The sequence below is a fragment of the Leptosomus discolor genome, chromosome 3 (genome assembly GCF_034619465.1).
Source record: "Leptosomus discolor isolate bLepDis1 chromosome 3, bLepDis1.hap2, whole genome shotgun sequence".
Classification (NCBI taxonomy): domain Eukaryota; kingdom Metazoa; phylum Chordata; class Aves; order Leptosomiformes; family Leptosomidae; genus Leptosomus; species Leptosomus discolor.
The window spans coordinates 2,855,421-2,916,897 of record NC_141393.1 but is presented as its reverse complement, the minus strand read 5'-3'; the positions used below and the strand labels follow the sequence as shown (position 1 = coordinate 2,916,897).

At 50.0% G+C, this 61,477-nt stretch overlaps 5 protein-coding genes and 1 non-coding gene across 6 annotated transcripts; 3 read left to right on the top strand and 3 right to left on the bottom strand.

Annotated features, from left to right (window-relative positions):
* The first annotated feature begins 3,886 nt into the window (after positions 1-3,886).
* Positions 3,887-25,512, top strand: POLE2 (DNA polymerase epsilon 2, accessory subunit). Its single transcript, XM_086462341.1, has 19 exons — positions 3,887-3,954; positions 6,517-6,617; positions 8,939-9,014; positions 10,444-10,521; positions 11,702-11,795; positions 13,387-13,461; positions 14,634-14,717; positions 15,274-15,330; positions 15,736-15,784; positions 16,780-16,852; positions 17,403-17,575; positions 19,603-19,692; positions 19,899-19,953; positions 21,091-21,150; positions 21,248-21,325; positions 21,730-21,838; positions 23,670-23,846; positions 23,956-24,023; positions 24,856-25,512. The coding sequence occupies exons 1-19, from the start codon at positions 3,887-3,889 to the stop codon at positions 24,872-24,874; spliced, it is 1,584 nt and encodes a 527-aa protein (XP_086318467.1). The 3' UTR covers positions 24,875-25,512.
* Positions 25,513-26,189: 677 nt separating this feature from the next.
* On the top strand, positions 26,190-41,015 carry DNAAF2 (dynein axonemal assembly factor 2). The gene is made up of 3 exons (XM_086462964.1): positions 26,190-27,890; positions 37,471-37,617; positions 39,828-41,015. The coding sequence occupies exons 1-3, from the start codon at positions 26,190-26,192 to the stop codon at positions 40,386-40,388; spliced, it is 2,409 nt and encodes an 802-aa protein (XP_086319090.1). The 3' UTR covers positions 40,389-41,015.
* A 1,782-nt stretch (positions 41,016-42,797) lies between these two features.
* MGAT2 (alpha-1,6-mannosyl-glycoprotein 2-beta-N-acetylglucosaminyltransferase) lies at positions 42,798-44,259 on the bottom strand. The gene has a single exon (XM_009958762.2). The coding sequence runs from the start codon at positions 44,257-44,259 to the stop codon at positions 42,925-42,927; it is 1,335 nt and encodes a 444-aa protein (XP_009957064.2). The 3' UTR covers positions 42,798-42,924.
* A 3,948-nt stretch (positions 44,260-48,207) lies between these two features.
* LRR1 (leucine rich repeat protein 1) lies at positions 48,208-56,915 on the bottom strand. The gene is made up of 4 exons (XM_086463091.1): positions 56,721-56,915; positions 56,525-56,623; positions 51,706-52,433; positions 48,208-49,121 (listed from the first exon to the last, which is right to left on the bottom strand). The coding sequence occupies exons 1-4, from the start codon at positions 56,913-56,915 to the stop codon at positions 48,869-48,871; spliced, it is 1,275 nt and encodes a 424-aa protein (XP_086319217.1). The 3' UTR covers positions 48,208-48,868.
* A 2,323-nt stretch (positions 56,916-59,238) lies between these two features.
* On the bottom strand, positions 59,239-59,538 carry LOC147415781 (signal recognition particle RNA). Its single transcript, XR_015183452.1, has one exon.
* Positions 59,539-59,723: 185 nt separating this feature from the next.
* On the top strand, positions 59,724-60,276 carry RPS29 (ribosomal protein S29). Its single transcript, XM_086463129.1, has 3 exons — positions 59,724-59,819; positions 59,963-60,062; positions 60,152-60,276. Exons 1-3 carry the CDS (start codon positions 59,758-59,760, stop codon positions 60,158-60,160), a joined length of 171 nt encoding a protein of 56 aa, XP_086319255.1. The 5' UTR covers positions 59,724-59,757; the 3' UTR covers positions 60,161-60,276.
* The last annotated feature ends 1,201 nt before the right edge of the window (positions 60,277-61,477 follow it).

Sequence of the window (61,477 nt, the reverse complement as noted above, 5' to 3'; positions counted from 1 at the left end):
CTGGAGACAACCACAGCAGAACTTGCTGTCTCTCTGAAGGTGAGAGGAGTCATGCTCCAGCCAGAAATACTAGCTATGAAATAGTAGCTGATATTAATTAAAACAATTATATAGGAGTTCAAACTGTTGACCCCAGAGAGAATCATCCTGTGAATGTTGTCCTCTAAGCTGCAGCCTGGAAGCAGACGAAGCAAGAAGCTGCGTACCACGGTGTGGTGGAGTACTTCAGAATACCAGAGGTGCTGCACAGGACCTGTGTACTGGGGCCGGCGCTGAGCTAGAGGTAACTAGTGGAATAAAGCTGATGTTGGGATCTCAGTGGGTTGTCTCCCGTCATGTCCCAAACTACACACTTTTCATTTGAGGGCTTTCCGATCCCTGTTATCCCCTCCATTATATAGTCTTTCCTATACCTTGGCCTGCCTTAAACAGCAGACTGGGAAAAGCCATAGCCTCCTACACTGATCTTCCAGCTCTCACACTGTTAGATTAACAACCCAGTGAGTTCCAGCTGAACTGTGGATCCAGCTGGAATGAATGGAATTCAAAATGAAACAGGTACAGCTCTTCAGAAAGAGCAGCAGAGTAGAGCTTGTGAGAAATGAGCACTTTAACATCTTGTAAAAGGACACCGAAAAGTAATTGTAAAGACTTTCTTGTGAAAGCAGGACCTATACTTCCCATGTTGGATCTAGGAGGGAAGACATTATTCCTGTCAATGACTGCTAATATTAAAATGAAGAAATGTGATGATGATGCATTGGGATGAGGGTTAAAACATAGGAACAAGCGTTTGGAAGAGTTGAGAAAAACATGGGTAACAGGCAAATTCTTGTCTGTAGATCTATAGGTCAGGTAGAGCTACAACGTGGTGTCTCAGAAAGAAGCGTAGGAACAGTGCACAGTCAGCAGCCCGTGGTTTTGCCGGTGGAGCAGTGACAGACATGAAAATGAGATGTTTGTCGTGCTCGGTGTAACAAAACAATTCCATCGATTCACCTTTGACATGAGGTAGATGGGCTGTCTGATCACAAACCATGAGGCGCTCTCGCCTGGCGCTCTGCTCTCAAGCCACGTGTGCTGAGACCAGCACCGTGATGTCCAACAAAGCCATGGCAGGTGGCAGAGGTGAAAAGCTGAGCATGGCTTCCAGGGCTCAGGACAGATGGCTCACTGGAACAGAAGTCTACAGCTCATGCTGGAATACTTTACATCTCTGGTGGGAGGCTCCAGGCAACCCAGCAGAACCCCAAATACGGCAGGATGCTGTAGGAGTGTGCTTTATATTCACGGTTTGGTCGTATCGTAAAAGAAAACTAGTTTCTTTTTGGATGAGTACATTCTTTCTCCAGGCGTACCTTCCGTCTTTGGGTGAGACGTGAGCTGAATGTCAAAATCAGATTTGCTTGAAAGGAGAATAAGCAGTAATCTTAGCAAACAGAAGAACTTACGTAAGGATTTGGTTCCTAATTTGCTCCTAGCTGCATGCCCGAGATGAAAAACAGGTCGTATTTCCTGCCAAAATAGCTGAGACCTGTCAGATGGTAGCTTTTCGTCTGAAGAGAGTAGATGCAGCTTCAGCCATGAGCTTGCTCCCAGATGAGGAGGAGTGATTATAAATTATGCAGTTGAGAATGGACTATAGAAAATAGGCTGACATTTTTTATCCGTCTTTACATCCCGTCAGTCTTTTGAGCAAGGAATTTCCTTTCAGAGTTGCTTTGTGAGCCTTCTGTGGAATAAAGCTGCACTGAGAGAGTAGAGAGGGGCTCGATTCGAGGGGCTCAGAGCGTTTGAATGAAATACCATGCATTTTTCATCTGGAGAGAAGGCAGCTGCCCTGCAAGGCTGGAACTGCGTGAGGCGCAGCGCATTTATTTACCGTGCTGTGCATCAGGACTCAACTGCTCAGGGCCAAAGGAACAATCGTGTACAACAGCGGTTCCCTGGTTATGTGTAAAAACAGCCATGGAGACCGTCACATGCTCGTGGCCAAGACAGAACCAGCTGGAAGGGATCTCTGTCTGGCAGTGCTGGCACATGAGTAGTGATGAGCTGAAGAACTAAGAGTTTACCGTATGCTAAACTCTCAGGGAACTGAGAGCTGTCCTAGGAGACTTGGAACCTGGGCAGGACAGTGACTGTCAGTGTCTAAGAGCATATAAGAAACAGGGCCAGGTCCCAGTGCACCCTTCCAGCTAGGACAGAGTCCTACAAAGCAGTGGTTAAAGGCAAGGCAGAGTTATCAAAGAGATTATACAACCAAGCAACCGACTGCAGAACTAGAGCAGGCTGCTGACAGCCCTGGTCCAGGGCTGGTGAACCTTAGGAGAGACTGATCAGCGAGTGAGAAGAATAGGGGGGAAGCATCCCACGCTATCCAACAGACTAAAGGTGTCAACGGGTGAAAACAAGGCTCAGTCACAGGAGTACAAGCTGGCTGTGTTTGATGGATGTTTTATGGCACGTCAAAGTGAAGCTGGCGAGACTCTGGACAGGAGGCTGAGATACAACGTGGGCCTGTAAGGAACGCAGAGAGGGCAGAAGTATTGTGAGCTGCGTTGCCTGTAAGGCAGCAAAAGTAACACCGTGGTGTCACGGGTTGAGGCTGGGCCGGCCACTAAAGAATGACAGACGCTCTCTATGAACGCCTCTCCCCTTCCAAGAGAGAAAAAGAGAGAGAACAAGGGAGAGAGACTTGGCGGTTTGGAAAAGAAAACTAAAACAGCTTTAATGAAACAATAGCAATAAAAGAAAAGATAATAAGGAAGTAATGAAATACATACAATATGTACAAATAGATACAGACCCAATACCGAACCCAACTCCCCCCACCCCGATGACGACACGTCCCCACCACGCTGCAGGGCTGGCACTGGGGCAGTCCCAGGCTGGACTGGGCAGCAGATGGAACCGGGTGCAGGAGCTGGACTCAGGCCCTGGATTCAGGGACGCCCGGATTGGGATCGACGACAGAAGGACAGACAGAGTCCTCCTCAGATATCGGCCATCGAAGAAGAGAGAGAGACCCTCGTGATCCCTCAGCTTTACACTGACCATGACATACATGGGATGGAACACTCTGTGGGTCAGGTTTGGGTCACCTGTCCAGTTCGCTCCTCCCTGCAGGGGTGACCTTTTACAACCCTTTTCCCTCCCGGCACCCCAACACGCAGTACAAGACTCAGCAGTGACCTTGGTCGCTGTAAGAACAAGTCTAAGCCAGGGCCTCTCTGCATCCCATTCCTTGGTACCAACTACAAACATCAGGGGTTATCACTGCTGGGAGCCGTCGCTGTCTGGAAAAACGGTGCTGCTGTGTCATAAAGTGCCGTTATTTAGAGGAGACTTAACTGGAAAGTTAAAGCACCAAACCAGAATTAGTTCTGGTTTAGCCCAAACCAGGACAGTGGGTAATTCTGTTGGGTAACCGGTGCCCGCCGCAGCAAGCGTGGTTGGTGCCCTTAGCGGTACCGTGCTTTTTTTGGGGTGCAACTCACTCAACAACAACCGTGCCTGAGCTCTGGCGGGCAGCACGGCACAAACCGGTGCCGTTCCCGGGGTGGGCGACACGGCAGCCATCCCTTCTTCCAGGACGGCGGAAAACGGGAGGCACCGACACCCCCCGCCCTGAGCCCCGGCATCCCTCCTGCCGCCCGCGGGCACACAGCAAGGCCCGCCGGGGGTCGGGGTGGCGGGGGGTCGTCAGCCGGGCCGCGCTCCCGAGTGCAGCTACCTCAGCCCCACGGTTCTCCCCACGGAGCCCCGAGGGGCGCGGCGGGGCCGTCCCGGAGCCTCCGCCCGCCCCGGGGCAGGGCCAGGGAGGTGGCGGGGGGGGGGGGGGGGGGGGGGGCGGTGCGGCGGCTTTTGGCGCCAACCGCCCGTCATGGAGCCGGAGCGGCTGCGGCGCCGCCTGGGCTCCGCGTTCCGGCTGCGGGGGCTCCTGCTGCGGGCGTGAGTAGCGGCGGGGAGGGGGGACGAGACGGGACGGGACACGACTCGGTGGAGCAGCCGGGAGAAGCTGCCCCGGGCCGGTTCCCGCTCCGTTCGGGGCGGGGGAGGGGGGGATCGTCTCATCCCTCCCTCAAGGCCAACTCTGCTTTCGGGGAGGGCCCCTGGGTCTCGCGTTGAGGGATTTGGTCAGCGACAGGTCCGCCCCCCCCCGGCCCCCTCTCGGTGTGGCGATGCCTTTCCCTCCTCTTGCTCGCCCCCGCGCCGAGGCCTTTGGAGTGTCTCCTCCAGGCCCTTGTTGTTTTGCCGGTCGTGGGCCTCTTCCATCCATCTCCACCCGTGACCCGCTGCAGCACTCGCCGTGGGTTTAGGTCGCACCGAAAGCTGCCCTTGGTCCCCTCCCTGGTGGTGGTGCTGGGGTGTTTTGACGGGGTTTTTTTTGGTCTGCTGCTGTCCCTGACAACTCTGGGATGTCTCCCAAGTTGCGCTTGTCAGTTCTGTGTTCAGCGTCTCTTACTAGGGGAGGAAATAGTATTTCCAAAGGTACATAATAACGTGTATTAGTTGGAGATTGCAAGGTCAAAGAAAAGTAATTTCTGCTTGCAGTGGAAGGTGTCAGGATTTATAAGACTGCCTGGGGCTCCATTGCTCGTATTTTTCCTTTCAAGATCGTGCGTTAATATTAGTTCCATTTTGTTCCTGGCATGGATGGGATGTGATTATTTTGGACAATGTCCTGGCGATTTCATTAGTGAGGAGTCCAAGTTCAGAGCTCCCGACTCCCACGGTTAAATGAACTGAGACGTTTTGAAGGTCAGGCTGTTAACCAAAATGCCAGTTTTGATTGGCCGACAGATGACATTAATAAGAAAATTGTTATCTTTAAGTGTGAGACTGTAGTGTAAGGATGAGGGAAGAAGCAGATATCTAATTCTCGTATTATTTAGAACTAAAATAATTCCAGTCTTGGAGGTGCTGATAAAATGGAGTGGGTCCTGCAGGGGGCTGTTAAGGTGGTCGTGGGCTGGAGCTCATGGTGTGTAAGAGGAGCAGGAAGAGCTGGGTTTGCTCGGTCCGCAGAAGAGAGAGTGAAGAAGATCCAGCTGCCTAACAGGGACTTTGCGAGAGTGAGCTGGTGCACAGAGAAGGGTTGAGGGGCAGCAAGCACAGATTGCAACAGAAGAAATCCCGCTCGTCCAGTTCTATTCCCCTCGGTTCAAGAGAGGCATTAAAAAAATGGAGAGGGTCTAGGGGAGGACTACTGAGATGATCCAGCTCTGGGGTCCTCAGTACAGGACAGGAACCTGCTTGAGTGGGTCCAGAGGAAGACCACGAAGATGCTCAGGGGGCTGGAGCAGCTCCCCTGTGAGGACAGGCTGAGAGAGTTGGGGGTGTTCAGCCTGGAGAAGAGAAGGCTCCGGGGAGATCTTAGAGCAACTTCCAGTGCTTAAAGGGGGCTACAGGAAAGGTGGGGAGGGACTCTTGATCAGGGAGGGTGGTGATAGGTTGAGGAGTAATGGTTTCAAACTGAAAGAAGGGAGATTTAGGTGAGATGTAAGGAAGAAATGTTTTACGATGAGGGTGGTGAAACACTGGCACAGGTTGCCCAGAGACGTGGTAGGTGTCCCACCCCTGGAAACACTCCAGGTCAGGTTGGATGGGGCTTGGAGCAACCTGATCTAGCTAAAGATGTCCCTGCTCACTGCAGGGGGTTGGACTAGAAGGTCCCTTCCAACCCAAACCATTCTGTGATTCTATGATTAGAGGGTTGGAGAACTTTGACATGGGAAAAATGCGAAGGATTTAGGTTTATTGAGCCTCAGGAAGGGAAGGCTGGGGAGGATCTAATCCCAATCTTCCTCAAAGGTGGTTGTAGAGAAGACAGAGGTACTGTCTTCTCAGGGATGCACAGTGACAGGGCAAGAGGCAATGGGCACAAGCTTAAAATAAAATCTTCACGGTAAGAACAATTAAACTTTGGAGTAGGGTGACTAGAGAAGTGGTGGAATCTCCCTCACTGGAAATAAGACTTGGGTCGACGGGGCCCTGGGTAGCATAATCTAAGGCCCTGCTTTCAGTAGAAAGTTGGACCAGATGGTCTCCAGAGGTCCCTTCCAGTGTGGACTTTTCTACAGTCCTATGAAAAAATTGTTGACAAGGAGAGTAGTTAGGCATCAGGACAGGGCCAAAAGTGGTGAGAACTCCGTCCCTGGAGACGTTCAGAATTTGGCTGAACGGTGCTGTGAGCAAGTGTGGCTGGCCTGTGCTGTCAGAGCAGCAAGCTGGACCAGGAGACCTTGGGGGTCCCTTCTGACGTGAGTCTTTCTATGTATGAAGATGTGGTTCTCTCTATCTGCTTCTTACCCTCAGTGTTTCCAATCCTGCTGATTTTTTTTTTCCTCTTTGACTTAAACTAGCGCAGTATTATGTGGTACTAATTATTTCTGCTTCTTTAATCACAAGCCATTCCGTGATTATGTGCACATCTGCCCAAATTGGCATAGTTTGTATAAGCTGTATTGAATATTAATTACTTTTTGAGCTGACTTTCTTTGTTGGAATTAGGGATGCTTTGAGCTATCTTACCGAAGCTCTTCAGTCCATCAATGAAGTAGAACTTGACGACGTAATTGAAAATGTCATTGATGCTGTTGAAAAACAGCCTTGTAAGTAAACAATTTCTTTTTCTTCAGCTTGCTAAGTTTATCTTGTGCTTCTAATGTTATTTAGACAAACACAGAGTTACTGGCAGCATATGCACTAAGGTGTCATTCTAGTCTGCCGGGTTGATCAAGATAAATGTATTTGTTGACATTTTGTTTTGTTAAATGCTGTCAGCAAAGGATAGTGTAATTTTTCCATTTAAAGAGTTGGCAGCCTGGTACCTCCTGACTTTTCCAAGAGTGGTGAAATTTTTCAGTGCCAGTTACTAAAAGCACCTAGCTGAGTTTGTATGGACATGTTTGCATCTGCAACTACCATTTTAAATATCAAAATAAACCAAAGAAATAATGAGGAGTTAATTCCCTTGTTATTCAGTAGTCCAGGTCCAGAAAAGGGTTGGGGTCGTTGACAGGTATAATCTGAGGAGCCTGGCTGTGACTGCGAGAGGGGAACAGCTACGGTCCTTTGTTCAGAGATCACTGCCCTCCCATCCAAATGGAGTGGGAGCTGCAAGCGCCCCAGTATGACAGCCCAGCACATGAAGTTAAACCAGCTGTGGGCAGAGCTTAGTCATCACCAGGATGTTCTCCGAAGCGGCAAGGCAGACGCTGGTGCTCTGTTACGCCAACCTGATCTCGTGATAGTCACATTGGGCAGAAGGTGCTGGTAACAGTTGGGGCGCTGTAGCGCTGGAGGAGCTGTACCTCCTTGGTGTGTGAAAGTACATCAGATTCCATGTGTTCCTAAGTCCAAAAGTGCCACCCAGAAAACTTCTGGAAAATCCCATAAAAACATGAGATGCTTAAGGAGCTGAGCTTTTGCTGGTAAAGTTCTCACGACCATTTGGTTCTGAGCATGCCCAAAACTCCGCCAGCTTGGCAGGAGTGCTTTGTCTGGGGACTGCCTTCTGCTTAACTGGGACAGTGTGTCCTGAGGTACACGGAACTGGTGTCCCTGCCTCTGAGCGCCGTGCGGGAGTATCTCAAAATACCCCTGGCACAGTCTGACAGCACAAAACACGGGAGTTGCCGTTCCTTTAGTTAAGGAATGTGACTGTCAGAGGTGGCACTGATGCCCGACACGTGTGTGTTTACTGCTCAGAGCTCAGGAGAGCTGGGAAACTGTGTCTCCCTTCCAGTTTTGGCTGAGGAGATTCAATTCCAAGTAAATGGGATCTCAAATAAATACTAGGCCTTAGGTGAGTTCAGGAACCCCCCCCAGCCTGTCCTATCTAAACCTAACTGAATCAAGGGTGGGCACGTGCTTGTTCTATCGGTTTACTAGAGCAAGACTGCAGAAGGTATGGCTTTATACTCGTGGGATAACAGATCAGAGCTGACCAAACAGGGAGTAAAAGCAGTTTGAAGAACTGGTCCTGATCTAGCATAAAGCCTGCTGGTACGAATTAATGCATCTACATTTCTGAACACAGTTGAGTCTGTACGAGAAGCTCTAGGGCCAGTGCAGCCCATGCAGTCAGCGTGCTCGCCCACACCGGTCTTCGGCCGGGACGTGATTTTGTGCTGTAAATTCCCGTGTTGTCCAGGTAATGTCTGTGAGTTGTTTGAGATGAGGGGCAGAGGCTCAGTTCAGAGTGCTGGTCTCTCCTGTGATTCCTGCTGGCTCCCTTGGGGGCCCTTTTGCTCTGCTCTTCATCACGGTCTTGCAGGAATTGCGATTTTAAGTCCCAGGCCCTGAATAGGGAACTCGAGGGCAGGTTTTCATGGACTGGCTTCTGTTCCAGCAGCCCAGCAGTTAGGCCTGGCAATGCTGACCAAGTTCTTTTGTGAATCTGCGTTGATTGGTCTTCCCTTTAAATTCAGAAACACAGTAGCATTTAGAAATATTTTAAAATTTCAATTATCAGTTTAAATCCATGAAGACAACAATGTGCCTATGTCCAAAATTGCCTTAAATGGTTTGAATACTTATTTCTGACAGCAATCTGTGTGATAATGTTCTGGAACAAAATTAAACTCCAGAATGTGAAAGCTCAGATCTAACACATTCGTAGTGTATGTGGCAGCTTTGCATAAACTATAATTTGTCGTGTTCTCCGTGTGTAGTGAGTTAATGGTGGGCACAGTATGTGTGTGGGTTATTTTTTCACTTGAGATGTATCCTTCTGGTAAGAATATTAAGTGATCCACTGGTAAAGAGAAAACAGCGTGTGTCATTAGCTTGCTGAAAATATGCTTATTTGTATAATAAATTCCTCTGAGAAAACAGAACTGGTTTTTATAAAACATTTGAGACCTACTTGCTTTCTTACTTACTGCTTTCGATAGTCTGCAGTTTTAATCCTTTGAAATTTTCTTTTCAGTGTCATCTAATATGATTGAACAATCCATGGTGGAAGCAGCCGTCCAAGAATGCAGCCAGGCGTCGGAGGAAACGATGTACGGTGACATTATTTTGTGATTTGAGGGTTGGGGGCGTTGGTGTGCATTCCCACATTTCTTCCTGGGAAATAAATGTCAGGCACTTTCTGCAGTGCTCCACGTGCAGTAATTGCTTTGTGCTTTTGTCTTCCTGGCACTGTCTTTGCAGGTTAGTAATGTTCCTTCTTAGAAAATTTGTTCTCATGGATAGACCTCCAGGGGGTTCTAAATCTAGTGCTGACATTCTGGAATTAAAATGCTATGGTTATGTGTTAGATGTGATACGGGGTGAATATTAACCAGTAAAATAAACCAATAGGTACAATGCGGGGGGAACTTGTAACTTCTGTTCCTGTCTTTATTTCCTTTTCTCTAGTTCAAGATGATCTATGGTTATTTTTGTGCCTTTCACAAGACGCTTCTTTTGAGAAAGCACTTGGAGAAGTTTTTCTCCACGGCGCTTGTTGCTGGTTGGTTGTGTGGCAGGGCTGGTTTTCGAAAACCGTGATTGATTTTCCCTCTCTGATAACAAAGCAGAGAGCAATTACTTGAGCTTCTGAGAAGTTTATTTGTGATCGTGATGAATGTGTTTACGTTGTGTCTTGACATCATAATGCAAAGCTTGAAAAGAAATGCTTTGCTGGGCATGTCAATTAGATACTGTGAGCCCGGAGTTTCTCGATAGGAAGAAAATTTGGTTTTTACTTTTCTCCTTGTCGTTGGCACCTTTATGACACCGATGGGTTGAGCGCGACTTTTCCTTGTGTCACTTCATATACCTAATGTATTTTTCACTCCAGAAGTGAAGAGAAATCTGTGTGCACAGTTTCTCAGTGCAGAGTCCTGAGGAGAAAAGCCGTACAGATCTCAGGGCCAGGCTGTACCGCTCTTGAGTTATGTTGCAGAAAGCTTGAAGGCAAAGGTTTGTACAAAATGCACTCCGAAGCCTAAGACATCAGTGTCTGACAGGCAGTGGTGGTTGTCGTGTGCTTGTGAGCCTTAGTGAAGGTTCGTGGGATCGTTTTGTCTACTCTGATGAATTTGATCCGCTTACAGTAAGAGGGAAATGAAAGGCATCAGAGGAGAGAGCTGAACCAGTAAATGCAGTGGGATGGATCGGCTCAGTTAGTAGCCCAAAGAGCTGTGCATGTCCATCGTTTAAACCTGTTCACATTAACCATGGCAAGGCTGTTCTGTTGTCAAAAAAGATATCAGAGGATGATGAGGGAAGGAGAGGTATCCCTCTGTCATTTCTACCTGAACTGCTGAAGGGTTTTCCTTTTTTGAGTTAGAGGATGCAGAGTGTCCCGTGGGTAGAGTGATGCAGGAGGAACAGTGATAATGCAGGATGATAGTGAACAAAACAAGTATAATTTTATTTGACATGTTTTGTTACTGTGTGTTTCATCCGCTTTGGATAATGCTGTAAAATGTATTCTTATTTCAGAGAAAATGTTTTCAACATTATTGGAGCCTTTGATATTCCACGTTATATTTATAATTCAGAAAGAAAGAAGTTTCTACCGTAAGTCTTGCACATTTTTAAGTTTCAATCACATCTTGTTTTAAGAAAAAAAGCCTCTTTTTCTATATGGTTAAAAGTCTGTCTTCTAATCTTTCCCTCTTGGGTCTGCTCAGCTCAAGCCTGGGTGAGAAAGTGAGACAATTTTCTTTCTTAGTCCCTAAAGAGCCAGTCAGACTCTATGATAAACACTGGCTCATGAATCAATGTGCTGTTGGGTTTTTCCTAGTCCAGCGGGATGAAACTGAAATGGGGACCGTTATCTCCTGTGGCAGTGTATTCTGTGCTGCCTGTGATGTTACTGGCTCTGAAACTTTGGTGTTTATTACGTAGCAAAATGTCCAACCACGTTGGTGCCATCTAATGAGTGAAAGAGACAGTAAAGCTAAGGACATACATCACTAAACATAGTTTGGGAGTTTTTTTTTTCCACGTTTGGCTGTTTAATGATTTTTTTTTTTTTTGTTCTGTGTGTTGCTTGTATTTGTTTCTTAGACTGTAGCTTGCCACTCCCTGAAGCCCTGGGGGATTTCTAAGGAGAGCTACAAAAGCTAAAAAAAGAAAAATTAGGAGCAACTGGTGATTCTGGAGGTTGGAGAAAGGAAGAAATAATTGGAGGAATTGGTTGTAAATATTTTGCTAGCTAAAGAATTTACCTTTAACAGCAAGCAGCTGAACTAAAAAGAGGCCGTTCTTTTAGAAAGCTTGGTGTGGTGTTAGCTGAGGAATGGGTAGGGGTGTTCATTGAGAGGGGTGGCAGTGACCTTCGTGTAACGTGCAATTCGTTGACCCACAATTCTGCCAGTAGGAGTTTGATTCCAGCGCCACTTTCTAGCTTTCCAGGCTAGAGAACTCCATGAAGACAACCTGCTAACCGAGAGGAAGAAAATACTCTTGTTCTTGGCCACTTAAAAGACATAACTGCTGTTTTAAAACCCGTTTTCTGCAGAGGCCCGTTCAGGAAAGATAAATCTCGAGGACTGTGAGTTGGAGGGAAATTAGATGGATGTAGCCTTCAAAATGCAGCAACACAGGATCCCTAGCAGAAATCTCCCTCATTGAGTAAATAAATTATGTGGTAGCGTTATAGCTTTTGCAGCCTTCTTCAACTTTTAGATCAATAAGTCATTTTTGTGTGTGGAATGTACCTTTTTTAATCTTGATTGTGTTAAACTTCTCGCAGTCTGTCAATGACCAGCTTTCCTGTACCAAATTTATTTGGAACTGCCAGAGATAAAGCGGAGCTGTTCCGTGAGCGCTACTCCATCTTACAACAGGTCAGGAAAAGTTTTGCTTTGTTTAACAAACTACAGAAACAAAATGCTGCTTTTTGTATTCTTTCATGTACAGCAGTGCTTTCGTGAGCTGCAGTTTAAATAAAATCTGAAGAAGAGCAGGATCTGTACTAAGGTTCATCAGTCTTCTCAACTGCCACCATCCCGCGTGATGGATTCATGTATTTCTGCATTTTAGCACCATGTCATCATGGGGATTATGTATTTTTAGCTGTGTCTTGCTCTTTTCCCTCCTGTAGGCTGGCTCCGTGCTACATTTGATGGGCACATCGCTGTATGTAGCCCTTGCTGAGGTAGTGCAAACCTGAAGCGCCGGGAAGCTCTCCTTCAGGCTCTCCTTGAAGCATTGAAGTTTGCTTCTGGTTTAGTTCTTTTATTCATTCTCTAGTTTTCAAAATGCCCAGTGAGAGCCAGCCGCCCCTTGGTGGCACACCCGTCTTGTCCTGTGTGGTGAGGAGCTTCAGAACACGATTCCCCAGCGTGACGTGCTCGGCACGGCCGTGGCAGTAGCTGCAGGTCCCGGCAGCAGCCGTAGGTCGTGGCTCTGGGCCAGGCTGTGCCCACAGCCGGGAGGAGTCACTCCCTCAGCACTCGCTGTCTGATTATCCCTCAGAAGAGGGTCACCACCTTGTTCTTCCCCTTCTTCCACTCGCCGCACAAGTCGGGATCCAAGACGGCACGTACGTGTACTGCAATTTGGGAACCTCTGCCCTGGAAGACCAGTTAAACAGTTAACTGGAGAAGCTTTCGTTTATCCAAACCAGGGATCAGGATTAGTGAAACCTGCTGGAACTGGAACGCTCACACAAAACATGTGGTTTCTGTGAACCGCAGCTGGAGGCGTCCATAGGGTGTAGATCCCGAAGTCTCCTTTTCCTAGGCTGGGTTGTGCCATTGCACCTCTCTGCCTGATGGGTTCACACAGGCTCTCTGTCGTGCAGGTGTGGTGGTTGGTGGTTGTAGGTACTCCTTTCCAACCCCCAGAAAAGCGAAGGTTGGGGTCACTGTGTGGGTGGGGGCCGCTGACAGGAATTAGCCTGTTACAAGGGCCGGTAGCGATGGGTTTGTTCCAAGGGGAGGCTTTCAGACTGCGTGAAAAGCAGTGAAAGGAGGGAAGATTTCCGCACTGCGTTTTCTTCATGCTCTCTGTGGTTTACCTGTTAGTGTAGCTTGCTCCTGGTATTTTTTCTTTTTTTGTTTCAAAAATATTTACTTTTAATAGGCCCTGCCCTGAAGGGAAACCTGCTCTTTTCCACGTAGCAGCATTTGATACAGTTTACCTTTCCTTGCTCTCTCACCCCTCCCTCCCAGGTAGTCAGGAATAAATTATTTAGTAGCGTTACAGATGTTACTTTTCTGGGCTTAGTTTTATTGTCCAGTGTTACTGATCATCTGTTTCTTAGAAGCAAATTCTTGTCAAAAGGACTGATTATGCTCAAGAGATTAAATGCTGATGGGTAAAACAGAGTAAGAGAACTTTAAAAAGTATTTTGTGTAGTGGTTGTAATGAACTGGCTTTTTGACAGTGCTCATTTATTTTTGAACTGGATTACTTCAATTTTGGTTTCTGCAGAGGACTCATAGACATGAGTTGTTTACTCCTTCAGCAGTCGTTGCTCATCCTGATGACAGCAGGAGCAAATTCCAGGTAAAAAAATAAGTTTTTTTTTCTTGCAAAGGGAACTGTACTTGTGTTACACTTTGATACAGTTCTAGTTCTCCAGTGATACCTTAGTTTTACATCCCACATGAGTAATGAATGGCACTGAGTTGTTCTTTATAATTTTTAGCCTGTGTGTCAAAAATGCAGTTACTTGGCTCAAATCAGCATGATGACCAAACCACTGAAAAGCAGCTATGAAGTGCAAGAGAAGCATGGCTTCCTGAGGTGGAAGGCCATTAGCTGCTCGGTGTATTACACTTTGCATCCTTCATATTTTCTTTCTTTCATAAGCACTAAATCCACAAACCTACAGTTGAGTAAGGTCGCAACTTTAGTTTGTTCTGTCCCCCTCAGCTTTCTCCTATGAAACGTTCTCGCTGTATTATACAGTTATTATGTATTTTTAAAAAAAAGATGAACGGGTGTGTCCCTGGGTACCAAACAACAGCTTTTGCTTTGCTCACCTGCCCTGTTCTCCCCGTTGAGAGCGTGCTGACATGTCCAGCAAGGCAGCCGACCTTAGCTGAGCCGAGCCCGCGTCTCCATGCAGGCTTCAGAGCCATCTCGCTCCCCTGATGCTTCCTATCCTCCCTGTGAGCCGTGGCGAATGCACTGCTGATGCTGCTGTTGGAGGAGGATTGTCTCCCGTAACTGCAGCTTGGCAGATCAAAATAAGTTTGTCCAGAAACCGCAGACAGCGCGCTCTGCGGTGTCACCCGTGTTACCCTGGCGTCTTTTCTCTCATCCATCTAACATTCCTCGATAAAAGCAGTAAGTGTTATGTGTGGCTGGCCCTGTGGGTCGGGTTGGATCCTGCTGAGGAGCTAATTGCTACAGTTGACATTCTCAGGCAAGAGCAGAAATCGCCACTTGTTCTTTCCAGCTTTAATCCAGTCGTAAGCAAAATAATCACAATAAATATTTACTTGCTAAGCAGTTCTTTACCCTAGCAGCCATTATGGGAAATCTTTCTCTAAAGGGTGCTACGTTTGACGTTCAGAAACGTGTCCCTGATGTTTCTAGTGAGCCTGTGTCCCCTCATAGCTCATTTGTGTGTTTATGTAAAAGCATGAGCTGTGCGGTGCTTCGTCTTGCTTGCTTAAGAATAGATATGTGGAGAGTTGAATTCGTATTTGATTCTTTGCCTTTGGTTCCAGCTTAAAACAATAGAAACTCTGTTGGGCAATACAGCTAAAGTGGGAGAAGTGATTGTGCTTGGGATGATAACTCAGCTTAAGGAGGTAGGTTGCTTTTTATTGTGGAGTATCTAGGTCAGTGTTATAATGTATTAGAAAATGAGGAGACTTAAATCTCTCACCACTTTATCCTGTCACGTCGGTCAGTGCCAGAACTCCCACCAACGTCAGTGGTGCAAGATCCGCTCCCGAAGAAGAGACTTTTCCCCAAGCCCTTCCCGTGAGGGAAAATGTCTTTGTCTTCCCACTGCAGCATTTTGTAACGCTTTGTGTCAGCAACCAGAACCAGTTCCAGTTTTCGGCGTGCCCCTTCTTGAAACGCTGGAGCTTTCAGTGGCCGCGTTTGGACTTGCCATTGTGTTGAGCTGTGGTTGTAGGGGCGGGGTGTGCCAGCAATCCAAACTGCAGCAGCTCGAAGGGAAGCTGCTAAGATACACTTAATTTATCACTACGTTGCTTTCAGTTCTGCCACTGTGTTCTAAGCTTGCAGCATTCAAAACCGCTGAATTATTTCTAAATGCTGACTGATAGATGCTTCTGATGATTGAAGCATTTCTGGGTTTGGGTATATTTTGCTTTATTAATTAATCCTGTTTTTTAGGGGAAATTTTTCCTAGAAGACCCTACAGGCGTCGTCCAGCTAGACCTTAGTAAAGCCATATCCTTTTTCTGTGATATAAGAGTTGAAGAAATTTCCTATAGACCTGGAGAATTTTAAATTGAATAATAAATCAATACCGACCATTAAAAATGACGTCTTGAGAACTGCAGCTCTGTCTTTTTCCTGCCTTTCATATTACTCGGTTGCTGCAGCTCAGTGCCCTTTCGCAGAGACTTAGGACAAGGTTAGTATTCCTCCTAGTGGAAGAGGAGCGTGTTCCTCTTTGCGGGCTGTTTATGAACTTACCTGCTCAGCTGCCAGGTGACTGCCTGGCTCTTAAGGCAGCCTGTGAACTTTCGGTAGCGTCCAAGTGTGTTACATCAGCTGGAAAGCAAACTTTGGCTGAAGAACTAGTTTGAGAGTCCTGATGTAAGAAAAATATATTTCTTAACCTTTCCGCACCAGTTCCACAGCGGTTTATATACTGAATCATGCTTTGTTTTGGCAGAAGGTAAAGCAGACTGTTTTTCTTAGCTTGTAATAACTTATTCTGTTAATGGCTGTTGCTGCAGTTGCGTGTCTGCCAGGTGGGGCTGAGCAGACAAGTCTCACGTTGATGGGGCTTGACCCAAAGCTGAGTTTGCGTCTCAGATTTTTGGCCGTAAGCCTTTCCTGTTACCTTGTGGGCTCTGGAGGCAGGGCACAGAGCGCTGTGAAACTGGTGGTTTTCAGCGATGTGAGCATCTGTAGCAGCTTTGAGGATTGGCCTTGGTCAGCCTGGCTCCAGCATGCCCGGGGAGATAGGACTAGATTAGGAAGACAGAGTAGAATAACCAAACCCTGTGATTTAATGATTTGAAAACGCTGCTTTCTGTTGGCAAAGCTGTGGTCCTGCAGGGGCTTTAATGAGTCTTCTCATTAAGGTGTTGTAAGGGCTTGCAGTTGTGGAGCCTTGTTTTAGCAAAATAAGGGACGTTTCTGTTCGTAGAATATTACTCTGTGCAATGTACCTAATCCCAGTCTATTTTCTAATAATGTATTTTATGCTTAAAGTTTACACTGTAAATAGAAGTCAGGAGCAGAATGATAGTGGGGACAAGTATCACCCTGTAACTTCGGTCCCTCCAACAGGTGGGACAGTCCTGGAGAAAGGGTGCAGGGTGATGGAGGCTTTTCCAGGGCAGGGCCAGCAGAAGTGATTCCTGTTCCAGCATTGTTACTCGGTTGGGTTGAGAAGGTTGTTTATGTGGCTGTGCAGCAAATCCGTTTCAAAGAAGTGTCTGGGGTAAAAAAATAATTGTTTTCTTGCTCAGCCTGTTTTTCAGCTGAATAGTTCCCCGGTCTGGTTCAGCACTAAACAGCACAGGGCCTGGTGCTGTCACAAGAGGGGGATGGATGGAGGCTGGGACTAGCTATGCAGCACAGCTGCCAACTGTCTGACTAATGTCTAGGACATGGTGGTGTTAGAAAAACGAAAGGTTATTTTGTTGTTCAAAAATCTCTTAGGTTGGTACGAAGATGAAGTGTTTCATGTGAACGCTTTTGGATTTCCGCCTACTGAGCCTTCTGCTACCACTAGGTATAAAACTGACTTTCGGCGGCCTCGCTCCGTGTTTTGTTGTGGGTTTCTAAGTAGGAGCATTGTTATTTTATAATTTCTGTGACGTTAAAGTATGCTTTTCTTCCCCCTCCCCAAATGCTTCAAAACAAATACAATTTTAAGGAAGCAATTCTGGGACTTGCCGGTCTGCTTGGGCCGGTACTAAGGCCTGCAGTGTTAGCAGAAACCCCCTTCCAAAGGCCGTTGGGTTCTGCAGATGAGTAACAGTTGGGGTCTAAGCCCTTCTTAATTGCAAAACTAGATCCCTGTTACAGGGGAATAAGAAATTCCTTGTTGCTCAGAGAATAGATGTGGATAAATATTACGCTGAGATGATCTGCAGCGCCCCTGCTTTATGTCTGTTGCCATTCCTCTTGGTTTCCCCATGAAGTACTAAATGATAATTGATACCATCTGAGCGACCTGTCATCATCATCATCATAATTAAAATGGTTTAAGTGAGCCATAATCAAAATTACTAACAATTTGGGAAGAAAACAGAACTAATTTGAATATTTTAATGATGCAGAGCCTTCTATGGGAATATAAACTTCTTTGGAGGGCCTTCTTCAGCTTCTGTAAAGGCTTCGGCGAAGCTAAAGCAGCTGGAGGATGAAAATGAAGATGCCATGTTTGTATTTCTTTCTGATGTATGGCTGGACCAAGCAGAAGTACTGGAAAAGCTTCACACAATGTTTTCGGGTAGGTGAGACCGACTCTGAGCCTTGGTTTTGAGAATTTTAACCATTTTCCTTAGCCCGTGGCAGCCTTGATGGGTGGAGCTGATGCGGGCAGCGAGGCAGGCTGATGCCTAGCTGGTCCTTGGTCCCCAGCTGTGGCTGTGTCCCCTCCTTGGCATGGACTGGGAAGCCTGACCCCGTGCTGAGGTAATTGAGGGAACACCTCAGCAGAAAACTAGTTGCCTTTGTCGGAGCATTAAGTTTTATGCTGGTTTAGCTTTGTGAACTCTTCGTCACGTGGTTGCTCACGTGAGCATCCCTGTCAGGCAGGAGGAGCCGGACAGGGTACAGCTGACAGCAGGACCGCGGTTTGTGTGCCTTTTTTCAAAAGTGTGCTTTTAAACCGAAAAGTAAGGCAACAATTTTCGAGAGTCCTTTTATTACTGTGTTGTGCATTTTTGATGAACTTCTAGTGTGAGAAAGCTAGAATAAGCCCAACGGTTGCATTTTTTGGTAGAACCCCACTGAACCCAAGCCCAAAGCCGGTGAAGTTTCACTCTAATTTTAGTGACAGCTATTTGCACGTCATGGTTGCTATTCTATTTCTTTTGGATCTTTCTCTAACAGTTTTAAAAATTGGATTGTACTATATTTTTGCAAGCTGACACTTCCTTGTCATAAATCACTTAGTGCTAATACTGTTTTGGACAGTAGCCATTTCATGTGCTGTGACAAGAATGTTTCCCTTGCTCGTGAAAGTTCTTCCTAGGCTTAGTTTAAAGATAACTTCTTACTTCATCGGAGATCAGCAGTCCCTCGAATGCTTTCTGGTTCTACCAACGAAAAAAGTGTCACTCTTAAAATATGAACTGTTTTTTCCACGCATCGTTACGTTAGTAATGTTGACAACATTTGGAGAGCAAGCGTTTGCGAGATCTGTGAATTGCTTCTTTGTGCTCCAGAGCAGTTTTGGAACAGCTTGTCCTGTCTGTCTTAGGTAGGATGGAAGCGTGAGAGGGTGGCTGCTTTAAAAATAAGCCACATAAAGTTAAGGGTGGGAAACTGCTACTCACCTAAAGAAAATTGGACCCAAAGTACCACACTCATCCAGAAGTTACGAAACCGCTTCGCTGTCTTGATCAAAGTTGGCCAGATCCTTGAAGCAAACTGAACTTGACCTAAGATTGCATATCGCAGGGTGATAAAGGGACGTTGGTCAGTGGGGTTGATGTACTGAACTCAGCTGGCAAAGATGCCTACGTTGCATTTACCATGTTGAGACTTTTTTTTACGTAGGCAAGTAATGAGCTTCATGAACGAAAAATAATGGCTGAGTGGACTAGCAAGGAAAACCGGTCAATGATGAACCATTTCTCTGGTATAAACAATTCTGTCCGATTTACCCATGAGATGGACAAATAGTGAAGTAAATCCAAGTCTGGTGCTGCATGTTAGGAAAATGGAGAGTATCCTGGAACGTGAGCTGAATGCCTGAGTAGATGTTTTTATTTTTATTTTAGGGATGGGAATTGGGTTTCTTTTTTCACTCTTTTCTATAAAGCTTGTGTTTCTGGGTGATTAGTGACATTGTGAGGATTCATCAGATTCTTAAAATGCTCGGGCAGTTCCAGTTGCCAAAGAGTGAATTAAATGTTGGTAGAGCCCTTGAACTGCAATGATGCATGGGGGTTAATGGTACTCCGTTGCTACCCACTCGCTATTTTTCTCTTCAAGGAAAGAGTGCTTTTTAAAATGGCATTATTTATTATACTGGGACTTTGTGTGATTATATGGCTGGGTCAGTGGTTGGATACACTTGGAACTCGGCCTGTAAATAACTGAGGGCTTCCTTGGAAGTGGCATTTCTGCCTTCCCACCATCCTTTTGAAGCTAACAAAAGCCTGTAGCAAGAAAATAGTTCAGGTGTCTTAACAGCAGCAGAGGTTCAAGTGCTGTTTCAGTTTCTGCCTTTCAGGGAAAGGACTGGGGGCTGAATGCTGAAAGACGCTGAAGTGAATGGATGTACTCACAGAGACTCTGTTTTCCCAGGGTATTCCTCCGCACCTCCAACCTGCTTTTTCTTTTGTGGGAATTTTTCGTCTGCACCGTATGGAAAAAATCAGATTCAGTCACTGAAAGGTAGGGAAGTCTTCGTATACAGTCAGACATGTACGTTAAATTAAATTAATGATGGCAAAACAAGTTAAGAGAGCAGAATAGAAACCTGTATTTTCCAAGTGACACATTTTTTAATGTACTGGAGTATAGGAGTGATTCATATAATGTGGGTTTATTGTCTAACCAGGTGTTGTATCATAGATTTATTTTTTTTTTCCTGATTCTAGGTTCTTTGAAGGCTCTTGCAGATATTATATGTGAATATCCCAGCATTCATAAAAGGTACACAGCAAAGTGCCATGAGGAGGGAAATTTGCTTGTTTGGTGAAACCTGTGCTTTAATTATTTTGAAGAAACTAACAGATACCATGTTTTCTCACTATTGTGAGCCAGCTATGACATGATAGCAAGCTGGTCTTGTCACAGGCCTGTGTGTTTTGAGAGCCGTGAAAGGTTTTAATTTCGCCTAAAATAGCTTGGTCATGGAAGCTGCTATTGAGTGAGCAAAGGTGAAACTCTCTTTCCCTGGAACATCTTCCACATGGATTAAACACGGCCCATGATTCCCCAGAAGTGCTGTTTGGGTGAGCCCTTTTCCCCTGGAATTCCCATGAAATCAGCAGGGTTCTGCCCCAGCAGCGCTGCTTTATCAACTGATGTTGGAATCTTGATGCTGTGACGAGCACCTACGAGGACCAGCCCCAGAAAATGTCATCTGGAACACTGCCTGCTGCCTACATGCAGCCGTCTCATGTCTGTCTTTTCCATTCCTACACTAGTTGGAGAACCGAAGCGACGCAATCCTGCGAAGGAATCTTTTCTTTCTCCCTTCTGGTGTCCCCTGCTCTGGGGGAGCCCCATTCCAGACCTGGAGAACTAACTCCCTTCCACAGAGATTTGAATGTACAAAGGAAAGTAAAACGAGGAGGCAGCCGGGCTGATCCTGTGTGGCTTTGAGCTGAGAGTTTGTGACAGTAGCCCCCAAGTAGAGCTCGTTCCTCGAATGGGCCCCAAAAGCAGGAAGGGCCACAGCCTGCGGCGCCTGAGCTCTGCGTGAGGCGTAAGCCAGCGCCTCTGCTGGGCTGATCCTCCGTCCCATGTCCCGGTGGGGCTCTCTGGGTGTGCCCCTGCTGGATTGTCTGGGGTCCCTTTGTGGGATCCTGGAGCCCGTTGCACACCTGGTCTGTCACCCCTTGCGCGGTGAACGGTTTTTAAGGTTTCCTCCGCTTTAGTGAGGATCTTATTCTCTTATTATGCCTTAGCTGTGATTTATGTGGTTCTTAAGGCCAGGAAGAGCTGTATTCTCTGCCCCAGAATAGATTATTTTCGTGCATCTGTAGCGTAACAGCAGTTTGTAACCAACGTTTGGAGACTTCTAGGATCATTTTGTGTAAGAGTGATACTTTGAACTTTTTACAGTAGTCGATTCGTGTTTGTTCCTGGCCCTGAAGACCCTGGTCCTGGTTCTATTTTACCGAGGTCAGTTTGCTTCACTTTCTGAAATTTTGGAATTTTGGGTTAAGTAGTTAAAAAAGGTAAGAGTCTTGGTTGATACGTCTGTTGCTGTTTATTTTAGACCTCCCCTGGCTGAAAATATTACTCAGGAATTCAGACAGCTGGTGCCGTTTTCAGTTTTCACCACAAATCCTTGCAGGTAACAGTGTAACTTACTGCTATTTTTAATATTTTTAATTTGTTTTTACTGAATGGCTAATTTATGTGCAGATGTAATATTCAAAAATTAGAAATTTTGGAAAAATCTGCCTTAAATGTTTCAAATTATTACAATTCCTCACTTGCATTAATGCTAACTAGCTTTAAATACATAAATAAATCAGCGATGAAAGGAAGTAGTGCTAGAAGTTTGATAGCGAGTATCAAAAGGATCATGTTTCTTCTGAATGTAGAGAAAATGAAGGGAAGATGGGAAAGTATTAATTTTAATTGAAATGTGCTTTTTCATTTTGCCATATTAGAGGGAGATCAAGTTTCTTGTGCAGCTCCCTATCTTTTAGTTTCATCTCCATTTATTTAATTTCATTAATGTTTTCCATTTAGGATCCAATATTGCACCCAAGAAATAATTATCTTTCGTGAAGATTTGGTAAACAAAATGTGCAGAAACTGTGTCCGCTTCCCTAGCAGCACCATGGACATTCCCAACCACGTGAGTGAGCGGAATTCAGCGCTTCTGGCTGAGGTCTCCTTGCCGCCTCCTTTAATCAGCAGCTCTGCATGGAGGGTGCTGCGAGTCGCATTCTCACGACACGTTGCAAGAGCGGCCGAGAGGGGTTGTAAGAAGGATCTACCCATTTAGTGTCACCGTCATTTCCATCCTGAGAGTCGAATAACTGAAACCATGATGCTGATTGATGGCATCACCCCGCCTGTCCCACTGCAGGTGCCCTCGAACGCAGCCGACTGGTGGTGTCCGTGCACCAGCAGTGAGTGTCGTACTGAGAAACGTTGATTCCTAAAGGCAAAATTTAGTTCAAATTACTTTTTTTTTTTTTGTTTTGAAAATGTGACCAATTAACCGCTGACATTTGCAGTAAAGCAGCACGTCCCTTTTCCAAAAGATCATCTGCTGCTTCTGCCTTCTCACTGGAGGCCTCAATCCTGCTTTGGCCACGTCGCCACAGCACTGGGTTACGCCGCTGGTTAATGGCTGCCCGGCGGGAGTTGATGGGACTTACTGGTGTAATTGAGTGAGAACGATCCAGGCTCATTGCAGTGACGGGTGGAGTCTGGTTCTGTTTATTTCATAGGGGTTTTTTTGTTTCTTTCTTTGACTCAGAAACTTCTTTTAGCTCTGTTTTCCTCCGGTCCATCACGCCAGTGCTTGTGAGCACAGGGGACCCGTGGTGGACTAATGCAGCTTTGGTTTTGGTGTGTGTGTTTGCATACGTGTGTGTGTGTGTGCGTGCTGCCAGCCACCACTTCCCTGCCCTCACACAGGGCTTTCCCGTGCTCGGAAAGGAAGGAATCCTGAAGGAAATGTAGAATTATGTGTAATGTAGAACTATGTATAATGTAGAACTTTCTGCAGACGAGAGTATTGGGTTGCTTTTGCATGCTTAGTTTTTTCTCTACCTTTCCTGCCTGCTGCTAGTTCTTCTGATTCAGCCATCAGTGTAAAAAGATGAATGAGAGGGAAATTTTGTGGCTAACGTTAGATTGAACAAATAGTGACTTTAGGGAAATTCTGTGACTAACATTGGATTGAATTAATCGTGACTTTAGGCCTCGTACAGTATTAGTGGAATAACTGGGCCTGTGCTTGACACTTCATTTTCTTTCAACAGCAGACCCTTTCACCAAGTTGCTGTAGTGATTTTGGCCCTTTGGGCAAAGTGGAGCCTAATGGCAACTACACAATCGATTAGAGAGAATTAAAGCTTTCAAGGGGCTTGAGGAGAGGGTTTCAGGAACCAAAATACTCTGCCTAGAATTTGCCAGGTGAAAAGGGAATTTAAGGGGCAGCTGGTGTCTGGAACAGGGCAACTCCCACGATAGCCAAAGGAATCAAAATCATTTGGGAATCAAATGATTTCCTCAGTTCAGGGAAAAGGCTGTGTTTAAGTGTGGGTCTTGTGGTTAGCTGGTACTGCGAGGAAAGCCCTGAGGCAAAAAAAAAACCCACCCAAAATGGAGTTATGGCAACGTTGGTACTTCCTGGGTTGGAGGAACAAGTAAGGAAATTCTCTCTGTTGGAGAGTCTGACCGATTAGTTTTGACATCTTCAAATCCTGGCTGGTAGGCTTTGGAAAGGACTTTGTGGATTAACCCCCCTCCCAACACAACAAACCAACCAGCAGCTGACTGTTGTGGGGGAGTTGCTGCTTTGGGCTGGGAATCGTTAATCGTCAGAGGGCGCGAGATACACCTAAACCATTCCCAGGTTCAAAGCTGCTTTATTAACCGGGCGTTGGCATCAGCAGGAATGAGTCTGACATGTAGAAAGTGGCTCAAACGAACCATTTGTGTTTCTCTTGCAGTTTGTGAAGACTCTGTTATCCCAAGGCCACCTGACACCGCTTCCGCTGTACGTCAGCCCGGTGTACTGGGCCTACGACTACGCCCTGCGGGTGTACCCTGTGCCAGACGTGCTCGTCGTTGCAGATAAATACGACCCCTTCACTGTCACCAACACCGACTGCCTTTGCATAAATCCGGTAAGATTTCCTGACGCTTTCCCGAAATACCAAGGGGGTGCAGTGTGGCTCTTCCTAGGTGTACAGTATTTGACTTACACAACTGTGGAATGCACGTTTTTCTTCACAGGGTTCATTTCCGAGAAGTGGATTTTCATTCAAGGTGTTTTACCCTTCCAACAAGACAGTTGAAGACAGGTAAATCTAATCACTTTCTCATTTAAAAGGAAGCATCTTCTTATTTGCTGTCTTTTTCATTATCAGGAGGAACACAGAAATTCAATTATATAAACAGGGTGAGTGTTCCAGCAGCTGAACGTAGACTTACTTAGGCAATGTAGGAAATCCAAATGCCTAGAACTAAAATAATAAACTTAGAACTTACAGTCTAATAACCACGATGAGAAGCATGATCCAAAAGTAAAAGGAAGGACGGGCTGTAGTATATGATTTTCAGTAACTGAGGACAGATTTTCAGTAACTGAAACACATTTATTTCTGGAGACGATGCTTGTTACATAGGTTAATTACACTTAGGCACAATTCTTTGTCCATTTTGTGGCTATTGTCAAGCCCAGAAGCCACTTGCACGCTTTGATGTCCTCTGTTTGAAATCTGCACTTACTCATTCCCACTGTGGCCTTCCAACGACTGGGAGAAAGGCCGGCTGCAACCCCAAAAAGTATCGAGAAGTATCAAAGAGCTTACAACTGTGATGAAAATTTGCCGGTTTGCAATAACGATGGGAGAACCCCAAAGTGCAAATTTATCTTGTCCGATTCAGTTTCATGCCTTGTTGCAGACGCTGGGTTTTTCTTAAATGGGAGTATGTAACACCCCCCTCCCTCCCCAGGGAACTGGTAATAGATCGACCCATGTAATTTTGACTGGAATATGGAAAACGTCACACCATGACGGGTCCTTAAATGGTTTAAAACATCATCAAGGCTTTCATAGATCGAGAAATAGAATAGGATTGTGAACTGTCTTTTTAAAAAACCTAAATTTTGGTTCTGTTTGGTATTTTCAGCAAGCTTCAGGGCCTCTGAGTTTCTGCGAGACTGCAAAAAGGGAGCGAGCCTCTGTAAAGCCAGCTGTAGCCCTCGTTCGAGATGGGTGGGTTTTATGATGTATTGCAGCCTGTCATGAATGTCAAAGCCAAAAATGGTGTATTTTGTACGCAAATAAACTTTTACAGGAAAAGATACTGGCGTTAGTTTAGATAAAATGTAGAGTCACAGTGAGGATTAACTGGCAAAGCATAATAAAAGCAGGCAACTGGCGGAACCAGATGTCTGTATATCGAACAGGAAATATTTGTCTTCAGAAAAAAAAAGTTAAAGACAGGGAGAACTTTGTCTTTCACCATGCTGAGTTGAACTGATGGCTGGTTATCTCCAGGCGATACTGGAAAGGTGGGCTAAGGTTTTTCTTCGGACAGGAAAGGTCTGGAGACGATTATGAGGTGTTACGTGCCGATGACAGTATAAAATCTGTTCGCAGCTCGTGTTAGGCAGGCGGGGCGAGGAGAGGGAAGAGGAACAAGGATGTGGTCCTTTGAAACTTCTGCAGCAGGCCGGGAGGAGGAAATCTGGCTGAAGGAGCCATCAGGAGGGTGGGAAAGAGTCCGGGCTCGGCTGTGCTGACGGCTGCATCGGCAGCGGGTTTGCTGACGGCGGAGCACGGCCTGTCAGCGCGTGAACCCCGTCCCTTTTCGATGAAACGAGGCAAAAACCTGCTCCAGCCGCCGGGGAGCAGACTGGTGCTACCCCAACGTGCCCAGCTCGGGTGTAGAACAGACAGGGGACCCTCAGCACCCGCTGAGGGCGGGCATCGACGCGAGCATGGCTCAGGGGGCAGGAGCAGGGGGGTGGCAGTGGGGTACGGGCTTTGGGGGGGGGGGGGGGGCACGGGGTGTGTGGATGGAGCCGGGTAGGGAGGTGAGCTGCCGAGGGTCTAACCCCCAAGCCGCAGGGGGGGGGCTGTGCCAGCACTTCCGAATGTGCCCGCTGAGCAGGGGAAGGCGGTGCCAGCTCAGAGCCGTGGGACGGGGGGGAGCAGGGGATGAGGAGGGGATGGCAGAGAGCCACCCCTGTGGAGGCCAGGGGCGAGGGCTGAGGGCCACCACGAAGCCACTGAGGTGAAAGGAAGGGAAAGGCTCAGGGAGGCCGGGATGGAGCGCTCAGGAGTGGCGAGGAATCGGCTCTGAGGAAGAGCCCGCCACGTTGTTTGGCGTCTCCATCGCAACTGGCCGGAAGAGTCCGGCGCCGCCATCTTGTTTACTGTCACCATAGCACCGAGCCCGGCCGGAGCCGCCATCTTGTTTGGGGTCTCCACAGCAACGAGAGCGGCCGGGCCGGAGCCATGGCGGGAGCGGGGCGGCTGGAAGAGCTGGAGCTCAGCGCCGAAGAGGCGGAGCGGCTCCAACGGGCCTTCCGCGACGAGAAATTCCGGGAGCTGTTCGCCGAGTACGCGGCGGAGCTGACCGACCCGGAACAGCGTCGGCTGTACGAGGAGGAGGTGGCGGCCCTGGAACGGGAACGCGGCGTGGAGGTGCGCTTCGTCCACCCCGCGGCGGGCTACGTGCTGCGCACCAGCCAGGCCGGCTCCCGCCGCTGCTACCTCAACGTCTGCAGCAACCCGCACGTCGGGGCGCCGCAGGCCCGCCCGGAGCCCGGCGGCCACCGCTGGGCCCTGCCCTACAGCCTAGCGCCGGGCCGTGAGGAGCTGAGTCGCGGCGGCCACCGCCGTTGGGTCTACGACGTGGTTTTCCACCCGGCGGCTCTCCGCCTGGCCGCCCGCAGCGCCCGCTTCCGTCGCCTCCTCAGCGACACGGCGCTGGAGGCCGTGGAACGCCACTGCGCCGTGCAGCTCGACCGCGCCAACGCCGCCGTCCTCCGCGGCACCAAGTACAAGGGCGTCCCGCAAGCGCCCGTCATCCGCACCCCGCTGCCCGGCGCCGCCCCGCCGCCGCCGCCCGCCGACGGCGACACCCCTCTGCCGCCCTTCCCCTTCCCGCCCGCCGCCGCCGCCGCCGCCGCCACCGCCGCCCCCCCGCCACCGGCCCGACCCCCCGGCCCCACCACGCCGCGCTGGAGCATCCGCCACCGCTCCTACGTTGACCTCCAAGACTACCGGTGCTGCCGCGACTCGGCGCCCAGCCCGGTACCGCGGGAGCTGGTGGTGACGGTGGAGCTGCCGCTACTGCGCTCCGCCGCCCAAGCCGCGCTGGAGATCCGCGGCCGGGAGCTGCGCCTCGACTCGCAGAGTCCCGCCTACCGCCTGCGCCTCCGCCTCCCCTACGACGTGGACGAGAACGGCGGGCGGGCCGCCTTCAACAAGGCCCAGCGGCAGCTCCTGGTCACGCTGCCCGTGCTACCGCTGCCCGACCCGCCGAAACCGCAAGGCCCGGGCGGGGAGAGGCTGGAGCAGGAGGCCGAGCCCGGTGCGGAGGGGCTGGACGAGCCGCCGGCGGTTGAGGCGGGCGGCGGGGCGGCTGCTCCCCCGGGCTCCGGTGGCGGTGGTGGTGGTGGTGGTGGCGGCGGGGAGCCCGCCGAGCCACCCGCGGGTGGCGACCCGCCACCGCCCCCCCGCTCCGGCGCCGCTTCCCCCGCTCCGAGCGCCAGCCCCGGGCCGGTGGCGCCCAGCGGCCTCGGCGGGGACACCCCTCCGTGCCCAGCCGAGAGCCAGGCCCCGCCGGCGGCAGAGGGCAGCCCCGGCGAGATGGCTCTTCCCCGGGGCTCCATCAGCCCCGAGGCCGCCCTGTGCCCTCCCTTCCACTGCCGGCAGGATGAGGCCTCTCTCACCCTGCTCCTACATGTGCCCGGCATCCAGCCCCAGAGCCTCAGCGGGGACGTGGGCACGAACCACTACAGCCTCCGCTTCTCCAGTGACACTGGCACCTATGCCCTCTTCTTAGAGTTTCCTCCCGCAAACAGGCTGGCGTCCCCCGAGACCAGCGTTAGCGTGTCTGCCCACAACGCTGCCATCGGCCTCGCCAAGGCCCCCGGCAGCACCGGGCCCTGGGAGAAGTTCTGCTTCGGCCTTGACGCCTCCGCTCTGCAGGTAACGGCTTCCACATGGCAGGGTTTGGTGCATCACGCTCCCCAGAGCGCCACCGCTTCGCGGCGGGGTGTGTGACTTCTGCTGTTTGGATTCGTTCTGGACGGTGGCGCAGGGAGCTGTTGGGTTAGCGGTCCGAGTTCAGAAGAGGTTGGTAGTGACGGAAGCTGCTTCCCTCAGAGAGCTGGTACAGGATGTAAGTGGAACGACCTAATTAGTGCCAGTGCTGTACGAGCAGCACAAAGGTCACATCACAGAGCTGACATCTTCGTCCTTGGAATTGAAATGCCTTTTGCCTCCTGTGCTGATTTTTTTCTAAGGGAAATTGTGATGATGAGTGAAAACAGCCTGCCTGCGTCCTTAGCATTAGCCCTTAAGGCCACGTACATTGCTCATGCAGCCCATTCGCGTGAAGGAAGGAGATGTTTATAATACACCAGACGTACACGCACGTGCCTACAGTGTCATGAAACGCAGGTGTGTGAGCGGTGTGTACCTGTGTCTGTATTTGAGGACAGAACTCCCACTTACAGCCGCAGGCACACCCGTTAGTTCAAGCAGCGTAGTCCAGCAAACAGCAGCTGTGAACTGCTGTCGGTGGCCGTTTTGCTGGGCTGGTTCGTCTTTTCTTACTAGTCCGAATAGGATTCTAGTTTAGATGTTTTATTGTTTTATGGGTTGTCCGGCAGCGACGCTCGCTGTGGCGGGAGGAGGTTGGCCCGCCTGCTGCATCTGGCCGGCAGGGCCTGCCGAGAGCTGGCAGTGCCCCCGCAAAGGGATGCTCGCCTTGCGGCGTGCTGGCTGTCAAGAAGCGCTCGCACAAGTTTTGTGGAGAGCTCTGTCACCCTGTAAGCTCAGAGTTTCAAACAGCTCCTCATGAGCAGGGATTAAGACTGCGCAATTCTTGGGCAACCTTTCAGCCGTGTGATTTGGAGTTTGTCTTGATTTTAGAATAATAAAATCCTTTGCCGTTTGGATCGTGTACCACGGGGGTGCAAGTCCAGAAAACTGGCAGGCTTAAAGGATATCCACTGGGATGGTGGCTTGGAGTATCCTAATTGCTCCTTCCCTACAATTAGAAAATACTGCACGATCCTGAAAGATATTGATCCAGTTAGTGTACGCAGAGCTGAATCTCCACGTTTCCCATTCAGCAGGCTGCTTATCTTCTCTGTGATAGCAACTCCTTTGAAGGAGGAGCTGATCATTTTGGGATAAGTATCAAAGATGATGAATTTATTGAGAACCACCTACATTGGGCTGTTTGTGGGGCATTTCCTTCGCTTTTACCGGAGCAGGAGCCTGCAAGTCTGTGCAAGTGGGGGCCATGGAATGTTTGGCACTATCCTTAATTGGTGTGATCGAGTACTGGGTGCCGATGCGTCGTCAAATAAGACACCGTGCAAACTACTGCTGCTTTTCCTTCCAGGTACCGAAGCCACGGGGTAGGAACTACAGGCGTTTTATCCGCCTTTTCGTAGTCTGAGTATCTTTCATCATGTGCCGTGGTGCGTGGCCGTGCGATTCCTCGTGCTCTGGCGTGCAGGCCGAAATGCAGGTTTTCAGCAAAGCCGCTTGCTGTGACTCTGTGTGGGGATATGGCTGAGAATTCAGTCTGGGAACAGGAAATTCTGCTGCGGTATCTCGTTAGTGCTGTGATCGATGGACATTTCTGCACGTTTTGGTCTCGGTCTAATGATTGAAAGTATTTGGTATGTGCATTTTTTACCATGATTGGGGGAACATCTTTTGATTGAAAGTTGTTAAAAAGCCATCCAGTGGTGAAGTTTGGGTCATTATTACTCTTTTGTGAGTTAAAAAAAAAAATATCTTGGAATGTGCTGAATTTATTATATATTGCAAAATGTTTCGGGTGGGGGGAGGAGATTGGGCATTAGTCATAGGCCTCCCAGCCACTCATTCATGTAGCAAACTAAAGAAGATTGATTTCTTCTGGGGTGCGGTCCTTTTGGACACAGGGCCTGCAAATTGAAGCAGCTGAAAGTCAAATCTGAAGTCATTTGTTCTGATTGTTTTTTTTTTTTTTTTAACTGTGCTATTTCCCAAAAGCGCCTGTGCCAGCGCTGATAGCTGCATTCACTCAGAGTGAAGTGAGAAAAATTAATATTTAATTAGAGCTACTATTATATGCTGTCTTCTGTCCATTAACTATTTGCTCACGGTAGCTTCTACTTGCGTTGATTTCTTCAACTTGTCTGCTGTCGTCTCTGGTGTTTTTCTGCTTTGAATCTCTTTCTATAAATCAGAGCTACGGTTCTTGCATTGAGATCTGCCAGTTGTGTCAGTCATAGAGGAGTGTTTTAGGAACACACGCAGCAGCAGCGCCCCGTTTAATCCCTTCAGGGAGCTTTCGGTGGCCTGGGCGAGCAGGAGTGTTATCCTGCACCTCCCCGCCACGCTGCTGTCTGCTTGTTTGTAATCTCTTCTCCCACAGCAGCGGTGCCTGAGGATAGCGTGCGGTGAAAGAAGAGGCCAGTATTTTTTTATGGATAGGAAATTCCTACTCCGCTGTCTTCTGGGAAGTTGCTTCTTACTTATTGGTCTGATACAGATACTGGTGGAAGAATGAGTTGAGCTTGTCCTTAGGACATCATTTTTGAAGCAGAATTTCAAGGACTGGTTTTCCTTTTGTAGTCAGATGTGTTTGAATCCCTGTGCTGAAAGATGATATATTTAGAGCTCAGTTTCCATAGATGCTGAGCAGTCTGAATTCCCACCCCAGCAAGTGCTTATTTTCAGCAAGTCTTTACAGAGCACCAGTCCTCCCCGGACTTTAACTGTGTCATTGCAAGCGTTCCTTTGTTTGATGGCTCTTGATGCTGCTTTGGTTTTACCTCTTTCCCATACGATAGATAGTCAGCTCGCTGCTGACTGTGAGCCCTAACTTCTTATCAGCGCTTGCAGCCATTGCTTCTCTTTCTCTCTGCGTAGTTCCGCTCCTTGACTAAACCCTAATGCCCACACGCTTGTTAGGGTGAGCAGAAATCCTATAAAAATAAAGATTCTGTAACTTTGGCCCTCGTGGACCAGGGTTACGCATTTCAGGTGTTTAAAAGTTACCTTTTGTCACTGGCCTTGTGCTCAATCACTCCACGAGAGGCCTCACGGCGTTGATCTTCCTGCAGGGCTCGCTCCAAGCCCTGTTTTTCCAGGGGCCTGAGAAAGTTGCCTGGCTTCCCCACTGCCAGAATCACCATCTCCTCTTTGCCTCGAAGGACCAGCCGTGGGTTGTGCTCCCTCTGCTGCTCTTTATCGCAGCTCCTCCGCTAATGCCTTCGACACTTCTCACTTCCATTGGTGTAAATCCTGGGAGCTCAGGCCTAGGAAACTCCTGCACCAGAGAGTTCCCCCTTCATTTGAAGACCACAGAGCCTGAGGAGTAAATGATGAAAAAGGAGTGGTTGAATGTTAAATAACCATTAATAAAACGTATAAGCCTGCCAGGCCAGGTTCCCGAGGAATGTCCTGGTTTATGGCAGAGCTGGGGTGGGGCAGTTGTGGAAATCACGCTTTTGTAAAGTGCTGGCTTTTACTGTTTGGTCTCCTGGGGTTAAATGTTCAGTTCTTAACAGAAGTAAAACCTGGTTTTCTGGTGGGTGTAGCCGAACTACTGAGACTTGGAGGCTCAGTTATACTGACATGTGGAACACGTTTGGTAGATAATTAATTCTGCCTGCAGTTTTTGGGTCATGTGTGCTCATTTTCATGTGATTAGAAAAAGATTGCTTAAAGTCATAATTCCCTTTCATGCTGATCCACACCCTTCCCGCTCTTCTCAGTGGACTGAAATGAGTTTGTTCAGAGGATGCCTGCTCGCTCTCCTGGTCGGTGCTTCCCTCCTGCGGTCCCTCTTGCCAGGGAGGGAGTTGCTGCAGTCAGCCCATCCCTTTTGTAATAAAACCTCGTGTTCTGTCATGGGGAATATTAAGATTTAACTCAGGTAAACCCCCACGGGGCTGCAGAGAACAGCAGGGAGCAATGTTTCCTCTGCTTTGTTATGCATTGATGGGTTTTTTGACATTTACAGTGTGAGGAATATTATATTAAACATTCTTGATTAGTTCCTGGTTTGAACTAAGCGTGAGCTATGCTGTTTGTGAGGATTACTTAACATAGGTGTTTAAAGGGGAATGGCGTAGCCGTGTGAAAGCTTTGTTTTACCTTCCGTGTGAAGGTTGGTGCCTTCATGGAGAATGTTTTAGACGGGTGTGTGTTACTGAGCATCAAAAAAAAAGAGGTGTGATTTTTCTGCTTGGCACAGCCACCAGCGCCTGGTGAAGGAGATCCTTTTGAAGGGCTTGTTGCTTTTTCCTTCAGAAAGCAGCCGGTAGGTAACGCCGAAGCCCCGTGACCTCTGCTCCCTGCGCGCACCGGCTGCCACGTGTTGTTTCTAACCCCTGGACTTCTGTCTTCTGCTTTGGCAACAGGTATGCGATGGGGAGCTCCTCCAAGGCAAACACCCGCTGTGACCTGTTTACACAAAAAAACCCTACAGGAACAATATTATTTTTGGTTGTTTTTACAACAGAGGGACTGTCAGCCTTTGTAATTAATCCTCTTGCTGTCTCGTTGAACGCGGTATTTGTCTTGTATGTGCCGTCAGGTCTATTGTGCCCAGGCAGATCCTGTGCTCTCCAGCCATGCTGGACACCCGCCTGGTGTGGGGCTGCCTAAAGGCTGTGTGTTCCCTGGAAAAGAAGTCATCTCAAACATCTCAGATGTGTAGATGTGGCCCTTGGGGACGTGGTTTAGCGGTCACGGTGGTGTTGGGTTGACGGTTGGACTTGATGACCTTCGAGGTCTTTCCCAACCTTAATGATTCGGTGATCTGTGGGTGGCAGAGCTACGATGCTCCCGGCACTGAGAGCGTGTGGGAAAGGCCGTGGGCTAGATGTGCTCCTGTGGGCACGCTGCCTGGGGCCGTGCTGGGGCTGTCCTGTGCTCTGCGATCTCAGAATTAGGGCCTTTGTGGAGAAATGTTTTTCTCGGTTTGAGAGTCAACCAGGCGTGAAACCTAGAGGGCTGTGTGGGGAAGGGTAAGAGACGTTGCTGTTTTAAGCCTATGCCACCTTGCAGGGAGGAATCTGTACCGGAGAGCTGAGGGGACGCTGCGGTATGCTCACAAGGCCACACAGAGGTGCTGGGGGCAGCCCAGCTACATGCTGTACTGCTGCATCCGGGTTTTGCCCGTGTTTCCAAGCCATTTTGAGTTGTGTTATGTGCTTTCTTTGAAAGTCAGGGTTGTCATTTTCAACTTGCAAGCTACTACAAAGAGTTAATATAATAGTTAGGGGTCACTTCTTAGAAGATGATGCTAGAAACTAGGACCGCTGTGCTTAATCCTACAACGGTTTAATTTTCGTTCAGTTAATTCTCTGCTCAACCTTTCAGGACTCTTGGCAAGTTTTCTGAGAGGTCAGAGGAGGACAGACAAGGAGAACAGAACAAACTTGTTTCATTTTTTTCGAAGTAATCTCTTTCCCAAACTACATTAACAAACATAATTAGTTTGCTTCTGCTATAAAACAAATTTCTGAATAGCCTTTAATCGCTGGATGCATTATGGGAATAACGTACTTACAGAAAACACTTATGTCAGGAAACATTATTAACCTGCTGATTAGGCTCACGGAAGCTTCTTTTGAGCTGTTTAATCTTTGCAGTCACGGGTACCTCATAATAAAGTTTTCACCCCCAGTACAGGTACTTTCATTCGTCAAAACTTGGACCTTCAAATTCTCATGCTGAGCTGGTTTGCGATGGGACCCGCCAAACGGCGCGGCCGGGAGATCCCGAGATCCAAGTCCCTTCTCATACTTGCATCAGCCTCTCGTTCCAGAAGACATGCAACTAATTTAAGCCTGAAATCTGTCCCGCTTTTAAAACCGTTGCTGCCTGCGGGGGAGGTAACTCTGGACGGTAACTGGCTACGAGCTGGGATAAAGCAATGCAGAACAAACTCTCTGAGGGTTAAGGGCAGCCGCGGGGGTACCGGCTTTGCGCTGTGGTGTCTGCCGGTGCTGCTGCCGCTATGCGCTGTCGGTGCTGTGCGATACAAGGACGGTTGGGAATGATGAAGTGTTCTGGAAACCAAAGTCATTCCTGCTAATGTTTATGTTAATTCGGTCTCAGTTTAGTCACAAGGAAAAATGAACGTGTCCCAAACAGCAGATGACAGTATGTGCAGGGAAAACCAAATTTAATTCTAAGTTGCTAAGAGAGTATCATCAATATCAGAAAATAAACTGGTTAAACTGAAAAATTATTTTACGGGGTCATTGAAATCATCTGGAGATGGTTGTCCTCTGCTGCTCTTCCAAGCCAGAGCAAACAGGCTTTAAAATAAATTCTTGAATCATTTTGTTTTTTTTTTTTTTCTTCCCCCCAAGGTCTGTGCTTTGATAACATCTGCAGTAATATAAATGCCTCAGCGTATACCCACCGTGAATGCAGAGGCTGAATTACAGTCGCTGGCTGGCTGAGCAGGCTAATGATAATCATTATATCGATAACAAACAGCACTGCTTGCGCGCACGGCACCAGGTACCGTGATTTATGGCAGGCCGCTGGGTAGTGCTGTGATAAAATTTTAAATACTGGCTTGAAATGTGAGTGTGGTGCTCTCGGAATACCGTGTTGAGCTGGTACGAAACCTGGTCAAATTGGTTTATAGTAATTAGTCAGAATGACAGGAACATCATCGTGAGCAGTTACGTTTTATCCTCATGTAAAGTACTGATCAACAGACCTTCCGTTCAGTTGTTTGGTGGTTTGTTTTTTTTTTTTTAATGGTGTTTTCTATGAAGAAAACAAATTATTTTGCGTTTAATCAGGGAGAAGGCCTTCAGGAAGATTGATTTGGTGTGTTGCCAAAGTGCAAAGTCGTATTTGCCTTGAGGATGGACGGTCGTTGCTCTCTTCTCGTCGCCGTGGTTGACGTGCAGCGCTGGCGCTCGCACCCCTGGCCCGCGGGGGCAGTTTCTAGACGGGGCTCTCTCAACCTCACATTCACTCGGTTTCTTCGTCGTATCTCTCCTTTGGTGCCTGTAAACTCTCTCCTGCCTTTTCAGAAAGGTTTCCATGAAACCGTTCCTGCGTTTCCTGGGACGCTGCCTTTGCCGCTGCGGCTGTTCTCTGCGGAGGCAACAGCCCTGCAGCATCTGCGGGTGACCCTGTGGTTAAAATCGCTTCAGACGGAGCGATCTAAGGATGCCATTTGCTGTATTTTGACGTAACAGAAAACTTTTCACGGCCTGTCAGCTTTTCAAGCATCTCCTCTCCCAATTCCTGTACCTGTGATTTCTTTTGTTACGCCGCTCATCGACCTGAGCAAGGTCAGGCACCAACTTTGTTAAGAGCACAAATGCACAGTAAGAGAGTCCTTTCACAAAAGGCTCTCGCTGCACAAAACAAATACAGGTTCAGAGGGGAAAAAAGATTGTTTCCACCATTTTATATAGGAAAAATGGAGGCAAAGAGACTTGCTCACAGTCATAGTAGTCCAGGAGAAAGCAGAGAATCGAAGCAAGATTGCTGAGACCCAAACCCCACGGTGGTTCTTTTATCAAAGGGGTGTTGAGATGTGGAGATCTTGTAGCAGTTATTTTGGAGGAAAAATAGTAACAAACACTGGTCTCTCTCTCTCTTTTTTTAATCCTCCCAAATTGTGAGTCTCCAGCTTTTAGGAAAACGTTCTTGCTCTTTGGATGAAAATGTGGAGTGCGAAGGGGTGTCAGCTGAAGGTGAATTACTGGCAGGTGACTTAAATTTCTCAGCTGGGTGAGGGGAATCATCGTGCTGGAGCAGAGGGTGCTTTGCTGCACTTCCCTTCGAAGCGATGGCAGGATACCGGGACGGGCTGAACCGCCGTCGCGCTCGGCAGCGTGCCGAAAACCCCGGAGAAGGGAAGTTGAGCTGTTCTGTCTGTGATGCGTGGGCAAAGCGATACTTGCTGAGGTGGAAACATATCTTCTGGGCTGCCCAAGGCCTTGACAACGATCTAGGTCGCGAGCTCGTGGGAGTTTCGGTGCTGCTCAGATTTTTGTGTCTGTACTCCCTGCCTTGTTTCTTTACTCTGGCACCTTCTCTTGAACTCTGCAGAATATGTCTGCAAGCATAAAGCGCTGGCAGGGTCCCTCTCTGGCAGGCAGGAAAGGAAGCAACGCGAGGGAATAAGTGCTGTAGGCTTGGTGTACAAAAATGCAAGAAGTACGTTGTTACTGGGGGGTTTCTGTCAGGGCAACCCTGCTGTAGTTTAATCTTTTCACAGACCGTCTCAGCATCCGATGTTGGATATTTGCCTGGATTATAATCTTTCTGGATAGAAAATGAATTCAATCCTCTGGTTTTAAAAGCCAGCCATAGGTATGTTATGACTTTCCGTATTGTGATTTCTAATTTAAATCGTGAAAAAACAGGACGCTGTTTCATTTTTCCCGTACAGAATAATTTTTTTTAGGATGACAGTTAAATTTTGTACCTTAGACACAGTGCGGCATCTGGCTGTGCATAAGGCTATGTCCACAGGGGGCCAAAAATGTGCAGAATTGCCTTTTTTGCTTCTCAGTCCGCAAGACGTCAGTGGTAACTGAACGTAACTTGCATTGGGTTGACAAGAGGGTAGACCTGGACCAAGAAATTTAGAAGTACGACTTAAAAGTAGAAGGTTTGCAGCTTTTCCCTGCTATTTCCAATTAAACAGTTCATTGTTAAACAGGAAAGTTAATTCAGGAACATACGGGTAGTCCTCTAGGGTAAACCATTTTTCTTGTGCCAAGGTCTGTCCTTACCTGCAGCCTACAGCCGATGATTTAGGGAGAATATGAGGACAGGGAAAGCTCTGTAGATCTTATGAAACAGCCCCTCCAGGATATATTTTAGGACCTTTAATTACCTGTAACTGATTTAAATCTTTAAACCTGTAGCAACGTGTTTCATGTTGTTTGTGAACTGCGTGTTAACAGCCTCAAAACATGTCCCAGACTGTTGTCTTCCACTGTGGGTACCGCTCCGGTTCCTCCAACTGGTGTTTACGCTTGCCTAAATGGAGATCCAAGAAGCCTCCGTGGAGGGAGGTGAAACAGATATAGCCATGCATGTTGCATAGCATTCCCTTTAGAAGGCCTGATCTTGAAGGCTGAGGGTTCAAAGATCCTGCAGTGACAGTCCAAGGAGGTGTTTGCCTTTTCCTAAAGATCCATAAAAGCAAAACGCCTTCCTGATGTTAAGACAGGTGAGGACGGTGGAACGATGTTGGTGGGAATCGTTCCTCAGAAGGAGTCTACATCTCTATTAGTCACGTCTAGAAAGGGAGAAAACATGTCTGTCTGTCGTCTTCGTGTATGAGGCAGATCTGTACTTTGAATCGAAATGAGCTAAGCACTGGTCTTCATTTCACCTCGTTACTTCTGAATGTCTGACTTGGGAGTCTCTCTATCGAGACGCGAGCGTGCTGTGAAACTTGTGTTGTGAGTCGGCGGCCAGGCTTCGGAGTGACGTTCGTGCTCCCGTACCGCTGAAGTGTAGTACGAACAGAACGTAACCTGCTCTTTCTTTTCTTCAGGAAAGGCTGTTTCTCAGTGAAGAAAATGTTGATGGATTTCTAGGCACTGTTTTATGCCCTTCCTTTTGCTCCCAATCAGCACTGGAAACTCAGCCGTTAATTGAAGTGCTTGATGTTACCGAGGACAGAATTCAAATCAGGCTGAAGGTAAGGATCTCTCTGGCAGTAGTACAGATTGCTGACTGATTCATGTACTTTGGTGAGATCACATCAAATCTGACCGAAACACCTTTGTTCCTGTTTTGTCTTGATATAGCAGGGAAGACCGTGGGGTAGGGGGTATTTGTGAGTATAAATGTCAGTTTTTAGAAACATAGGTTCATGTTTGTGCTGTTTAATGTGACTGAGGGGTTGAAACCTCTTATATTTCATTGGGAAGACAGAGAACTGTGATACAATGGTTAAAGACAGTGCTTCCTCCTTGCAGGAATACAGCGTGGCACGCACACGCTAAATCTGTCACTGGTATTAAAAGAAAAAAATGACCACCTCCCTACCTGGTATCCCTCGTTCAGAGGGGCCCCAAGTGCTTCCAGGTCGGAGCTGATGACAACGTGCTGCAAACAAGTCACGGCAGAGGTCATCAGACTAAAAACCAGAATGTTCTTAAAATGGAAAAAAAAAAAAAAGAAGTGAATAATCTATGTCCTTCAAATACGCAAGAGTTCGGGCTCAAGCACCGGAGCCCACGGTTGAAGCATGGTGTCTTTTGCACAGACACCTTTCTGGGTGCCTGGTAACCAGAAGTGAACTTACCCAGAGGGACCTGGGGGTCAGGAGGGAGTGGAGAGGCAAAGAGCCTGTTTCCTAGGAGTGGGAAGCAGAAAGGGCTCCTCAAGATGGCCGGAGGGTGCTCGGTCACGGCCGCTGCTTCACTCTCTCCGCCTTGTCGCACAGGTAGAGAAAACCTTGAGGATTTTGTCTGTGAAGATTTGGGTCTCATCATCTTTATTTGGTCCAAGTGTTTGAAGGCTTGGTGCTTTCCTGTTGTTTAGGTAATTAAACAGGGGACTGTTCATCGTAAGCGCTGGTCCCAGATTCACTACTTACAGTATTGAAGGCCTCGCTCAGGCCACCCTTCTTCCTCGGTCACCCTCTCTAGATAAAGGATGCGAGGTAGGCTGATTCTGAAGCCTACCCCAGGATTAAAATGACCTCTTTTTGCAAAATAGGAGGTGGACAGATGAAGAACACAAAACGTTAGTTTTATAAAGAGGAAAATGTGAGGTAAACCCCCCAAATCGAGTGGGATTTCTTTGTAGACACTGTACCAGAAATCAATTAAAAACCTTTCTTAAAGGAAAGATAATATGCAGGGACAAACGGGCTACTTCTGTGGCCATGAACTGGAGCCTGCAGATATAGTTAATCTGTAGATGGCTTCTTGGAAAGCAAGTTTCCATGAAGCATGTGACCTCTGGAACTAAGCTGGAGGACTGAGGGGTTTACCCTTAAGATAGTGGCTCCAGCATTACTTGACAGGCTTAACTTTTGGAGCTACTGTGGATTGTACATAAAAAAGTTAAAATTCAAATTGCTGGAGAGCAGATGCGTATGTTTTGGTACCTAGGAAAGGGAAGCTATCTTGAGTCATCACACTTTCATGTGGGAGAATCATCCAGTGCTGGGAAGGACTTGTGTTTCTTCCTTGCTGGAGTGAGCAGTGGTTTTGGGGTTGGAGAGGGCTTGGGTATGTGAGAGAGCGACTCAGTCTTTGGATCCGTGAATCCAGCGGCTCCTGGAGAGGTGCCTGCCGGATCCTGATGGTCCACGGACAGGGACATGTGAGTTACCAGCTGTTTTTTGCTAAAGCAGTCAAGAGCTAATGGTGACGTAGGGTAACTGCTCTCTAGACAGCACCAGGTCTCACAGTTCACACCCTCCTGAGGCAAAATGCAGCAATTCGGGATTAACTCACTTAGGCCGACCGAGGAAGGCGGCTCACTCGCCAGTTACGTACTGACAGGACGGTAATTTCCCTAATTGCGAGGTTAAGACACGCTTCTCTCCATGAGAGTTGAGATCCCTCGGCTGATTTTGTGGCCCCCGAGTTCTCGAAAACAGCCTGGGTGTGGTGCTTCGCCCGTCTTCCCCGCTGTTCATTCCGATGGAGGCTGTGGCCCCTTGGCAGCGGCCCAGCAGCGTTTCCTACTGCAGAGGAAACCCTCGGGAGGCGACCGGCCTCCCTGCCACTCATTCCCACGCGCGGTACAAGATCAGGAAAACCTCAGCACCGTTACCGACTGGGCTTTCTGGAAGTAGATGCTGGAGAAACAAGCGTCTTGGCCTGGCTTTAGAGCAGTTTTGTGTGCCCAGTCCCTTTCAGCTGTAAACCAATTCATTTATTTTCTTGACAGCCGCAGGAAGCGGTCCGTTCTGAGCGTGATGGAGAGGAAGAAACGCTTAGCAGCTCAGGAGGAGATCGTGCTGAAAAGACAGGTGGCGACTACCCCCAAACAAAAGCAGAAACAAACGGTCCCGCAGCTGACGCCGTTGAAGGAGAACGTGTTGTAGAAACCACTGAAACTTCCACGTCGTTTGCAACAGCTGAAACAATAGGAAAAGTAGGTTGTAGTTCGCACCATTGTTTGCAGCATGAACCTTCTGACACCAGTTCAGCGATTCCTGGCGAAGCTGGGAGAGAGGAACCAGATTTAGAAAGTGCCGTCACAGCAGGAGCAACGGCCGTGGGCTCTGAAGAACCAGCGGGTGTTCTGCTGGAGGGGCGGGCGAAAGCGGGAGGGGACGAAGCGCCCGCGGGGTCAGCCCAGGGGAGCCGGCGCGGCTCGGCCAGCAGAGCAGCCGCCCCGCTCCTGCGAGAAGTGAACGCGCAGGATGGGAGCGTGCGGGTCATCGGGGATCACGTAACGCGCTGCCCCGTCGTGTTTCAGAATTCTTTGCTGTATGAATTGGACTAGTTTAATTATTGTAGGATTTCCTGCTGTTGTTTGATGCTTGCTGCGACTTCCACATGCTGGTTTATGACTTCAGGGCTAAGAGTGGAACGCAGGTTCCTACTCAAACAGTTCTGTTCCCGTGCCAACACAGAATACTTAACGTGGTTCGTTTTTTTTTGAAGTTAATGGGTCTGAGTTTTCAGGTCATGTGTATGGGCTGAAACAGTTTTACTTCCAAGAAAGATGCAGTTGAAGGTGAATCTGAGCTGGCGGAAGAAAATGCGTCTTTATAGTTTACATAACGTTGTTGGTCTCTTGCTACACCACAGGGGTATTTGTGTCTATTCTCCTTGTGAGGGCTCCCTCGGGAGCTGCTGTGTTTAGTCCACCTAGAAATGAGCAGTATTCATCACTTTTCAAACCTTTCATTTTGTGATAACTGCAGGATTAGACTTGCAGTGATTTTTAGCAATCAAATGAGATTTCTAATTACACGGAGAAGTTCTAATTAGTCTCCTAGAAATAATCAGCATTTATACCCTGTATTCCATCTGAGCACATCACTTTGGAGCCGCAGCACCCAGACATACCCCGGTCTGTCGCCTGAACAAATTCAATTGCACAATAAAAACATCCTCTCCTGTTGCAGGTCTGCTCCTAAACATTTACAGTTTGTAAAATGGAGTGACTTTATCCAGAGTAGATGGAGTGTTCAGAAACAGTTCCCCACGAGCTCGAGCAGGCTGTTTGCTGGCTCCTCTCTCTGAAGTGCGGTACCCCAAAGAACATATCTAATAATAAACTTTCAGTTCCCTTTCTCAGCGCTTCTGAGTAACTTCTGGTTCGAGTTGGGCAAGACACAAACGTGCCTTAGAGAGAAGTTAAATTTGCCTGGTTCCACAGCTGCTCTGGGATTGCTTTTCTATTTCTCTGTTAAACCCGAGTGCTCGCAGCAGGGGTACGTGGTGTGAACTTTACTTTTGTGAGTGCAGCGGAAGCCACAGCTGCCAAAAGCATCTGCCCTCCCCTCTACGCCAGCACCGACCCAGCTGAAGGCGGGCGAGCGGTTTGCGGGGGTCGGCTGAACCCCCATCGAGTCACGCAGCTCCTTGCAGGGGGGTATCCAAGGGCCGAGGCCCCGGCAGAGCTTTTCCAGCATCAGCCCTGACTGCGGGAAACTATGAAAACGGAGCAAGTACCAAAGCTGGTACAAAATCGTGGCGGTTCAGTTACCCCTGGAGGAAAAACCCAGCATCTTATCGTGGGCAAAATAAAGACCTGCGCAGCGTTTCACAAAACTTGGCTGCGTTGTTGAACCGCCGTACTCACAACCTGCAAAGTAGGTGTCGCAGGGTGGTAAAAGGCAAGCCTGCCTGCACGCCCTCCCCTTCAAAGGAACTTGTAGCCAGAGGCCAAAGAGCACCAACCCTCTTCTCTCCAATTCAATGAAGCTTCCCCCCCCCCGCCCCGCCCCCCTCCAAATCTCCTGGTATAAAATCTAAAACTATTGCCCGTCCGTCACCGCAGCGCGGTGGTTTCTTTCTCTTAACGTACCTCGACAAACAACCTCCTTACGTGGTGCTGCTGCCCGTGGTGCTCCAAAGCGGAGCCGCTAACGCCGTCTCGTACCCTCGGCCTGAAAACAGGCGAGGGAGCGTTGGGTGGGAGCGAGCGGCTCTGCTCGCTCCCGTTCACGGCTCCCCGCTCCGGGGCGGCGCGTTCCCATTACACAGCAGTATTTTTGACTGGTCGCTCACACAGCTGACTAATCTGAAAGCAAACTTCTTTTTTTTTTTTTTTTGGAGCCAAACAAAGAGGTGTCGCGCCACGCACTCGTTCCTCTGTTCTGCCTCAATTAGCGAGTATCATTAAAAAACTAATGAAGTTAAGTGCACACTCCTACAAGGGGTGATGGCCTGTGTTTAGCCCTCCGGATTAAAGACGCCCTCCCCTCCCCCCCCCCCCCCCCCCCCCGGCCCGGTCCTCACTTTCTAGCAACGCAAGATGACATCATCTTTTTGTGAGAATCAAGAACTTCTCTGGTATTACAAAACAACTCGATTTTATTTTTGGCAGAACTAAAAAAATCGTATATTTATCTACATTGTAGTAAAAACAATGATTTTTTTTTTTTTTTTCCTTCATATATTCATCAACGCATCGCAACCAAACCAGGACGCGGGCATGAGGCGACCCTGGGCAGGAGGCGCGGGCACCACTGCTCTGCCCCAGTGGGGGGAAAATGGGGGGAAAACCCCACACCAGAGCACGAAAAGCACCAGAAAAGATGCACTTAAACACAAGTTTTCTCCTCCTCCTCCTCCCAGCAAACACAGGAGCGGTCCCTTTCAGCCCCAAGCGGCCCGGCATCAGCGAGTAACCCGTTTCCAAAAGGTGGTTGCCGAACACGAAAGATTACTATTTTGGGACACCTTTTACAAGGATGTTTATTCATATTAAAGCAGAAACCAACTCATAAATGCTTTTTTATACACGTGTGCGCCTGTAAAAGACAGTATGGAACAACTCAGAAAGAAAAAGGCTGCGAGAACGATCCTCACTGAAGTCTGCGGTAACTTTTACAGAGTTCGTGGTCCCTAATGTCTCCCCACCCTCCGTTTTTCACATGAGGGGACAGGGGTGCCATGGAGTACCTTTTACTGACACTCATCGTTTCGGGAAACAGGTACTGTTGGTTGCTGTTCAAGAGAGAGTCGATTTTGGCACTCTGGGTGGACGGTCTGCAGGATTTCTTGTGGTGCATGCCGCAGTCCCCCGTGTGAAAAATCCTGGGGATTTCGGGAACCAGCACTTTCCAGAACTTTGGAAGACAAGAGACAGTCAAGTGCTGCAGAGTCCAGTCCCAGTTGTAGTCATCGTAGGTGCAGAAGGCGTCCGTGCACTCGATGAGCTTCTGGTAGGTGTCTCTGCCGAAGGCCATGCCCATGTTGTGCTCGGTGGACTTCCACGTCTTCATCTCCACCTTGTCGGCGCGGCCGGCGAAACCGCCGCGGACGGGGCTGTAGGTGCCCAGGGAAACGATCTGGCACTCGGGGCACTCCTGCTCGCGCAGGGCCCAGAGCTTTTTGAGGACGTGGTAGAAGTCGGGCGCCAGGTAGTGATCCTCCTCCAAGAAGAGGACGGGCCCGGCGTGCTCCCGCAGCGCCCGCACCCGCTCCCAGACGAAATGCAGCTTCCACCACCAGTGGTGCTTGGTCTGGGAGAAGCGAGCTTCGCGGTAGTGCCCGAAAGAGTCGGGGTACTCGGCGTTGATGCAGCCCAGGCGCAGGGCCGCCGCCTTGCCCACGTCGCGGGGACAATCGCGGGGGTCGTGGCCGGGGAATTCGCGGGGGTAGAGTTGGATGCTGAAGGGGAAGAAGACCTGGAGGACGGGGCAGAAGTCCACGCTCGCCGCCAGCCGGTTGAGCTCTTCGGTCCACAGGTCGTGGCTCAGCACCAACAGCACGTTCTCCACTCCCGCCGCCCTCCGCAGCGACTCCAGCAACAACCGCAGGTGCTCGGCTCGATCGTGCACCTGCACCACCAGCACCACGTCGGCGGCGGAGGAACGCGGAGGGAAGCGCCCGGCGTTCCGCACCGGTTGGTCGAAGTTCAATCGGTAAACGAGCGAACGGTAACTCAACGTCCCGTTCTCGCTCAGCACCGGCGCTACCGGAGAGACACTGGAGACGTTAACAGCGGAACGACGCGGTGGTTCGCTGACCCGCGGCGGGTCCCCGGTGATACCGGTACCGCCCCGTTGCTGCTGCTGCTGCTGCTGCTGCTGCCGCCTCCGCCCGCCGCCGCCGCCGCTTCCCCACAGCGCCAGCGCACACACCGCCAGCGCCAGCGCCAGCAGCAACACCTTCCGCTTGTAGATCCGCAGCCGCATCCTTCCCCGGCGGCGGCGGCCGCCGTTCACCGCCGCCCTCCCGCCGCCGCCGCCGCCGCTCCCGCAGGCAGCGCGCGCGCGCCGCCGCCGCCCCACGCGCACACGTCGCCTCACGCCATAGGGTGAGCGGTGGCAGGGACGGCGCCGTGCTATTGGGCGGCGGCGGCGTCGCTCGGAAGGGCTTCCGCTGGGGTGAGGGCGGGGGGGGGTGGGGAAGGCGGGGTTGCGCAGGCGCAGCGGCGCATTGGGCGGGAGGCGGGCGGCGGTGCGGGTGGCCTCGGAGGGTCCGTCCCGCAGCGCCGCCCGCCTCTCGGCCCCGGTCTTTTTCCCGCCGAGAGATGCTTTGCTGTGATTGGCCAGCGGTAATTGGGGGTGGGGGGGGTGTGTGGTCATTAAGCCAAGCGCGTTGGAAGTGGCAGGAATGGGGCTGGGAGAGGAAAATCCTTCAGGAGGCGGCAGAGTGAGGGAGGAGGTTGTACAACGGCAAGAAGGAGGATGATAAAATCACCCGCAGTTTGCCAGAATGACGGTGATAATTGTGGATTTGGGCGCGTGACGCGTGAGAGCATCAGGGCAGAGTTGGAAGAAGGTGGGAAATAATTCTGCGATTGCCAGAAGTTTAAAAATCAGCCTAGGACTGCGAGAACCCAAGGGAATAATTCTGGGGTTGGGAGGGTAAGATGAAACCAGGCTAGACGTGAAAGAATAATAAAATTCTAGAATAAGAAATGAATTCTAGGCTTGCGAGGCTAACAAATTCTGGAACTGCGAGAACAGATTTATTCTAGATTATAGACAGGAATAATATAGAAGAAGAAAATCATTTAGAGTTGCAAGACTACAAGAAAATAATTGTAGTGTTGCAAGAGTAAGGTGAGAAAATTCTAGAATTGCTAGAATAATACGTTTAAAAGTGACTCTAGAATTGCAATTAAAAAAATTCTAGAATGTCAAGATAAAGTAAGTCTAGAATTGCAAGACCACCACATTTAAAATCAGCCTAGAATTGCAAGAATACCAAAAAATAATTCTAGGATTGGAAGAGTAAGGTAAGAAAGGAATTCTAGGATTGCAAGAATAATACCTTTCAAAATCACTAGAACTGCAAGAACACAAGAAAATTCTAGAATTGCAAGAACACGTTTAAAAATTACTCTAGAATTACAAGAATACAAGAAAATCTAGGATTGTGGGAGTAAAGAAAGAAAAATTCTAGCATTGCAAGAATAAGAAGCTTAAAAGTCACTAGAATTTCAAGACAAGAAAATAGTTCTAGAATTGCAAGAGTAAAGTAATTCTAGAATTGCAAGAATAACACATAAATAATTCTGTAATTACAAGAATAATACATAATTCTAGAATTACAAGAAGAGCAGACAGTAATTCTAGATTTAGAAGAATATAATTACAATCATTCTAAAATTACAAGAATATAATAAAATAATTGTATAATTACAAGAAGAATACGAAATTCAAGAATTACAAGAATAGCAGTTCTAATTAATTCTAGATTTGGAAGACTAATCTATAATAATAATTCTGAAGTGACAAGAATAATAATTCACAATTACAGTTGCAGGAATGACTCTTGTCATTCGGTACTTTGTGTCCCAGCCCTTCTCCCTTCTCTCTTCACGGGCTGGCCGCGAAGTTTGGCGACAGCTCCGCGCCCCGGCGCCTGCCATCAGGTGCCCTCACCCATAGCGGACCCTGCGACCCACGGGAGGAGGGGAGCTCTACCCCTGCAGCCCCACGAACCCGACAGCCGTCCTGGTGGGTCACAGCGTAGGGAGAAACGCGGTAAAGGCCGCAGAGCGCCGGGGCGATGCAAAGGGGTATCGGCCCGGCAGCACGGGGCCCGTTGCAGAAGGATCCGCCCTGCCCTTGCCCTGCTTGCCGCGGCGTTCGGGGGTATCAAGTCGAGATCTGCCATCGGGGCGTCTTCCCCCGGGCGGGACGGCGAAGTGCAGGTTTCGGGTGCGTTTCAGAGCGTCTCGCTTCAGCCATGGCCCTCAGAGTCCGGGTGAGAGCCACGGGCTGCTTTAATCCGGTGAGACGAAGCCCCGCGGTGCTCGACTCCGCACTGTCCGAGGCAAACGCCAAACTTCTTGGGCACGGCCTTAAGGGAAGGGAGCGGAGCGATGCTTCTGTGTTTAGGACGCTTTTTTAACGACAGTTTCACAGCTTGACCTTTTCTGACCACAGCTGGGCTTGGCATAACTCCCCAAGTTTCTCCGTATCGCCCAGGTACAACTGGTGGTTTTCAAGCGAGGCATTAAAACAAAAAAAAAAGCCCTCCTTAAAAGAGAGAGGCTGGTCTCTGCGATTAGGTTGGTTTGATTTGATCAGATCATGTTGCTACAGATGGGAAACGCTACGTAAATGGCCCCGCAGAGCTCCCCACCTGTATGTTAAATGAGGTAGAACAGTTTCTTACACTTAAGTTTTTGCCTGGTCCCATTTTCTCTACGAAAAGCCCAAGGCACGGCAGTCGGGCCACGCACACGCGGTATCAGACAACAGACAATCCCTTGCTGCCTCTGGGATGAAGCTGCAATTTAAAACACCCAACCCAGCAGCATGTGCAGAGCTGACAGCAAAACATTCCCGGACAAGAAGCCCCTTCCCGCAGTTCGCAGCCCCCTTCCCATGCCTCCACGAGAGGCTGCGCTCTTCACCTTGGCCTTGAACCCCCCCCAGCTGATCCCTCCTCCCAGCACAGCAGGGCTCGGGCCGGACTCCACAGCCTCCCCCTCGCTCGCAGGTGCGGATCCCTCCTCCGCCCGGGCTGCACAGCCACCCACACGTCTCCCTCTCAAATTCCTGAGGGGTCCCACAGGAGGCCAAAGTTCCCTGCCTACCCCACTTCCCTCCTCTTGATCCCACCCTCCACCTACGAGGTATTTTTCCAAACGAGTACTCTTCGGGCGGCTGCAATCAGGACGAGGTCTCGCTCCCTTTCCAACAGCATCAGCATGGGGCTATTTAAACCTCCTGGGGTCACCTCTGCAGGGCTTCCCGCAGATCGGTGTCGAGGTGAAGAGGCACCCTTGGCTTCCCCCTTCCCCAGCCCTCTGTAGTTGAAGAGCAGCGTAGAAGGGATGATTCATCCCGATCTTCCTGCAGTCGCTTCAAAGCTACTGTTTTGCAAATACTGTACGAAAAGAACACAGTCAAGTTATTTGGACATTCACAGAAAGTTTTACTGACAATATTTCTAGAATAAAGGTTCCTCTTCCTCAGGAAAACGCAGCTCTTGGCCTTGTCAGAGCAAAGCCCTTCAGCAGGCGTGCCCCAAGATTTATTTCTGCTGCAAACGTCTCACATTAGTCAAAAGAGTTTGAAACTGATGATTTTTAAACTGCGGATGAAGGTGGTGCTCAGGCAGGAGACCTTACGTCATACCTGCCAGCCAGTACGTTCTTCCAAAGCTGCCGCCGCCTCTCGGGCTGCTCCTCGTGCTGCACGTCGTGTTTTGCTGGAGCTTGAAGCCCAGGCGAGGGCAGTCCTGCCCTCAGTAACTACAAAGGTCTCCTTTTCCCACTGAAACCGCACAGAATCGCCCCAGCGGTGTACTTATCTGTGGCCCAAGAGATGCAAAGCGTGTCATTCAGTCAACACCGCTTCAAAACTAACAGCGTAACGTGCTCCCTCCAAGCCAGCACACATCCCAGGGGCGGGGATGCCTCAAGACTTCCCAAGGGAATTTTGTTCCAAACTGTTTCCGCGCCCCAGCCACGGACCGGCCGAAGACGTGAAATAAGGGTGTGTGGCTACTCTCTAGTATTTCGGCATCTTCACCGGGGAAGGAGCTGATCTCTAGAATACCCTGGATGAAAAACTCATTAGAGAAAACACAACTCACGTTGGGTTTCAAAATTTATTAAATTGACACAGTGAACAATTCAAGAATCTTTAAAACATGAGAGTTACGAAACGGAAGTTTAGGTCACATGTTTAAAAAAAGACATTTCTCGTATCACAAAGAGATAAAACCAAAAGGACTTGCTCTGGTAAAAACCCAGCACTGCTGGTCCCTGCTTGAAGTGAGAATGCTCTAACAGAACTTTTTGAAGAGAAGCACCCGGAATGACATGACCCGCTTTGAACTGCTCCCACCGTCATTACTCCTCATAGCAGCCGACCGAGTCGCTCTCGAGTAAACGAGTCGGGAGAGTCCAGGCCGGTGGTGAAGCCAACGCAGGGGTCTTGTGCGGGCAGAGGTCAGAGCCCCCAGCGTCAGCGAGCGAAGCAGTCTGACCTGCCCTCACCTGCCTTCCCCTTGCCAGAAGGAACGACTCGCGCCACGGAACAAAAGAAAACAAGTCGCCATGCTCCGAACAAAGTCACAGTTAACAGGGAAAAGCAAGCAAAATACATTCTAAGGAAGATTCATTCAAGCTAAGCAGCGCTTTTTATTCCAACCAAAGAGAGATTCTAGCGGTGGAGGAACAGTCAGGCCAAGGACCAGGCTGAGGGTGCCCCTCGCTGCAAGACTGACGCGCAGCAAACGCCCCGTGACAGCACGTGTGCGTAACAAGCAGAAAAGAATGTCAGGTTCCTCCGTCGCTGGGCAGAACTTCAGGCAGAGCTTTCGACCCAGTAACGGTCACCCGTTACTCTGCAGGTACCTGTCCAGGAACTGGGAGTAGCAGTCAAGAGAACAGAAGTAGCAGATGATGGGGGCTTCCGTACCTCCCATGTTATCCACGAGGACCACGGTGTGAGCTACGTGATGGAGGTTCATGGTCACCGTGATCTGAATGAAGCTGCTCAGGCAGGCGCTTCCACACTGGCACGTTTTGGCCACTTCCAGATCTTCGCAAAGGTGAGAAGGGAGGAGGTGAGAACCGTAAGGGATTCTGTCGGACAAGAGGAGCGAGTGTGAAGTCACTACAAAATTAACCCACGTCACTCCAGCGCAGTGACTCGCCATATGCACCAGCTGGGCAAAACACCTTTCTGAGACCACAGACAAGGCAAAATTGAAATTTGGTACCGGACTGGTTAGGAATTTAATGCCACTTTCCAAGACGGTCACTGAAGACACATGCAGCCGTGTCACTGACCCCTAAGTACCAAGGACCTGAACTCCAGGAGACGCTGCAACGAGAACCAGGGATTTCACACAAATCCTAACAGCCCGTGTATAGAGAACCAGCGAATTAAAAAGAAGATTAACGAGACAACTGGGCACCTACCTGCTCTTCCCTCACATTACCCAGGAAGATCTCTATATTTCACCCTGGCCTGACAAAACACCCACAATTTACTCCTCGCTCTCTAACGTGAAGAAGTGGTAGCAGTGTAAAAACACCGTATCCACAGGAAACGGGAGATAAAACGAGCCTTTTTACAGTGGTACTACATTGCAGGCAATTTCTCTTGATGGAGTGCTCTTTTCGTCCCTCATGTCAATAACGACATCCAGAGACAGGAATGAGAATTGCTGCTTTTTCAACTCACAGCAGAGTGGCTCTGTGTTTGGGGTACAAACGAAATAATTGCCCTCACGTACTTCAAAGCGTGGGTATCCCCAGTGCCCAGCTGCCGCTCCAGCCACACAGAACAGGTCTCACTGACTCACATCCTGACTACACCTACATACTCCCAATTCTTTCTACACACCGTCATTTACATAGCTAAAGCTCCTGTGGGTTTTTTTTTTTTTCCCCTACCGCAATTTCAGGACATCACATCCGTTTTTTCCGGTCAGGAAAAGCATAATCACAGCTCTGGCACTTGCCCAGAACGCCACCACGAAGACTGATTTCCAAACATTTGCTTTTGCATTTTCCCTCCTTCTGTTTTCTTCCTTTCTCAAGGTTTTTACAACCCATCATCACTCCCGTTCCTCATTCTTTGGTAATTCCCACCTCCAGTGGATGTCAGACAGAACAGAATGTCTGCTGCCTGTTTTTTAGTCTTTTCTTTCTTTCTTTCCCACGTAAGATAATCAAGACCACTCTATGCTGTCTCCTGAAAATCACAGCCCCGTGGGCAAGGGGACTGTCCCCACTGCCCCTTGTCTCACCGACACTCCCGGAGCAGAAAGTGCTTTTTTGTTCCGGGCGGTGCCATTTTCTTACAGCCTGCTGCACGGGGCCAGGGGCTGGGCTAACGACGAGGTATCCTGAGGTGCTCTGGTCATATAACCGAGCACCAAAATCTGACCAGTGTTGAGGGATTATATTCTCTTTAGAATAAAAAAACAACCCATGCCTTAATAGTATTTGTATCAAAACCCACTGCAATTTCTGTCAAGTTGGGAAAGGAGACCCGTGGAGTTTAATTGCTCTAATAAAATCAGCAAGGTCAGAAGTGGGTGAGATTTGCAGCAGAACCTTTGGTGGCTCAGCTCATTTCCAGGGCGTGCCCTGCATGCCTGCGGACACCTTTAGCACAGACTTCTGAGCAATTAACCCAGGTTTACAGGGCGCTCCCCACCCCCGAGGCAGGAATGGGCACAGAAGGTAGATTGGGAACACTTCAAGTCTGTCTCTCACCCCCCTTTCTGTACCCGTGACTCTTTTCCATCTTCTTCCTCCCTTCTCCACCCAGAACAGGGTGGGAGTAGCAGCAGCTGGTACCGGGAGGTTCGCAGGCAGAGCTCTGTAAGCGGCGTGGGGGAAGGGGGGAAAACTGATAACGAACAGCAGCCTGGCAAGGATGACTTGGTGAAATAATAATTTTAAAATTACCTCAGAACTTCTCCGGGTAAGAGAGAACCCCCTCCCTCGAGAAGCCTGCAGCAGGTAACGCCAACTCCAGCGTGACACCCCCTGAGAAGCCACCTCACCTAGGCAGAGGTGGCGTCACCCGAGAAGGGACCTTTCTGACACTACTCAGCTTTCCCACCTCCAGCAGAGGCAGGCCGCCCCGTGTCTGTAACTGGGAGCTGGATGGTAGAAGGTGACCTTTTGCCACCACGCTGTTCTCGCACGGGAGGGGACAGTGACAGGCTAACGGGCACTACACGCAGGTTTAGTGACTTCCATGCGAGCCCAAGATGAAGGGCGACCACGTCTGAAAGCCATTTCCAAGCTAGAGCCCAACACAAAATACGATCCGTGCCACAAAACACGCCGTCACGTGAGCTCCGCAGTACAAAACGCCAGGAGGGGTTCAGGGTTGTGGAACTGATCCTCTTTTCCCACGGCTGGGCAAGAATATTCTGCTACAGTGCCCCTGTTTCGTGGGTAAACCCGTTTCAACCTCCAGCTTGCTCTACAGGCTTCCAAGTCACCAATTTCCTGCATTTTATATCTCTATACTGTGTATGACAAAGGGGTGATTTTACAAGGGTAAAAGCAACTTTAACCTTACGATTTTTAACAGCTGAAGAGCAGTAGCCACTGACCGGAGAAAGAACAACAACGTCAGGAGAGTTTAGACTTGACCGGTTTGGCACAGGATAGGTGCAGTGTGTACCCATCGTGCCCTTACCTGTAATTGACGGTTGCTCTTGCAGCACACTCTAATAAAGTCAATGGGATTTTCAGTTGTATGTTGGGAACGAGCGGATTAGGCTGTTCGAAAGGATTTCCAAAGAGATCCAAGTTCTCAAGACAGAGTTTCCTAAAATCACTGGGTAGGAAAGGAAGTTTGTTTCGAGCTGCCGACAGAAAGCGTAGATGATCTAACTGGCCAATCTTGAACGGCAACCTAATCAACTCATTGTCATCGAGCTTTAAATTAACGAGTTCTCGCAGCTGGCAAAACTGAATGGGAAGTGCTTTAATTTTGTTTTGGCTGAGGTCCAAGAACTGAAGGGATTTCTGAAGGGTGGAGTTGCACAGAGCCCCGCTGAAGGACTCCAGGTGATTGTCGTGCAAATTCAGCTCCTGAAGACAGGTCAGGTCACCAATAGTAGCCGGCAGCTGCTTAATATGGTTATGACTTAGGTCTAGTTTTCGGAGTTTCTTCAAACAAAGCACCCGCGTGTCGATCCGAGCGAGTTTGCAGTACGAGGCTTGGAGATGCTCGAGGGAGTAAGGAAAGTTTTTGGTGAGAGGATAGTCCCTTCTTGAAGTTATGATCATTTTTGTCTTGGGTTTTTCGACTTCTGAGGTCTTTGCTGGTACCAGTGCTGAGAGCGGGAGAGCTCCTATGTCGGTCCCTTGGTGAGCCAGTCTCACAGCTGAAAGGAAATTCTTTAAATTGCTGGCATTTGCCTACAGGAAAACACAAATGTGGAATTAAAAGTTCATTATTCTCGCGCTCGTTTGTACTAACACTTTCTGAACTATTTTGCACACGTACTAACTCAGCAGGGCAATGAAATGGGCAAGGGAAACAACTCGGGCTAATTAGGGTGACGTGATGTTTGCGGTATTTAAGAACAAACGGCAGGCAATTTGAATGAGACGTTATGACCTCTCTGAATAATCTAGATCAAACAAACCGTGCTGCATTACTCAGGAAAGGAACAAAGCACTGAATTCACAGCTGAAAATAAAGTCCAGAAAAAAAAAAGCCTGATGCACTGTGATCTTCCTAACCTGCAACACGATAAAGGGACAGTTTATAGAAACACACATGGGGAAAGCAGAGATCTAAAACTCGAGGCAATAATTGCTGAAAGTTGCTAGGAAGGAAAAGGATGGAAGCTGAGGTTAGATTTAACATGAAGGTGGGAAGCTTCGAGGCAGGTTCAGTCAGCGCTTCTGGTCACACACAGCTCTGGCTGGTTGTGCCAGCATCAAACAAGAGGATAATTATTTGCAAAAAACCGACCAATTTTGCTTTAGGTGGGACACAACATAATGGCAGCAAGGACAAAGTGTCAAATTAGCGGAGTATCAGATGACCTGTGTTTTAAATAAAGGTCAAGAAAGCTGCGCTACATCTGCTGTGCTGATATAATGAACTTCTCCGAATAGGAGGCCGACCAAATATTTCTCTTCTAAATTTTCCAGCAAGTCTCTGCTCAAGCTGACGCGCAGCTGACAGACACTAAGCGATGAAGTGAATTCTAAAATAAAAGGCACGGCGCATCCACACACGTCAAAGTCATCTCTCGTTGCAGGAAAGAACAAACTTGGCGTTTTGGCACGGCTTCAAGAGTCGGGAGGTTTGCGTTCCGCTCCCGGCTGTAACTTGCCCCAGCCTAGCGCCACCCACGTCTGCGCCTCAGAAGCATTTTTGCCCCTGAATGTATTTTGTTTATACTAAATTCTAGAGCGTCCAGAACCAGCTTACGTAACGTGCTGTAAACATCTAGCACAGCAGAGCAATGAACCTGGAGACTTCTGGATGCCAACGTGATCCAGAAGTTGCATGCCAAACCCCTTCGTGCCCAAGACCACCAACATGCACGATCTCAGCCAAGGTGACTAAAACATGTAGCTGTGGGACACCCCGTAACTCCATGTCATGTTTCTGAGGGTAACAAACAGCTAAGTAAATTCAGAAGTAAGGAGAAAAAGTCCTCCAGCTCCATAAAGGCCAAGTAAAATACAGAACTATACATCAGAACTGAGTTACAGGCCGTATTTCTTTGACCTCAAAGCGTGAGATGCAACAGATACCCGTTTCTTGTAGCCAAAAGCTCTAGGTTGTTAAGAAGTTTACTGGCTGTTCACGTGACTTCAAAATAAGAATACTTTGTGTGCTGGATCCTTGAGGCAAATTTCCTCCACAATATTTTTGTCAAGGCAATGGCGTATCTGTAAACCTTGTTGTTGAGAAACCTTGAGTATGGTGAAAAAACCACTAAGATGCACCTAAGAAAAAAGCAAAGAATTAGTTGGAAGAGCTCACGGGACAATTTTCTGCCCCAGTCTGGAGTCTCAACCACAGAAAAGGTGTTGGGAAAAGAGGTTAATCTGCATCGATGCCTTACAAGTCCCTTGTTTCAGAGCTGAACGGATGATGGCAAGGCAGTCAGAGCTGATGTGGATTTCAGACCTTGCGTGCAGGGCAGCAGGCACAGGCTTGCTGAAGGGAAAAAAAAAAAACCAACTCCGAGACTTTATTATTTTTGCTCCAGGGTTGAATGCTCCAGACTGATGTTTCTCAACTTAATTTCTGATGTGGCTGAACGCGGCAAATCGCGCTGCCTGGCAGGGTACAAGCAGTGGGGTTTTGCATGGTAATTGCACGCAATCGGGACGGTCATACCTGGAAATCTCCTTTCTACAAAGCTTTTGTTGATCTTTGAGAGTTAAGAAGCCTTTCTGCAGTGAAATCATGAAAGACTAGCAGAAACACTACAGAAAAGTTATCAGTCGTCTTAAATTTGGCTTCCAGATTTGGAGCATTTGAGAGGAATATATCCAAATGAGAGAATATATCCAAATTTGACAGGAATATATCCAAATTTGAGAGGAATATATCCAAAGCCAGTATCACTGGCTTTGGAAGAATTGAGTGGATTTGTTCCTGGAGCTTGACAGTATGAGGGCTAAAAACGGGGAGCAAGGATCCAGCCTCCTCAGAGCAACTCTGGTCATTATTTTAACTCCTGTTTCGTTAGATTTGGTTGAGACTTTCTTTTCAGTCTAACGTCACGGACTACCTTCTCGTACAGAAAACAGCAGACACAGTTCTTAACTAAATTACTCCCCACACCGAAAGAATCATCTGTCACACAGTTTCCTACAGGCCCTATAAATGGCCTAAATTAGACCTTGTAGCCCCAAGACACAGACCTTTCCTCTCCAATTTTATACTACGAGTAGATCCTCATACAACAGGCCTCCTCCGAGACAAAACTTTTTGCCTTCTCACACTTCAGCAGAAACGTTCAGAGTAAAGGAGGCCGAACACGCCGCTATTCTGGATCTAACACAACACACGTGAGTTTTGGTTATTTGCAAGACACGCAGCACATTTGCTTCCGACAAGAAAAACTTCATTTCATTGGATTTGGACACACGCTGCTTCTTTTCTACTGAATCCCGTAAGGCAAAGTGCCATCTTCATCGAATTAAGGCTGCTGTCCTCACCACCACAGCCTTCACCCATGCAAAGTATTTCCAGATCACCACAGCACCGTGCCACATTCTACAAAAACATGGGCTGCCACAACCATGTTCAGGCTTATATTCAGTTATTGGTCTTATTCCCAATAAAATACGTGCTTTTTCTTCCTTGCTGGGTCATATTTGTTTCCTTTTCAGCAAGTCACCGTCCTGAGCACAGATTTGTTCACCCTGTTTCTCAAGCAGACCTGCCCCGAGCTCCCCTCCGCGCCGGCCAGACTGTTGTCAGTGCCTGTGGCAGCTGCAGTTTAAGCACAGCCTGGGCATTTCTCCTTAGACAGGCCCTTTGAGAAAGCATTCTGCTTTTGAGGGAGTAAGTAAGCTTCACCTCTCGTGATTACAGCTGCTCAGTCTGACACCACGGAAACTATGAAAGGATCTCCTTCAGGCCAAAGAATCACAGTTGCAACAGAAAGTCAAAATGATTTTCCAAACAGGCAATCAAGATTATTTGCTTTCATTTACTCATCCTAACTCTAAGGTTTTAGAAAAGCTGTCCCACTTTCCTCTTCTACAAGGCTACAAAAGATTCCTGGCAGAGAAAAAAACCAACTGAGCGTTAATACGTGATATTTTTGTTGAGTTTAGCATTATTAAAACACACTGCAGTTTCCAAATGTCCTATGAACTGTAAATAAACACATTGGCGAGTCCTACTATCAGCTAAGCACTACGACAAGACAGTGCCTATACTGCTGATCCACACCGTGTGTCTCCAGCTTTGACAACCACAGCAGGCATGCTGCTTGTCCACTGAGACAAGAGTATTCTCCATTTTTCTTTCATTAGAAAGACCATAAGCAATAACTGCTTCATAGAATTTAGGGCCAAAGAGCAAAATATTGTATCTGAGAGAAGAAAAAAGTTGTTTCTCTAAACAAGCCACGAAGAACAACATGAACCATGGACTTTTCCTCTCCCACTGTTTCTCCAGAGGGAGCAGAAGGGAGAATCAGAACAGAGCTCAGCAGAGAAGCTGGGCCCAGCCTTCCTGGCACAAAAATGAGGGAGCTCCCTTCTATCCCCCCTGTTGCTGCAGCCTGTTGAGGCCGTACAACGCCAAGCTCCTTCACGCTGCCTCGTTTACACCTCCTCTGCCAAAGCTGTGGCAGCTCAAAGACTATCAAGGTAAGGCACAGTCGCAGGGTGGCATTTGCCAGGCACCCTGGGGACCCACCGGGGCCCCTCCGGCACCCCGGCAAGCCGCCCCGCCGCTCGGTTTCGAGCCCGGCCACGGCACCGATTCCTCCTCGGTGTCCAGCCGCGGCCCCCGCACCCACCTTGCTGAGGCAGACGTCCACGGCGGGCTCCCGGAGGCGCACGGTGGCCTTGCCCTCCTCCACGAACCGGGTGAAGAACCGCTCGATGTTCTCCTGCACCTACGAGGAGGCACAGCGGGAGCTCAGTAGCCGCGGCGGGACGAGGAGGACCCGCCCAGCTCCCCCCCTCCCCGGTCCGGTCCTCCGCCGTCCCTACCTTATAGCGAGCACCGACCCGGTCCCGTGCCGTGCACACCATGAGGTAAACGCCGCCGCTGCCGCCGCCGCCTCCCCGCGCCCGTCCGGGCGGACGGCCGAGCGAGAGGAGCGCCCTTGTCCCGCGGCCGCGGCCCCGCAGCCCGCAGGTGGGCAGGAGCCGGCTGACCACCTCCACCTCGCACTGCAGCCGCATCGCCGCCCGTCCCGCCGCCGCCGGTCAACGGCCCGCGCAAGGGTGGGCGGGCGGGCGGGCGGCGCGGAGGCGCCCGGGGGCCTCCCGCGCTTTCCGCGCACAGGCGTCCACCGCGATGCCTGGCTCCCGGGACTCCCGCCCGCCACCGGCCAGCGGGCGCGGGGCAGCCCGGCGGAAGGGCTCGCAGGGCGGAAAGGGAGGGGAGGGGAAAGGGCGGCGGTACCGGTAGCACCGGCAGCCGCGGGCAGCCCGAGCGAGGGGCCCTCAGCGCGGCGCTGGGCGCCGGCGCCCTCTGGAGGAGGCGCTCGGCTGGGCTCGGCGGGAAGAGTTGAGGGCGGCGGCGGGTGTGAGGGGACAGGGCGGGAACTGCGGGGACGGCCGGTGTGAGGGGACATGGAGGAGCTGAGGGGATGGCGGGCGTGAGGGGACACGGGGGAACTGAGGGGACGGCGGGTGTGAGGGCACACGGGGGAGCTGAGGGGATGGCGGGTGTGAGGGCACACGGGGGAGCTGAGGGGACGGTCGGTGTGAGGGGACATGGAGGAGCTGAGGGGATGGCGGGCGTGAGGGGATACGGGGGAACTGTGGGGACGGCGGGTATGAGGGGACATAGAGGAGCGGAGGGGACGGCGGGTGTGAGGGGACACGGGGGAACTGAGGGGACGGTGGGTATGAGGGGACATGGAGGAGCGGAGGGGACGGCGGGTGTGAGGGGACACGGGGGAGCACCCCTGTGGGCACGCTGGTCCTTGCTGTGCCCTGGGCTCGGTGGCCGGGGCTTGACGCCAGGTGCGGCCCACGGCCCGCGCTGGCCGCAGCGAGAAGCCCGCCCAGGCCAGGGTGTGAGGAACACAGGCAGGGCAGGCGGGTTGCCTGGCCGCGGCGGTGGGACATGGCTGCTCAGCAGGGTGAGCGGCTCTGTGCCGCAGGTGCAGCACCACAGGCAGATCTTTGGGGCAATTTCTACAACGGTGGCGGGCGGCAGAGCAATATGATTTTTCCAAGAAATCCTTCTGCGTGTGTGTTTGCAAAGGCACCAGTGCTCCCAGCGCTCCCTCTGAAGTTCTGTCCAGCACAGTGACAGCAGAAATGACCGCCAGTGACAGGGTGTCACCTCGGTGACGGCCTCCTGTCCCCGGCATGGTGGGGCTGGGTTGGCTGAAGAGTGGGTTTGCTGCTAGAAGAGGCTCAGGTGACACCACCAGAAATGGTCGTGGGCGTTCAGAAACCGAACTTGGGTAAAAAACTGCCCCGTTCGTCCGTTGTGACGCGCAGCTGCCGTTTGCTTGATTTAGGTGCCGGTGTCGCGCTTCCTTCTCCGCCAGCTCTGGAGGCAGAGGTGGCTCAGCCTTTCTGTAAGGCACAAACGTGGGGCCTTACGAAAAACTTATTGTCAAAGGAACAGGGAGAAATTCAATAAAGTGGAGGATTTGCAAAAGCAAAGAATTCACAATGTAAAAGCGGATCGGTAGAGACAGGGCAGGTTGGGAACCCTCGAGAGTGGCGTTTTGGTGTTCTGGGAAAAGTTGTTTTAAGCCTGCGGTAGAAATTGGAATAATATCACCGAATGTCACAGGACTCGCGGCCCGAAGGCGCCGGGCGATCGGGGCTGGCCCCTGAGGGGCGATCGGGGCCGGGCCCTGAGGGGCGATCGGGGCCGGCCCCCAGAGGGCGACCCGGTTCGCGGCGGGACCGGCCTGTGTCCCCGCCGTGCCGCGGGGGCCTCATCCCGTTCGCCGCGTTAACCAGAAGTACAGAGAGAAAAAAAAAAACGAACAGCGAATCCTTTCAGCATTGGCTGATTTTTTTTTTTTCTTTTTCCTCAAGGGCTTTAAAATTTGCTGTTAATTTAAAAAATAAATTCTTTTTGGAATCGGAGCATGCGCACACAACACAACTGCCGGCCGCCGCCAGTAGGGGGTGGTAGCGTGAGGGAGTGTGTTGGGTCGGAGTGAGGGGATTGTCGGGTCGGTGAAGGGGGGGATCAGCGTGAGGGGGCTTGTTGGGTCTGTGAGGGGGCGTCAGCATGAGGGGGCTTGTTGGGTCGGTGAGGAGGGGTCGTTGTGAGGGGGTTTGTTGGGTCGGTGAGGGGGCGGTATCGTGAAGGGGATTTGTTAGGTCCGTGTTGAGAGGGTTTGTTGGGTCGTGGTGAGGAGATTTGTTGGGTCGTTGAGGGAGTTGGGTGGATCGGTGAGGGGGCGGGAGCGTGAGGGGGTCGGTAGCGTGAGGGGGGCTTGTTGGGTGGGTGTGAGGGGTCGTCGTGAGGGTGTTTTTGTCGGGGGTCAAAAGCGGGTGTGTGTGTGTGGTGGTGGTGTTGTGCAAAAGGAACCCGCGTCTCTCTGTGTTGCCCAGGCTACGCTGCAGTGGCTATTCACAGGCGCGATCCCGCTACTGATCGCCACGGGAGCTTTGACCTGCTCCGTCTCCGACCTGGGCCGGTTCACCCCTCCTTAGTCAACCTGGTGTGCCCCGGCTCCCCGGGGCTCACCATATTGATGGCGGCCTTAGCGCGGACGCCCGCTCGGCATAGCGCACTGCAGCCCAGAACTCCTGGGCTCAAGCGATCCGGCGGGCTCAGCCTCCCGAGTAGCTGGGACTACAGGCGTGCGCCACCGCGCCCGGCGCTCCACAGCCCGCTCCGCCGCCTCTACTGCCGTCACGCCGCTGACGTCACGCCGCGAAAGGGGCGGGGGAGCCGCCACCGCTCCTCGCAGGCTCCGCCCTCACTCGCGCTGCGGTCGGGCGGGCGCGCCGCGGTGCAGGCCGGGATGCGGGGGCAGCGTTCATTAGCGCATGCGCGGGCCGCCATCTTCCTCTGGCCGCCGGGCGCGCAGCAGGCAGCATGGGCCACCAGCAGCTCTACTGGAGCCACCCCAGGAAATTCGGCCAGGGCTCCCGCTCCTGGTCAGTCCGCGCCCCGGGGACCGCCCGGGGGACCGCTGGGTCTCCTGGGCCGCGACAGCTGCCTCCCTCCATCTCTCTCTCCCCCCCTGCCCCGCGCCGCCATTACTCGGCCTCACCGGCCTTACTCTCTTCTTCCCTCACAGCCGCGTGTGCTCCAACCGCCACGGCCTCATCCGCAAGTACGGTCTGAACATGTGCCGGCAGTGCTTCCGCCAGTACGCCAAGGATATCGGCTTCATTAAGGTGAGCGCCGGCCCCGTGCGGGGGGGGGGGGGGGGGGGCGGGTGTGCGGTTTCCCGCTGACTTCTCTCGCCTTTCTCGCTCTCTTGCAGCTGGACTGAGCGCCGGGAGGATGAGGCTGTCGCCAGAAGCTCTTGAGGCTTCCCCGGGCCTCCCTGACACATCTACAGCATTTCGGCACAGTCCTACTCAATAAATAGCCTCCCTGCCCCACTGACGTGTGCGTATTTGCCTTTTTGTGAAGGTTCTAGTGACTACGGGGCTTCCACATCCTCCCAGTGGTCCTCCGGGAGGGGTGGGCACTGGGTTGGGGACAGGCCTAAATGAGCCTGCCCTGCTCTCCTGAGCTTTCACGCACAAAACCAGGTGGTCTCGAGGGTTCTGGTGCTTGTCTGGTGCCCCTGAGCCTTCAGGTGTGTGAGCAGAGCAGTAATATGTTCTTGGAAACACTTGACAAGTGTGCCCGAGGCCTGGCGTTAGGCTTTCCAGTTCCCTCCAAGGGGTTTAAAAGTGTCGGGGTGCTGTCCTGCTGGTCAGGCTGGGCTTGGAGCATCTCTGCTGAAGCTCTGGGTGAGATGACTGACCAGGGGAATGTTTTGATCACGCCTGAAATGGCAAATGGGCCGATCCTTTCCAGCGGAGCGCTCTGCGACTGATTTGGGAATCCCCAATAGCCTTTTTCGTGTCTCTCTGGTTATTAAACTGAGCAAGAGGGGGTGGGGAGGAGGGAATAGGAATAAACCCAGGCACTTCCTGGTGGCTGGGGTATTTATTCTGTGTGGTGGTAAATCCTCTTTCCCCAGGCAGAGAGAGCGCCGAACCCTCGTCCTTGTCCTCAGCGAGTGCTTCACCGTGCCGGAGTGAGGCCGTACCTTCCTGTCACGGAGCCTGCTCTGGTTTCTGTGGCGCTGGAAGCAGGGATCTGGTGGATCCTGCAGGCTGGAAGCAGGGATCTGGTGGATCCTGCGGGCCTGAGCTTGATGGGGAGCCGTCAGAAGCAGGAGGGCACTCCTGACATCACACCTTTTGGCCTTCAGTGAGCTTTAATGTCCACCTTCGTGCGAGGTCGAGGAGCCTCTGGGGACGTGCAGGGGTTTGGGGTGTGTTTCCAGCGCAAGCTGAAGGGTTTCCATCTTCCCTTTGCCTTGAGGCAGTGACTGCAGGGCGAGCAGGTTTCCTGAAGGGTTTCTGTGTTCTGACAGCGCACCAGTTCTCAAAATGGGAGTACTGGCTGGCTGTGTGTGCCTGCTGTGGCCGGGGGGGGTGGGGTGGGTGAGGGTGTGTGTGTGTGTGATGGTGAGCGAACAGTGCTTTTGGGCTGCTCCTGTGACCAAAGGTGGCCTTGTGTGGCACGCAGGGATGCAGATTGGGGGTCACTTGGGGAGCTCTGGCTGGTGCAGACCCAGGTTTGGTGCTGG

Excerpts from the sequence above, each read along its gene's own strand:
- POLE2 (XM_086462341.1), top strand. The coding sequence starts at position 3,887 with ATGGAGCCGGAGCGGCTGCGGCGCCGCCTGGGCTCCGCGTTCCGGCTG. Across the intron at positions 6,618-8,938 it reads TGCTGTTGAAAAACAGCCTT|TGTCATCTAATATGATTGAA; the intron begins GTAAGTAAACAA and ends TTTTCTTTTCAG. Across the intron at positions 21,839-23,669 it reads CCATGGACATTCCCAACCAC|TTTGTGAAGACTCTGTTATC; the intron begins GTGAGTGAGCGG and ends TTTCTCTTGCAG.
- DNAAF2 (XM_086462964.1), top strand. The coding sequence starts at position 26,190 with ATGGCGGGAGCGGGGCGGCTGGAAGAGCTGGAGCTCAGCGCCGAAGAG. Across the intron at positions 27,891-37,470 it reads TTGACGCCTCCGCTCTGCAG|GAAAGGCTGTTTCTCAGTGA; the intron begins GTAACGGCTTCC and ends TCTTTTCTTCAG. Across the intron at positions 37,618-39,827 it reads GAATTCAAATCAGGCTGAAG|CCGCAGGAAGCGGTCCGTTC; the intron begins GTAAGGATCTCT and ends TTTTCTTGACAG.
- MGAT2 (XM_009958762.2), bottom strand. The coding sequence starts at position 44,259 with ATGCGGCTGCGGATCTACAAGCGGAAGGTGTTGCTGCTGGCGCTGGCG.
- LRR1 (XM_086463091.1), bottom strand. The coding sequence starts at position 56,915 with ATGCGGCTGCAGTGCGAGGTGGAGGTGGTCAGCCGGCTCCTGCCCACC. Across the intron at positions 56,624-56,720 it reads GGGTCGGTGCTCGCTATAAG|GTGCAGGAGAACATCGAGCG; the intron begins GTAGGGACGGCG and ends GCCTCCTCGTAG. Across the intron at positions 49,122-51,705 it reads AGAGCAACCGTCAATTACAG|AATCCCTTACGGTTCTCACC; the intron begins GTAAGGGCACGA and ends CTTGTCCGACAG.
- RPS29 (XM_086463129.1), top strand. The coding sequence starts at position 59,758 with ATGGGCCACCAGCAGCTCTACTGGAGCCACCCCAGGAAATTCGGCCAG. Across the intron at positions 59,820-59,962 it reads GGCCAGGGCTCCCGCTCCTG|CCGCGTGTGCTCCAACCGCC; the intron begins GTCAGTCCGCGC and ends CTTCCCTCACAG.